The sequence below is a fragment of the Streptopelia decaocto genome (assembly GCF_964273445.1).
Source record: "Streptopelia decaocto genome assembly, chromosome: 17".
Taxonomy (NCBI): Eukaryota; Metazoa; Chordata; class Aves; order Columbiformes; family Columbidae; genus Streptopelia; species Streptopelia decaocto.
Window position 1 is genome coordinate 890,101 of NC_138672.1, and position 70,505 is coordinate 960,605.

The window sequence follows — 70,505 nt, forward strand, 5'->3', positions numbered from 1 at the left end:
GCAGGGATATAATCTGGGAAGGAGAGGAAATCTAAACGAGATATATTGTGGGAGGGAGAACACAGACAATTCGATATGATTCCCTGCAGGTCAGATCCCTCCTGTGAGCAGCCACCTGGCCTCCTCTCCCACCCAGCAAAGCCTCTGCCCTCAGGGCCGGGGGCTCCAAGGCATGAAGCAGCTCCTGTGCAGCCAGAGCTCCAGTTCCTCTGCAGAGCACAGGGGCTGAGAGCAGCTGCCCGGCACTGTTGGTGTCTGGGAGGTGGCTGCACAGCTAGGGAAGGGTGACGCTGTCTGAGTGCCTGGCTGCCTCTGCCCTGGCCTCTCTCACACCCACCCTCACCGCATTTTCCTTCTTGCTCCCCTGCTCTGGGTCACTGCTGTTGGGATCTTGTTCTTGCTGTCAGGCTCTCTGGGGATGGGAGTTTCAGCTGCAGAGTCACAGCCTGATCTTGTGGGTCCTTTCCTGCAGGTGTGTCCATGTCTGCGGTGGATCCCTCTGCTCTCAGCAGTGCCTGGTGGCTTTTCAGGGTAACATGGGAGTGTGAACAGCCCCCATCTCAGAAAGGTGCCAGCCCAGGGCAGCTGGAGCAAGACAGAGGGACAGAGCACCTGCCCTCACTCTGCACTGACCAACAGGCACCCTCTGGTCTCGCAGGACTCGCTCGGTTCTCCCTGAGTGCAGCAGAAATGCTGAGGGTTTCTGACACCCAAGAACACTCCCCAGGGTGGGAGGGGAGAAGGAGCTGTAGAAACACCAAACCTCTCAAACTCAGTTTCTCAGGCCTGGGGGTACAGATGCTGACAGTCCCTTCTGCACCAGGAGCGGTTCCAGCTGACAAAGCTGAATCCCAGGACTGGCCCCTGCCCACCCGATCACACAGGGTCAGGCTGACTCCTCAGGAGGCCCTGGGCAGAGACCCTGCTCTTCAGCACACTCATCAAGCACCGACGAGGGCTCCAGCCAGGACGTTCTCCTGGAAAAAGAAAAGTGTCTCTTTGTGGGAGGGTCTGTGGGAAATGGCTTTGGGTTCTCCCAGAGAAGTCTCATCTAAACCATCACTGTCTTTCCTCCTTGCACAGGTTCTCATGCCCACAGGCAGCAAATGTCCAACAGCAGCTCCATCACCCAGTTCCTCCTCCTGCCTTTCACAGACGCACGGGAGCTGCAGCTCTTGCACTTCTGGCTCTTCCTGGGCATCTACCTGGCTGCCCTCCTGGGCAACGGCCTCATCATCACCACCATAGCCTGGGACCAGCACCTCCACACCCCCATGTACTTCTTCCTGCTCAACCTCGCCCTCCTCGACCTGGGCTGCATCTCTACCACTGTCCCTAAATCCATGGCCAATTCATTCTGGGACACCAGGGCAATTTCCTATGCAGGATGTGCTGCACAAATCTTTTTGTTTGCCTTTTTTGTAGCAGCAGAGTATTTTCTTCTCACCATCATGTCGTACGACCGCTACGTTGCCATCTGCAAACCCCTGCACTACGGGACCCTCCTGGGCAGCAGAGCTTGTGTCCACATGGCAGCAGCTGCCTGGACCACTGGGTTTCTCAATGCTCTGCTGCACACGGCCAATACATTTTCACTGCCCCTGTGCAAGGGCAATGCCCTGGGCCAGTTCTTCTGTGAAATCCCCCAGATCCTCAAGCTCTCCTGCTCACACTCCTACCTCAGGAAAGCTTGGCTTATTGTGATAGGCCTCTTGGTAGCATTCGGGTGTTTTGTGTTCATTGTAGTGTCCTATGTGCAGATCTTGAGGGCCATGCTGAGGATCCCCTCTGAGCAGGGACGGCACAAAGCCTTTTCCACCTGCCTCCCTCACCTGGCCGTGGTCTCTCTGTTCATCACCACTGCCATGTTTGCCTACCTGAAGCCCCCCTCCACCTCTTCCTCATGGCTGGACATGATGGTCTCTGTTCTGTACTCAGTGGTTCCTCCAGCAGTGAACCCCCTCATCTACAGCATGAGGAACCAGGAGCTTCAGAATTCAGTTTGGAAACTGATAACTGCATGTTTTCAATAACAAACAGCAACAAACTCTCATACATCCCATAGCAGTTATAGTGTAGTTCACTGCAGGCTCAGCCATTCTTGCTTTGTTTTTGTTGTGGTGGTGTTTTGTGATAATGTTATTATCGCTTTCCTAATTCTCTGTCTGCCTTTTTTTTATGACCAAGTGTCTTTGTAAATGAGGGCCCATTGTCTCTGTTTATTTAAACAAAATAAAGGGCCCTACCGTGTTTTGGTTTGTTTTCTTTTTCACCTGAGGTCTTATTTTCAGGCCCTTTTGGAGCTAGAGGAACAGTTTCTGTCTGCATTGGTGGAGGGAAACAGAGTCCAGCATGGTAGCACTACCACAGAGCACCAGTGCTTGTTCTTCCAGAGCTGTTCTGGTTCCACTCCCACACTCTTCTTCTCATCCCTGGTGTTGGTGCAAGGCCTGAGTGCTCTGGCAGCTTGGTCACCGTCCTGCTGTGTGTCAGTCCTGTGGGCGCAGGCAGGGACAGGCAATGGGCAGAGCTGTGACAGAGCTGGCCCCAGAACAGCCTTTCCAGATAGAAAGGTGATCTCCTCAGGGCAGGGTGTGAAGGTTTAGCTCTTCTTACAAAGATTCTCTCAACATACCCAGAAAAGTGACCACAGATTAAACACCAGAGTACATCTGAACAGTGTGTGTGTGCAGGGCTGGCACACATCAGTGTCCTCTCACAGCCAGGCCAGAGATCTGCAGGGCCAGCAGAGCAGGGGCTGGGCTGTGCCCCTGTGCACTGGACACCCCACAGAAGCTGCCCCAGGATATTGTCATGGACTGGCCCTCACAACCACCATTTCCAGCACTGGCCTCTCTCCCCAGCTCACAGACGTTGCTCTTTCCTCCATGGAGGGACAATGAATAAGCAGGTCAGCAATCCATGTTTGCATTGTACAGATGAGATGTGAGCACGCACATGATGGATGTGAGGTGAGATGAACCCAAGTGAGTGCAAACAACATCAGCTCTTCCTGGGGGTTCCATGAAGGCCTGTGGGAAAGACAGTGTCTCAAGGTCACTTCACATTGGGAGTAACAGCCCATGGGAAACCATCCACCAGGATGTGCTTCCTTGAACTGTGATCCCCATGTCCATTCCTCATGACGTGAGACATCTCAGATGGGTGCAGAGCAGAGTGACACACCACAGCGATGAGGTGCCTCCCATCACTTTGGAGTGGCAACAGGAGGCCAAAGAGAAACTGAGACCACGACCTCTATGTGCAAATTGGAAAGTTTCTGTCTCTTAACACCCCTGGGTGAAGATGGAGTTCACGAGTCCAGTTCAGACATGGATGCTTGACGGAACGCTGGCATTTTTCGTGTGACTGCAGGAACAAACCTCAGAGGTTTAATCAAATTCATCTCAGCTGCTGGGACAGGCTCATTGCAAGTGGTTACCTGTGATTCTGAATTGTGGTCTCAATGGAACAGCAGAATCAGAGAAGTTCTGAGGTCCTTGGGAAAGGAAGATGTCAAACCCATCTTCAAGAAGGGCAGGAAAGAGAATTTGAAGAATTATGGGCTGGTCAGCCTACCTCCGTCCCTGGGAAGGAGATAGTCTGTGTCTTCCTGCACCAATCTCCAGGCACCTGAAGGACAAGGAAGGAATTGCTGAACAGAAATGAGCAGAAAATCCAATGAGTCCCAAGAAATGTTGTGAACTCATTCAAGAGCTTTAGACCCCCAGGAAAGAGCTCAGTGACAGTGCAGCCCTTCCTGTTGCATCTGTGTCCCTCACTGAGCAGCACAACCAGTGTGCAGTCACCCCATGGTCCTGCAGCCAACCTGCTCTGCAGAGCATCAGTGCCAGGCTGGGGCCCTGTGGGGAGCACAGGATGGGACCAGGAGCACCAGAGCAGATCAGAGGAGGGATGAGGGAGATCAGACAGGAGCTGACCTGGGCTGGAAATTGCCTTGGAGAGAAAAATGCTGGTGTTCAGCTGCCCCAAGATAACACCCAGAGTTAAGGGTGCAGGGACAGAAGTCCTTGCTGTCCTGGTGCTTCACCAGGTCTGGGAAGTAGCTGGAGAAGGATTGGTGTCCCCCACTTGCCATCTCTTAGTGCATCATCCCTTGTGAAGGGTGGCATGGAAAGGAAGTCTGGGACCCTGTGTCCGGACTTGCACTGAAGAAAGTGTTCACCCAGAAGCCACATCCTTTTGCTCTGGTACTTCAGTCCTGGTGCTCATCACATGTCCTTAAGACAAACTTACGCACCTGTCTTGTCAACCTTACCTCAAAAGTCACCTCTAGACAAGGCTCCTGAGTTGGGGCTGAACTGGAGAACTGGGGTCCAGCTTTGACCACAGGAAGGACAAGGCCTGTCCTGGGTCCTCTGAAGGGCTGGCAGCCTCTGTGATCTCCACCAGAAAAGGCAGCATGCAGGAAACTGTAGACCATCCCCATGCCCACTGGAGGCCCTTAGGAAGAGTTCCTCTGTCCAAATATCCAGCCCAGCTTGTTGCTTCATGAACAACCAGGAGAAACTGCCCCAGGACCCTCATTCCAGACCCCATCTCCTCCACCCCATACAGGCAGTGCTCTCCCCCTTGGCACTGAGGTGGTTCCAGGGACCCAAGAGACACCTGTAGGAGGAGATGTTGGGTGGGGATATGGTGTCCTTCAGTGCTCCTCATGGTACCTCCTGCTGGGTTTTGTGCCACTGGTCACAACCCTCTGAGCCTGGATGTTCAGCCACTCCTCAGTGGTGCTAAACAGGAAGATGCCCGTGAGCACATTGGGCCGCACAGGGAGGAGTGTGACCACCCCGACAAGGGCAGTTATTGCCCATCTTGACTCAGCACTGGTGTGGTCACATCTGGAGGCGTGTGTCCCAATGTGAGGTTCCCCATTCTGGAGGAACGGGGAGGAGATGCCATGTGGCCAGAGAAAGTCTGGGTCATGTGTGGAGTGGTAGTAGTAGTGTGTACTACTGGTGTACTACAGCCAGTGTGTAGCCTGGTGAAGGGGAGGCTGAGGAAACGTGCTGTTTTTACTGAAATTGGGTTAATTATCTTCATGCATTTTGAACGTCTCTCCTTCACAGCTAGTACAATCTTTTGTTTAGATTTCCTGTGAGAATAATGAGATAATGCTGTTTCTTCCCTGGGATAGATTTCATTTTGTCTTTCAGCAGCTTTACAGTGTTTGCCATTTGCTATGAAAGGAATGTCAGAACTCACTGATTTCTTGGCTGTTGTCAGGGAAACCAAGGACTTCTTTGGCCATCCAGACACAGATGGAAATTGGCAGGAGGGGACACAGACAGGACAGCGCCTGGATTGACGTGCAGGCTGATCAATGAAATGTTCCCTATGATTAGCGTCATGCTCAGTCTAAAGCTGGAGCCGGCTTTTAGGGCTTGTTACATCCGTTACTTTGAGTTTTCCAGCTGGTTCGGTCAGTTCCATTCAGAAGTTCCATTCTGTCAGGAGTTCGATGTCAGTTTGGCCTTTTGCCGTTCTGCCATTTTGTCGTTGGCCTTTGGGCCTTTCTGCCTGTTGCCCTTTTGCTCTCTCTCGCTGGGATGGGCTGTTCAGGACCAAGGTGCTCCCTTCTGCAGGACTGGCTGCTCCGTGTGACTGGAGTTACACGGGGGATAGCACTGAGTATATTTTCTTAATTTCATTTATCTATTTCTATTTAATTTACCTGGACTATTGTCAGTGAAACCAAGGACTTCTCTGGAGTGCAGCTGCAGGAGCAAACTGGTAAGAGGAGGCACAGACAGGACAGCACCTGGATTGACATCCAGGTCAATCAACAACTATTCTCTACCATTAGTGTCATGCTCAGTATAAAGCTGGAGATGCCTTTTCCAGCCCGTTAGTTTTGGTTTTCCGGCTACATTGGTTAGCTCTGTTCGGAAGTTCCATTCTATTGGGAGTTCAGTGTTCGTTCAGTTTTATGATGTTTTGCTGTTTTTCAGTTGGCCCTTGGGCCTCTCTGCCTTTTGCACTTGTACTTTCTCTTGCTGGGATCAGCTGTTCAGGACCAGGGTGCTCTCTTCTTTTGGGCTGCCTCTTCAGCACAACTGGAGTTCTGTGGGGGATTGCACCGAGTGTCATATATTTTACTTTATGTATATCTTAGTATATTATTAGTAGTAGTGTATTATTTCTATTGTCTTATTATATTTTTTCTAAACCCACAAGTTTCTCCCTTCCCATTCAGTTCTCTCCCTTATCCCACCTGGGGCCTGGGAGCAGGATGTGAGCATCTCCCATGGTCTTGGTTGGTGGCTGTGGTAAAACCATGACAAGAAAGGGCAGTAGTAGCTTCAGAAATCTTGAAAATCACTTTCCAAGATGGTGACAATTTTTAATTTTTTTTTTTGTTGTGGTTGTTGTTGGGAAACAGCATGAGGAAGCAAAACCATCAGAAACTGCAGCTCTGGAGGTCCAGAGTGGAGCTGAGGATAGAGAAATGTCATTCTGAGCGCAGTGCTGTGGTCATTCAGAAGGACTCTGGATCAGCCATGACTTTGTGTTTCAAGGAACAGCTGGTGAGGATGGAGAGACAGCAGCACAGGTGGGGACACACTGGGCTGAGAACAAGGTGGGGAAGCGCATGGGGTGTCTGCAGCCTGTGGAGAAACAGCCACAGGCCTGGGACAGTGCAGGATGGACCATGGTGGACATGGCCAAGGGCGCTGGCAAGGCTGAATGTCCCTGAAAGAGCCAAGGTCTTTGTCCCCTTGGCTATGGCTGATGTCCCTGCCAGTGAGGCCTAAGAGAAGACACATGGTTGTCATGGCCATGGCACCCATTGTCTCCTTGCACCCCCAGGGAGTGTCACACCATTGTCCAGCACTGGGCATCGCACTCCCCACATCCCCAGGAAGAGCCCTGAGCCACACGTGAGGGACAGGATCTCCCTTCCCAGGGGCAGGGGCTCAAGGCTTGGCCATTGTCCTTCATCAGACAAACCAAGGGCTTTCTCAGCATCAGAGCTGCTGCACTTTGCCTTTGGCTGATGCAATCACTGCCTCCAATTATCTGCTCTAACGAGTCCCTGGGGAGGCTTTGTCAGGAACAGCCCTCAGTGGGGCCCATTAATGCTTCAAGGTACTTTGGAGTTTGGTTCTGGCTTGGACTTCTTGAGCAGATTCTTCAGTCTGTCCTTGGTATCTGAGGTTCATGGGCTCAGCACCAAATACGCCATGGGGCTCATTAAAACACAGAAAGCCCTAGAGAGCGATGTTTCTTTCTGTAAATGCATTCACATCTTCAAGACTTGTAGAACTAACTGGAGAGGTTTCAATGGGACACTTGCTGATGAAGATTTCAAAGAAGATTTCATAAAGGAGGGTTTTTAATTTCAAGGGTATTTTCTGTCATTTTTCAGTGTATAGAAGAAGTGACAACAGCATTCTACAATGGACACTGATCCAGAGGGTCTCCTGAAGACATCTGGACAGGCAGGAGAACAGTCCCTTGAGGCTGGACACTGTATGGACAACCTGGCTCTTCACCCCCACCCCCAGTCTGCCGGTTCCCTCATTGGCCACCAGAGATTGCATCACTTTTCCTACATCAGACTTCTCCATGAGCTCTGCAGGAGATGCTGCAGCTCCTGTGCACCAGCTCCACCTGCTCTCCTGTGCAAACACTGCACAGTTTAATAAACAGCAAAACACTTTCCTCAGCTGTGTGTGTAAGCTGGATCTGATGAGGTCCAGTGTCCACAAGGGACACCCACACAAGAACTAGTTTAGACAGAGAGATAGGAGAGGATAGAAATACACACAATGAACGTGTTGACTGCCATATTAATTAGAGCTCTGAAGAATGGGGCAAGTTTGTAACTCCCTGAAGCTCAAAGCAGAAACCAGACAGTTGAGAGGCCACTGAATGACCAAAGAGCAAGTGGAGGAGAAACCTGAGAGCACTGGGAAGGGCCAACGTCCAGACAGTGCTGGAAAGTTGTCCTTGGACAGGGACATTTAATCAGGAGAGGTGGGAACTCCTGAATGACGAGGGAGATGAAATCATAGAGTGTTGGTAATACAAGTACAGGGGAAGACCAATATTTCTTCTCCTACCCTTAGTACATCAGTCATCAGCTGTCTCACCATAAACAGCCAGGGCCATTTTAGGGCCCCAGTGTACCTGAGGTGCTGGCCTGGGATTGGCATCTCTCACACAGGACCTGGGGAGACCAGAGCACCTTGCAGTGGAGGTGGAGCCTGGGCAGGGGTTCCCGGGGCATCTACACGGGCACCTGGTGTTTGTGTCCCTGGAGCTGAAGACATTTGTGTCCTAAATCCATGCCCAGTTCTGGAGAACTCTTTCCTTTCCAAAGAAAAGAGACTCCCCTACAAAGACTTTTAAATAAATAAATAAATAAATAAATACGTAAATGAATAAGTAAATAAGTAAGTAATAAGTAAATAAGTAAATAAATAAGTAAAACAGTATGTAAATAATTAAGTAAATAAATACATAAATACATAAAAGCATAACTACTTAAATGATTACATAAATACATACATAAACAGATAAATACATAAATACATACAAGAAAAGAAGAAAGGAAGAAAGGAAGGAAGAAAGGAAGAAAGGAATAAGGGAAGAAAGAAAGAAAGAAAGAAAGTTAGTTGACACCTTCCTTTGCTTTGGATCTTTGTCTTCAGTTCCTCTTATTTTAATATCCATTGACATCAACTGACATCTGATGGGCCTGCAGGCATGAAGCCAAGATCATGTTGTGTCTTGCACAGCGCCCCATGCCCTCTGAACCTTCCCTGCCCAGGACTCCTCACACTTTGCCCAGAGTGTCACACTGAAGTGTTGGCTGCTTCACTGGCTGAGATGTTGGTTTAGATGGTCACCTACAGCACAGGTGGATCCTGCCCCATCATCGCCTGCTCTGCTCCAGTCTGAAACAGAGCCCAACATCACAATGGGATCATGAGAGAACTGAGGTTGAAGGGACCTCAGGAGTCTGCAGTCCAACCTGTCACCAACTGGGTCACACCAAGGTGTTCAAGCCTTGATTCAATCAGAGCTTTAGCAGGACTAGAGAAGTGATCATCCCTTTGTACTGGGCACTGGTGAGGCTGCACCTTGAATCCTGGGGTCAGTTTTAGGCCCCTCATGGCAAGGAAGACATTGAGGTGCTGCAGAGAGTTCAGAGGAGGGTGACAAGGCTGGTGAAGGGTCTGGAGCACCAGTCTTATGAGGAGCGGTTGAGGGAGCTGGGGCTGTTCAGCCTTGAGAACAGGAGGCTGAGGAGAGACCTTATTCTTCTCTACAGCTGCCTGAAAGGAGGTTTTATCATGGAGGGTGTTGGTCTCTTCTCCCAAGTAGCAAGTGATAGGACAAGAGGAAATGGCCTCAAGTTGCACACGGGGAGGTTTAGGTTGGATATGAGGAAAAAAATTCTTCAGGGAAAGGGTTTTGAAGCAACAGAACAGACTGCCCAGTGAGGTTGTGGAGTTACCATCACTGAAGGTGTTTAAAAGACATACAGAAGAGGTTTTTAGGGACATGTTTTAGTGCCAGATTTAGGTTATGGTTGGACTCGACGATCTTAAGGGTCTCTTGCAACCACAATTATTCTATGATAGATCATTTTTTATATTTTCTTTCTCAGAGGACCATGCAGCCTCCCTGAGAGCCAGGACTTTTCTGAGGTGTTGGAGAGACGTCTCACGGTCACACCAGCCAGTTCCACCAGCCCCTGCCTGTCCCTTCCCAGACCAAACCTTTTCTCCATATCCCAACCTTCCAGGCAAGTTTCTGGGACACAGCAAATACTGTGCTGGTCTTCTGGACCTGTTCAGAGAGAGCAGCTTGCCAACATGTTGATGGGCTCTCTGTGCACCTCAAAGCTTTCCTAACGATTTTTCTCAAAGCTCCACTTGCACCCAAACTTTCTGGTCCTTATGCTGTACCTGAGGGGATTGAGCAGGGATGGGGGGAAGGTGTAGAAAAAAGGCTTTGTCAAACTGTCTTGGGAGGGCTTTCTGGGCATCTCACATTCAAGGATGAGGCTGCTGTAGAAATCAGTGGCACAGGTGAGGTGAGAGGTCCAGGAGGAGAAGGCCTTGTGCCTGTCTACACTGGGGTAGAGCAGTGATGCATTCATGGGATGCCCATGTGAACAGGAAGGGGACAAATGGCTCCAGGGGACAAAATGCCCTCCTGCCAGTTCTTTACCCATCACACATACACCATCCAGGCCACGAGCTGCAGCTTCTCCAGGAGATGCTGTGGGACACGGTGTCAAAGGCTTTACTGCAGTCTAAGGACACAACACCCACAGCCTGTGTGGCGGATTCACTCCCCATGACAGACTTTCCCTCATCTGCTCAGCCGGTCACCTTGTCACAGAAGGAGATCAGGCTGCTCAAGCAGGACCTGCCTTTCATCAAGCCATGCTGATTGGGCCCGATTGCTCGTCTCGTGTGTGTGACCTCACAGTCCTTTCCTAGCCATGTTCCTGCTATTGGCCAATCCATTGCAGAGGCAGAAGTGACCTCACAGTGCCCTCCACAGCCATTGGTTCCTACTGGACTATGAGTTCCTGAGACACAAGTGACCACATGACATCATACCCACCATCACCCTCCTTGTGGTCCAGTGTGTGAGCAGATCAAACTAAGCTGCTTTCATCAAATGTATCTGATAGATTCCTATCAAGGGTTTGAGTGGAGAAACGTTCCTCAGAGGAGCTGCTGTATTTACTCTGGGGCATTTTACATCTCTGCTTCTGCCTTTTTTTCTCCTTCCTCTGTCTATTCTGACGTGAAGGAGCTCTCCAAGGAAAATCTTCATGGAATCCTACAATAACACAGGTTGGAAGAGACCCCTGAACACCACCTCTGTCCCACTGACCTTTATGGCACCCCAAGGAATAGCTGATGGATTTGTGCTCCCTTGGGTTCATCTCACCACATGCACACAGTGGACATGCACATGATGTGTATATTTACTTCTCATCTGCACAATGAAAACATGGATTTTTGACCTAGTATTTCATAGAAACATAGAATGTCCTGAGTTGGAAGGGACCCACCAGGATCATGGAGTCCAACTCCTGTCCCTGCACAGGACAACCCACAGGTCACCCCGTGTGTCTGAGGACGTTGTCCAGTCTCTTCTTGAACACTGTCAGGTTGGGGCCGTGACACCTCCCTGGGGAGCCTGTTCAGTGTCCAGCACCTCTGGGTGAAGAACCTTTTCCTCATGTCCAACCTGAACCTCCCCTGGCACACCCTTCTTCCATTCCCTTGGATTCTGTCATTGGTCACCAGAGAGAATAGATCAGTACCTTCCGCTCCTTCTCCGATTGTGAGGAAGCTGTAGCCGCCATGAGGTCTCCTTTGAGTCTTTTCTTCAGCTCTGATGCTCAGAAACCCCTTGGTTTGTTTCTGAAGCAGAAAGGAGAAGCCATGAGCTCCAGGCAATGGGAAGGGGGATCCTGTCCCTCACACACGGCTCAGGGCTCTTCCTGGGACCGTGGGATGTGGGTGTGCAAGGCCCAGGGAAGGACAACACTGGGACAACAACTTCCAGCTTCCCCATGGGGCTGCAAGGAGGCACCGAGGCCCCAGTGCCATGAGGACAACATGTCTTCTCCTGGGCCTCAGTGGCAGAGACAACTGCCATGGCCAAGGGACACAGACCTGGGTTCTGTGGGTCCCTTCCAGCCTTACAGCGCCCTTTGCCATCTCCACCACAGGCTGTTCTACATGGTGCTACCCCTGCCCCTCTTTCCCTGCAGGCTGCAGACACCCATCTCGCTTCCCCACCTGCTCTCACCCCAGCATTTCTGCACCTTCACTGCTGTGTCTGCACCCTCACCGGCTGCTCTTTGGAACACAAACCATGGGCTGATCCAGCTCACTCTGGGTGAGCTCTTGCCCCAAAGCACTGCCCTTCCAGTCACATTTCTTACTACTCATATCCAGTCTCCATCATCCAAGTTGCACAATGTGAGTTATTTTTTCTCTCTCTTGTTTTTTTCTACTACTAAGGAAAACTCAGCCATCTCAAAAATTGTTCTTCAAGCAGGGAACTCAACCCATTATGCTTCTTGTGGTCTTTTACCTGACAGAGGGCAAGTAAGCTCACCATGATCTTCTAAATCCCACGACTGCTGCTGGCCTTTCAGCTTCTCTGACAGACATGATCATGTTCCTGCTGCTGTCCTGTCATGTTCTCAGGTGGGATAGACATGACAACCCATCACAGCCACGCATTTCTGACTGGATTATGAGTTTCTGAGACACAACTGACCTCATAATACCACACCCATCCACTCCCCTCCTTAGCACCCCAGACCTGACCAAGACTGAAGCATGTTCTACACAGTCCTACACCTGCCCCTCTTTCCCTGCAGGCTGTAGACACCCATCCCACTTCATTGCCTTGCCTGAAGAGAGCCCTTGTTACACTCATCTTGTCTCACTATCCTGCTCAAGGCCGGGTGAACCAGGGGAGGTTGTTCGTGGCCTCGACCCACCTTTTCATCACCCTGAAAAGAGCTGAAATCCCACTCTACAGGAGGATGTGTCCAATCCCCTTCCCAGGGACAGAGGCAGGTTGACCAACGTGCAATTCTCCCAATACCTGTTCCGGCCTTTCTTGAACATGGCTTTGATGTCTGCCTTTTCCAAAGACCCCAGAACCTCTCTGATTGCCCTGGTTCTTCTGAGGTCACAATCCAGAATAACAGGCAATGGTGAGGTAGCAGACTGGAGCACTTGCAATGATCCTAAGGCAGCCGAGATGAATCTCATTGGGCAGTGGAGTTTGTTCCCAGAGTCACACACAGAAATGTCAGTATCTGTCAGATGTCCACATCTGAGCTGGCCTCATGGACACCTTATGCACCCAGGGATGTTCAGAGACAGAGTCTGTCCCTTTTACACAGAGGCACTGGCCTCCTGTTGCCACTCCAAAAGGACAGGAGACACCTCAGCCCTGTGGTGTGTCATCCATGTCCCACGTCATGAGGAATGGACACAGGGACCTCAGTTCAAGGAAGCACAACTGCTGCATTCAGGTGATTTCCTATGGGATGTTCCTCCCAACATGAAGTGACCTCAAGGTCTGTGCCACAGGCCTTCATGGAACCCCAAGGAATAGCTGATGATATTTGTGCTCACTTGTGTTCATGTCACCTCACGTACATGATGCACATGCTCACTTCTCATCTGTTGTCCTGGTTTAGTTAAAAACAAGTTTCTCTTTTAGTGAATTTGCCTGTCAGCTAAAGCTTCATATTAGCTGCATTTTTCTGGAAAGTCAGACACAAGTTTTGGTAAACCTAGCAATGGAATGCGAGGTCACTGATAAGGACAGATGTACATCTTGCGAGAGGGGCAACGAGAGAACAGGTGACTAGAAACTGACAAACAGCGTATAGCATCCCGTTCACGTGAATACTTCATGTAAAAGTGGGAGATCATGAGGATCTCACCCCTTTTCCTTCTGGCCGACATTAGGAGAGGACCTTGCTAGTATTCCCTGAAAACTGAGGCCTAGTGACAGACTGAATCCAGCTCTGGTTGGCTGCAGAGTCCAGTCCAGGACTTTGGGTGCCGGCCCCTGATCTGCATGAGCAGTTGCTGGGACTTTCAAGATTGGTTTTATTGGACCTGGACAGGCTGGAGAGTTGGGCGGGGAATAACCTAATGAAATTTAACAAGGGAAAGTGCAGAGACCTGCATCTGGGCAGGAACAACCCCAGGTTCCACTATAGGTTGGGAAATTACATATTAGAGAGCAGTGTAGGGGAAAGGGACCTGGGGGTCCTGGTGGACAACAGGATGACCATGAGCCAGCACTGGGCCCTTGTGGCCAGGAAGGCCAATGGTACCTGGGGTGTATTAGAAGGGGGGTGGTTAGTAGATCGAGAGAGGTTCTCCTGCCCCTCTACTCCGCCCTGGTGAGACCCCATCTGGAATATTGTGTCCAGTTCTGGGCCCCTCAGTTCCAGGGAACTGCTGGAGAGGGTCCAGCGCAGGGCAACGAAGATGATTAAGGGAGTGGAGCATCTCCCTTATGAAGAAAGGCTGAGGGAGCTGGGGCTCTTTAGTTTGGAGAAGAGGAGACTGAGGGGTGACCTTATTAATGCTTATAAATATATAAAGGGTGAGTGCCATGAGGATGGAGCCAGGCTCTTCTCGGTGGCAAATAATGATAGGACAAGGGGTAATGGGATGAAGCTGGAACACAAGAGGTTCCACTTAAATTTGAGAAGAAACTTCTTCTCAGTGAGGGTGACAGAGCACTGGAACAGGCTGCCCAGGGGGGTTGTGGAGTCTCCTTCTCTGCAGACATTCAAAACCCACCTGGACATGTTCCTGTGCGACCTCACCTGGGCGTTCCTGCTCCAGCAGGGGGATTGGACTGGATGATCTTTTGAGGTCCCTTCCAATCCCAAACATACTGTGATACTGTGATACTGTGATTTTGTATTATTTTCTCTATTTTTATTGGTAGCATTAGTAAAACATCTTTAATTTTTCCAACTCTCTTCTCTCTGTCATCCTTTCTTTCCCAATCGCCTGTCCTGAGTGGGAAGGGGGGAGAAGAAGGGGCTGAAGAAGGAAGGGGGAGGAGAGGGGGCTAACACCCACATCCGCCACGGTTGCCATCCCGCAATCCAAACCTCAACACCTGTATAAAGCAAACATGGACTGCTGAACTACTCATTCAGTGTCTCTCTGTGGAGGGAAGAACAACCTCTGTGGGTGGGAGGCCAGAGCTGGAAATGGTGGTTGTGAGGGGTGTCCATGGTGATTGACCTGGGGCTCCTTCCATGGGGTGTCCAGTGCACAGGGGCACAGCCCAGCCCCTGCTCTGCTGGTCCTGCAGGTCTCTGGCAGGAGCCTGGCTGTGAGAGGACACTGCTGTGTGCCAGCCCTGCACACACACACTGTTCACCTGTACTCTGGTGTTTGATCTGTGGGTCACTTTCTTGGGCATGTTCTTGAGCTAATTTTTTTAAGAAGACTGCCCCTGCTGTCCCATAGACTGGAAAGGATTGTGTTAGTTCCAATGACCCCTGACTTGATCCCCATGCACTGCTGGTTGTTCTCCAGATTCTTGTCTCATGTCAGAGAGGCCTGGGATACATTGCTGGTGAAGACAGAGGACAAGAGGACATGGAAATTCTCACCTCTTTCTCTTATTAAAGTCATCAGTCATCACACAGTGTCTTTGTTTCTCCTTCAACTGTTCCTGAAGTAGTAGCAGCTCATTATGGGGCCCTTGAATTGCCTTCCAGGTCTAGACTGAGTTCTGATCTGGTATCAAGCCTTATAGTGCAGCAGAGATTGGAGCTGCGAGCTCTCTTCATCTGCCCTGTGTGACACATGTAAAATAAACTAACCCCATCAAAAAGTTGCTTTTGATTCTCTTCACAACCAGAAGCACCATAAGGTTCAGAATTTGAGCCAGGATTCCCAAGGAGGACTCAAATGTCCTGCTCTTCAAATTTAGGTGTTCACTAGAATCTCAGCAGACATGTCACGCTGATTCCTGGCTTCAAAGAGCTGGTCAAGTGTCTCATCTCGATTTCTGTAACGGTGGCTTTGCTGCCTGGCTGATGTGCAGACTCTGTACATGGATGCTGACACCTCTTGAACAACCTGCTTTGAAAGGACGAACAAGGTGGTGTGTTCCTTCTGCAAGGGTATTAGGACAGCAAAAAAGACCCTGGGTTGGGGCAAATGAAAAGGGATGCAAAAGATGTGGTCAGAACTGTTTATGATTACTTGTAAAAGCAGCCCTGCACCTCATGTGAATGATTCATGTGCTCGGGGAGAACCTGAGAGCTTTGTCTAAACTGAAAGCATGAAGGGGAAGGAAGGACAGCGTCATTCAGGCTCAAGGGGAGCTCAGGAGGTGTCTTGACCAACCTCCTGCTCACAGCAGGGTCAGACCAGATTACTCAGGGCTTTATCCAAACACATCTTGGTCTCTTTCTGGGACAGAGTGAGTGCGCACTCCTGGGAAACAGCTTCCAGTGCTGGACTGTCCTCATGACTGGAAAGTTTCTCCCTTTCTACAGCACCTTTCCAAGCCCAACCATCCACATTGCTTTTTACTCATCTACTTGCACACTGACACAGACCATAATATCCTACCTTGGGTACAAGAATATTGTGGGGGATGATGCTGGATTCCTTGCTGACTTCCAGGTAACAGACCACCACTGCTCTACCCACATCCACCACCCTGTCCTTTCCTCACAGAAAGCAAAGAGGATGGACAGGCACAACCTGCCCTGGGCAAACCCCGTCACCTTCTCTTCCAGACACCCAGAAATGGGGTCCCAGTGGACATGCTCTGGGGCACAGCCCTTAGTTCCCCTGCTCACCCATTGGCCATTTTGAAAAGTGCACACACTGTGTGAGAGCTGCCAGTGGTCAGGGAGTCCCCCCAGTCTCCATGAGCTTTCCAAGATGGTGGAGAGTGGCCTCACTGTGACATGGTCCTGCTGTCCCAGGTCCTGGGATGCTGCCCCTGCTGTCCCATAGACTGGAAAGGATTGTGTTAGTTCCAGTGACCCCTGACTTGATCCACATCCACTGCTGGTTGTTCTCCACCTTCCCGTCTCAAGTCACAGAGGCCTGGGACACATTGCTGGTGAAGAGGGAGGACAAGAGGACACAGGGATTCTCACCTCTTTCTCTTGTTGAATTCAACAGTAGCTACAAAGTGTCTTTGTTTGTCCTTTAACTGTTCCTGCAGTAGTAACAGCTCATTATGGGGCCTTGAATTGCCTTCCAGGTCTGGAATGAGTTTTGATCTGGGCTGTTGCTGTGCTTGGAGGCTGCTGTCCTTGCAGACCAGATGAACTCACTCCTGCCACCCTGCCTGGCAGTTCATTCCATCCGTGTCACAGCTCTGTCTGCAGCACTGACAGCTCCAGCTCCCCAGTCAGGTCCCTGGCTGAGGACATTGCCTCACATCTGGGCTGAGCCACCCCAGCTGTGGCACCAGCCCAGCTCTGACCTGCCACAAGAAACCTGATACCAAGTGTCCAAGAGCCCATGTGTGCGAAGGCTTTGAATCAGAGCACAGACATGACATGGCCAGAGATTGATGAATGTCTCTCTAGACCTAGGAGTATAAAACCAGAATAAAATGCTTGAACTCATTCAACTGAAGATATTCCTCCTCCGGCCTGGAGGAATTAGATCCTTTGCTGTAATACTCCTGGTGTCCTGTCTAATAATGGGACAAGAAAAGTTGGTTCTCATACTAATTAATTGTTTAATACAAAGAACACAATGATGTGTCTCTTCAGAGGAGAGAGAATCAACATCACTGAGTAATTGAGGTTGTTTCAAAGGATGTTCCAGTGGAACCCCAGGGACACCTGGAGGAGCCCAGAGGGGACAGAGAAAGGGACATCATGGGCTGCTCCTGTGCTGCTGAGCTGGGCTGGGCTCCTGGGACACAGGGAGCTCATGGCAGCGGCAGCGCTGCAGAGAGACAGCTCTGCCCAGGAGCAGCTCCTCTGCACACGCAGCAGGGCTGAGGGCTCTGCCTGCAGCACCGAGCGCACAGGAGCCAGGCACAGAGAGGGAAACGCAGTCTGGGCTGGGAGGATGCTGAGAGTTCACTGCAAATGAAATCCTCTCAGATATGAAGCCTGTGGCTGCAGGGCATTGCATCTTCAGATCTTGGAAGGATCTCAGAAAGCTGTAACATTGCAGAGCCTGCGAGAGATGTAAGTACAGCTCTCAGAGATTCTCTGATCAGAGGGGAGGATGTGCTGCAGAGCAGGGATTGCCTTCTGCACTGTCAGAGTGACAAGACGTGAATGCTGTGTTCTCCCCAGGGTGGCTGTGGGGTGTAAATGTCAATGTGCAGGCAGGGGTGCCCAGGGCTGTCCTGCAGAGCAGGGTCCCTGCACCCCAGGGCTGTGCCGGGCAGGGACTCTGCCGCCTGCCAGGGTCAGCGCTCAGCCTGCCCGGGAGATCCCCATGGCGCTGTGGGGAGAAGCTGTGGGGGGAAGGAGCAAGATCTGGTAGGGCAGGGTCGTGCTGTGGAGAGGGTGCTGTGTGGGTCAGCACTGGTCACAGCTCCAGATCGCTCCTGGCATTTTTCCAAGGGGATGCCCCAATGACAAGATCAATGTAAGGATTAGCAGACAGATAAGGAGCTTTCCTGAGCCTGTCTTTTCAGTTTCCTCTCCCAAGGGCTGGGGGGTGCAGGAAAGGATAAAATGAAAATGAGCTCTCATGCTTAAACAAGTCACTGAGACTCCTGAACTGCAACTGTGAGTGATCAGTACATCTGCCAGAAGGCTCATGACATCCCTTCCCCACCCCTCTGCCTGTGCGCAGCACCTGCATCACCTTGGCTGGACCCGTCAGCCTTAGTCTGACCTGTCCTGTTTTCCAGGCTGCAGACAGGAAGATGCCCCCAGGCAGTGCCCTGTGAACAGGCAGCATCTGTAGGGCCAGGGGGAGGGCACAGAGGGTGGGATGGTCTGTGAGCACTGACAGGGAAGAGACATGGACAGGGAAACACCTCCCAGGGGAGAATCTCCAGGCAGCAGGGAAATGATCAGAAATGAGAGGAAACCGAACCCGGAATGGTTATGGGAGGGAGAACAGAGAAAAGTCCCTGTGACCCCCTGCAGGTCAGATCCCTCCTGTGAGCAGCCCCTGGCCTCCTCTCCCACCCAGCAAAGCCTCTGCCCTCAGGGCCGGGGGCTCCAAGGCATGAAGCAGCTCCTGTGCAGCCAGAGCTCCAGTTCCTCTGCAGAGCACAGGGGCTGAGAGCAGCTGCCCGGCACTGTTGGTGTCTGGGAGGTGGCTGCACAGCTGGGGAAGGGTGACGCTGTCTGAGTGCCCGGCTGCCTCTGCCCTGGCCTCTCTCACACCCACCCTCACCGCATTTTCCTTCTTGCTCCCCTGCTCTGGGTCACTGCTGTTGGGATCTTGTTCTTGCTGTCAGGCTCTCTGGGGATGGGAGTTTCAGCTGCAGAGTCACAGCCTGATCTTGTGGGTCCTTTCCTGCAGGTGTGTCCATGGGCACACGTGTCCCAGCTTTGCTCTGACCTGTGGGCTGTGGGCAATGCATTCTGTGGGGCTTGGGCCTGGGGAATGAGCTGTGTGTGTCCTGGGCTAAACGTTGTGTGCTGAGAGCTTAGGAAAGGGTGAGACCTGTCATGGTCTGAGGTGGGTCCCTCTGCTCTCAGCAGTGCCTGGTGGCTTTTCTGGGTAACATGGGAGTGTGAACAGCCCCCATCTCAGAAAGGTGCCAGCCCAGGGCAGCTGGAGCAGGACAGAGGGACAGAGCAGCTGCCCTCACTCTGCACTGACCCACAGGCACCCTCTGGTCTCGCAGGACTCGCTCTGTTCTCCCTGAGTGCAGCAGAAATGCTGAGGGTTTCTGACACCCAACAACACTCCCCAGGGTGGGAGGGGAGAAGGAGCTGTAGGAACACCAAACCTCTCCAACTCAGTTTCTCAGACCTGGGGGTATAGATGCTGACAGTCCCTTCTGCACCAGGAGCAGGTCCAGCTGACAAAGCTGAACCCCAGGACTGGCCCCTGCCCACCCGATCACACAGGGTCAGGCTGACTCCTCAGGAGCCCCTGGGCAGACACTGTGCTCTTCATTGCACACTCATCAAGCACCGACGAGGGCTCCAGCCAGGACGTTCTCCTGGAAAAGAATGGGTCTCTTTTTGTGAAGGGGTGGGAGAGACTTTGGGAAATGGCTTTGGTTGTTCCCATAGAAGTCTCATCTAAACCTTTTCATCCTTGCACAGGTCCTCATGCCCATAGGCAGCCAATGTCCAACAGCAGCTCCATCATGCAGTTCCTCCTCCTGGTGTTCACAGACACACGGGAGCTGCAGCTCTTGCACTTCTGGCTCTTCCTGGGCATCTACCTGGCTGCCCTCCTGGGCAACGGCCTCATCATCACCACCATAGCCTGGGACCAGCACCTCCACACCCCCATGTACTTCTTCCTGCTCAACCTCGCCCTCCTCGACCTGGGCTCCATCTCCACCATTGTCCCCAAGTCCATGGCCAACTCTCTGTGGGACACCAAGGTCATTTCCTATGGAGGGTGTGCTACACAACTCTTTCTGTTTGTCTTTTTAGCTTCAGCAGAGTTTTACTTTCTCACCATCATGTCGTACGACCGCTATGTTGCCATCTGCAAACCCCTGCACTACGGGACCCTCCTGGGCAGCAGAGCTTGTGTCCACATGGCAGCAGCTGCCTGGGCCACTGGGTTTCTCAATGCTCTGCTGCACACGGCCAATACATTTTCACTGCCCCTGTGCAAGGGCAATGCCCTGGGCCAGTTCTTCTGTGAAATCCCCCAGATCCTCAAGCTCTCCTGCTCACACTCCTACCTCAGGGAATTTGGGCTTATTGTGGTTAGTATATTAGTAGTATTTGTGTGTTTTGTGTTCATCGTGGTGTCCTATGTGCAGATCTTGAGGGCCGTGCTGAGGATCCCTTCTGAGCAGGGACGGCACAAAGCCTTTTCCACCTGCCTCCCTCACCTGGCCGTGGTCTCTCTGTTTGTCAGCACTGCCTTGTTTGCCAGCCTGAAACCCCCGTCCATCTCCTCCCTATGGCTGGACATTGTGGTGTCAGTCCTGTACTCGGTGGTGCCTCCAGCAGTGAACCCCCTCATCTACAGCATGAGGAACAGGGAACTCAAGGAGTCTATAAGGAAAGTGATGACTGTTCGCTTTTCAAAAGCAGTAATGAAGTGACCTCCTTCTTCTGCATGTCACTTGTAATATAACGCATTACTAGTTCAACCTGAGTTTTGTACCTTTTTTATTTTTTTTCTTTGGTTTTAGGTATTCTTTGTTGTATTAATGGACTCACAAGCAAAATTATTTTTCATCTTATATCTATGTCCGTATCTACCTCTCTGGTTTGACGCATTGTCTTTTTCTAAATAAGGAGCTGTACTCTCTGTGTGTATAAATGAAATAAAGGACCCCGCACTGCCTTGTTTGCCCAGAATCCTCTCTCTGGGATCTCTGGGGCTGCAGGAGCCATGTCTGTGTGCTGAGGGGGAGTGAGCAGGAGCCACCCTGAGCTGGGTCTTCCTCCCACCCTGACCAACGTGAATCTGCGGACTCACCCCATGGCCCTGGGCACCACAGCCCACTTGCTCTGCAGAGCAGCACCACCAGGTCGGAGCTGTATGGAGCGTGGGAAGGGGGGCAGAAACAGCTGGCCAGGTCAGCATAGCTCAGCTCTCTTGGGAAAAGCTCTGTGGGGAGACGGGATGTTCCAGGAGAAGAGTGGGGCACTGTACGTGTGCAGAAAAGACATGGAAAGAGAAACACTTTGCTGCAGGTGGCAGCTTGGGGCAGGTGTCCGTGGCACTGTGGCCGCAGGACCTTCCTGAGGATCTCCTGGGCCAAATGTCTCATGCTGTCCTGGGGAGCCAGTCTGGACCTGGGTCTGCAAGATGCCTGTGCTGGAGACCCTCTCAGCATGCTGGCTGGATGAACATTCTCACTGTCCTTCATTCTCACTGGTCCCCACTGCTGTGGGACCAGTTCCAGTTCCAGTGTGGCTGCTCTGCCGGGTTCGGCTGGGGAGAGGGCAGGGGGGTGGCACAATTCAGGAGGGGGTGGGAGGGTGAACTGCCAAATGCCCCAGACAAGAAAATACCAGTGAACGGCTGAAGTGTGTGAGTGTGCAGGGCTGGCACACAGCAGTGTCCTCTCCCAGCCAGGCCTCCTGAGAGAGCCCTGAAGCACCAGCAGAGCAGGGGCTGGGCTGTGCCCATGTTCATGGGACAACCTGGGGAAACTGGCCCAGCACAGTCACCACAGACCAGCCCCTCAAAACCACCTTTTCCTGCACTGGCCCTTCACCCCAGCTGAGAGAGGTTGTTCATCCCTCAACACAAGGACACTGAATGAGTAAGTCAGAAGCCAATGTTTCCATTGTATGGATGAGATATGAGCATGCATATCATGTACATAAGATGAACCCGACTCAGTACAAACCCCATCAACTATTTCTGAATGTTTCATGAAGGCCTGAATGCAGCACTAGGATGTGCTGCCTTGAACTGAGGTACCACTCCTCATGACGTGGGACATGAGGATGGCCATGCCTAAGGATCTGGACATGCTGGATCATGGGGATGAGGACAATTGTCTGAGGCTTAACAAGCCAAGTGCTGGGTCCTACATTTGGGTCACAACAACCCCAGGCAGCGCTAGAGGCTCAGGGAGGAGTGGCTGTAAAGCTGCCTGGTGGAAAGGGATCTGTGGGTGTTGATCGATAGCTGGCTGAATATGAGCCAGAATGTTTCCAGGTGGCCAAAATGGCCACCAGCATCCTGGCTTGTATCAGGAATAGTGTGGGCAGCAGGCCTAGAGAAGTGATTGTGCCACTGTACTTGGCACTGGTGAGGCCGCACCTTGAATCCTGAGTTCAGTTTTGGGCCCCTCATCTCAGGAAGGACATTGAGGTACTAGAGAGAGTGCAGAGGAGGCGAGAAAGCTGCTGACGGGCCGGAGCACAAGTGTGATGAGGAGCGGTTGAGGGAGCTGGGGCTGTTCAGCCTGGAGAACAGGAGATTGAGGGGACACCTTCTCACTGTCCACAACTACCTGAAAGGAGGTTGCAATATCGCGAGTCTTGGATTCTTCTCCCAAGTAGCAAGTGATAGGACAAGAGGAATTGGCCGCAATTTGTACCAGGGGAGGTTTAGATTGGATATTAGGAAAAAAGTATTTCCTGGAAAGGGTTGACAGGCATTGGAACAGGCTGCCCAGGGCAGTGGGGGAGTCACCACCCCCGGAGGGGTTTAAAGGTGTTTAGACGAGGTTCTCAGGGACATGGTTTAGTGCGAGAGCTGGGCTGTGGTTGGACTCAATGATCCCAAGGCTCTCTTCCTATCAGAGTATTCTATGATTCTATGATTCTGCCTCAGATGAGAGTCCACAAAGCCAACTCAGTTATGGACCCCTGGCACAACCCTGACATTTGTGTGTGTGACTCTGGGAACAAACCCCACTGAATCTGAGATTCACCTCAGTTGCCCTGTGAGTCTGGATTGTGTTTTCAAAATGACAGTGCAATCGAGGAGGTCCTGGCATCCGTCAAACCCATCTTCAAGAAAGGCAGGAAGGACAATTGGGAGAATCACAGGCTGGTCAGCTGTCTCTGTCCCTGGGAAGGTGATGGGACAAGTCCTCCTGCAGCCATCTGCAGGCACTTGAAGGACAAGAAAGAGACTTGTGAACCAAAATGGGCAGAGGAAAGAAAGGCATGTTGTGTGTATGAAATTGTGCCAGGCCTTGGACATGGTCTCTTGTGCTGTCCTTATAGCCCGATTGATGCTGTTTGGGCTGAAGAAGTGGATGCTTGGTGGGAAGTTCACTGAAACATCAAGCCCAAATATCATTTGCGATGCAGTGTCCTCTGTGCAGTTAGTGTGTCATCCCCCAGTGACCAGCATTTGGGCCAAAACTGGTGAACGTCTTTATTCTCTCTTCTGTGCTGTGATGGAGATGATGCAAAGCTGAGTGGAACCTTGAACAACCTCACCTGGTCATCCTGCTTTGGGAAGGAGAGTGAAGCAAGAAGATGTTCAGGGCTCTCTTCAAACCTGACTGACTCTATGATTCAATGAATCTTTCCCCTGGACACGTTTTTGAATATAGTTATCTGCAGAAAATAAAAAAAATTAAAAAAAAAAAAAAAAAAAAGAAAAAAAAAAAAGAGGCAGAAGAGAAGATAGAAATGATGTCAACATAAAAACAGCAGTTACTGCAAAGAAAGTTTCTCCACTCAAACATTTAGAGGAAAATACATTTGTTTAATTCGATACAACAAGCATACTATTATCTGGTCAGGCCCTGGGCTATGGGGAGGGGGATGGATGGGTTTGGTATTATGAGGTCAGCTGAGTCTCAGACACTCATAATCCAGGAGGAATCATGTGGCTGTGAAGGGGACAGTGGGGCCAGTTCTGTCTCTGGAGGTGACAGCCCAGCAGCAGGGACATGGCTGGGAAAGAAAGTCTGCCCAAGGGCCCACAGGTCTTACCCAGGAAGAGAGACGGGTTGTCATGTCCATCCCACCTGAGAACATGACGGGACATCGGCAGGGACATGGTCGTGTCTGTCAGAGAAGCTGAAAGGCCAGCAGCACTCATGGGACTTAGAAGATCATGGCGAGGTGACCTCTCTCTGGTCAGGTAAAAGACCACAAGAAGCCTAACGGGTTGGGTTCCCTGCATGAAGGGCAGTTTATGAGATAGTCGAGCTTTTCATGATAGTGGGAAGAAGCAAGAAAGAGAAAAAAGAAGTCTACTTAGAAGGTGAGGAATGGATATGAGGAGGAAGAAATGTCACTAGAAGAACAGTGCTGTGGTACAAGAGGTGACCCAGAGGGAGCTGGATCAGCCCATGGTTTGTGTTCCAAAGAGCAGCCAGTGAGGGTGCAGACACAGCAGTGAAGGTGCAGAAATGCTGGGGAGAGAGCAGGTGGGGAAGCAAGATGGGTGTCTGCAGCCTGTGGGGAAAGAGGGGCAGGGGTAGGACCGTGTAGAACAGCCTGTGGTGGAGATGGCAAAGGGCGCTGTAAGGCTGGAAGGGACCCGCAGAACCCAGGTCTCTGTCCCCTTGGCCATGGCAGTTGTCTGTGCCACTGAGGCCAAGGAGAAGACATGTTGTAGCACTGGGGCCTCGGTGCCTCCTCGCAGCCCCATGGGGAAGCTGGAAGTTGTTGTCCCAGTGTTGTCCTTCCCTGGGCCTTGCACACCCACATCCCACGGTCCCAGGAAGAGCCCTGAGCCGTGTGTGAGGGACAGGATCCCCCTTCCCATTGCCTGGAGCTCATGGCTTCTCCTTTCTGCTCCAGAAACAAACCAAGGGCTTTCTGAGCATCAGAGCTGAAGAAAAGACTCAAAGGAGACCTCATGGTGGCTACAGCTTCCTCACAAGGGGAGAAGGAAGGGAAGGCACTGATTTGTTCTCTGTGATGACCAATGACAGTCCTCAAGGGAATGGCAGGTAGATGAGACAGGGGAGGGTCAGGTTTGACATGAGGAAAAGGTTCTTCACCCAGAGGTGCTGGACACTGAACAGGCTCCCCAGGGAGGTGTCACGGCCCCAACCTGACAGTGTTCAAGAAGAGACTGGACAACGTCCTCAGACACACGGGGTGACCTGTGGGGTGTCCTGTGCAGGGACAGCAGTTGGACTCCATGATCCTTGTGAGTCCTTCCAACTCAGGACATTCCATGATTCTATAAAACACTAGGTCACAAGTCCATGTTTTCATTGTGCAGATGAGTTGTAAACATACACGTCATGTGCATGTCCACTGTGTGCATGTGGTGAGATTAACCCAAGGGAGCATAAATGCTATCAGCTGTTCCTTGGGGTGCCATAAAGGTTAGTGGGACAGAGATGGTGTTTGGGGGTGTCTTCCATCCTGTGTCATTGTAGGATTCCATGAATCTTTGCCTTGGAGAGCTCTTTCACGTCAGAATAGACAGAGGAAGGAGAACAAAAGCAGAGGCAGAAACAGAGAGATAAAATGTCCCAGAGTAAATACAGCAGCTCCTCTGAGGAACGTTTCTCCACTCAAACCCTTGATAGGAAATCTATCAGATACATTTGATGAAAGCAGCTTAGTTTGATCTGCTCACACACTGGACCACAAGGAGGGTGACGGTGGGTACGATGTCATGTGGTCACTTGTGTCTCAGGAACTCATAGTCCAGTAGGAACCAATGGCTGTGGAGGGCACTGTGAGGTCACTTCTGCCTCTGCAGGGGATTGGCCAACAGCAGGAACATGGCTGGGAAAGGACTGTGAGGTCACACACACGAGACGAGCAATCGGGCCCAATCAGCATGGCTTGATGAAAGGCAGGTCCTACTTGAGCAGCCTGATCTCCTTCTGTGACAAGGTGACCGGCTGAGCAGATGAGGGAAAGTCTGTTGTGGGGAGTGAATCCACCACCCAGGCTGTGGGTGTTGTGTCGTTAGACTGCAGTAAAGCCTTTGACACCGTATCCCACAGCATCTCCTGGAGAAGCTGCAGCTCATGGCTTGGATGGTGTATCTGCGATGGGTAAAGAACTGGCTGGAGAGCCAGGCCCAAAGAGTTGTGGTGAACAGAGCCAAATCCAGTGGGTGGCCGGTCATGAGTGGTGTCCTCGGAGCTCAGTATTGGGACCAGTTCTCTCTCATCTCTTTATCAATGATCTGGATGAGGGGATCGGGTGCACCCTGACTATGTTTTCAGATGACACCAAATTGGTTGGGAGTGTTGTTCTGCTGGAGGGTACAAAGGCTCTACAGAGGGATCTGGAGCTGCTGCTTCATTAGGCTGAGGCCATTTGTCTGAGGTTTAACAAGGCCAAGTGTCAGGTCCTGCACTTTGGTCATAACAATCCCCTGCAACACTACAGGCTTGGGGAAGAGTGGCTGGAAAGCTGCCTGGTGGAAAAGGACCTGGGGTTGTTGATTGACAGCAGCTGAACATGAGCCAGCGTGTGCCCAGGTTGCCAAAAAGGCCAATGGCTTGAACTGCATCAAGAATAGTGTAGTGGGCAGAATCGGAGCAGCGATCATCCCCTTGTACTCAGCACTGGTGAGGCCACAACTCAAATCCTTGGTTCAGTTTTGGGCCCCTCACTATAGGAAAGATCTTGGGGTGTTGGAGTGAGTGCAGAGGAGGGGGACAAGGCTGTTGAGGGTCTGGAGCACAAGTCTGCTGAGGAGCAGTTGGGGGTTCTGAGGCTGTTCATCCTGGAGAAAAGGAGGCTGAGAGGAGACCTTTTTGCTCTCTACAACTGTCTGAAAAGATGTTGTAGCATGGAGGGTGTTGGTCTTCTCCTGAGTAGCAAGTGAGAGGATGAGAGGAAATGGACTCAGCTTGTACCAGAGAAAGTTCAGAATTGATATTAGGAAACATTTCGTCATGGAGAAGGTTGTGAAGCAGTGGAACAGGCTGCCCAGGGAAGTGGTTGAGTCACAATTCTCTGTTCCTTAGCACAGCTTCTAGGAGGATCTGTTCCATCATCTTCCCAGGCACAGGTAAGAGGCTGACAGGTCAGTAGTGTTCAGGGTCCTTCTTTCTACAGCAGAGAAACACTGCCACACATCACAGGTTAAAACGTGGAGACTGGACATGAGGAGGAAGAAATGTCACTCAAAGGGCAGTGCTGTGGTACGAGAAATCATCCAGAAGGAGCAGGAGATCAGTCCATGTACTTGTGTTTCCAGGAACAGCATGAGAGTGGAGACACATCAGTCAATGTATGGAAATACCAGGGTGAGAGCAAGGGGAGGAAGCGAGATGGGTGTCTACAGCCTGCAGGGAAACAGCAGCAGCTGAGGGTCAGTGTAGGACAACCTGTGGTGGAGATGGCAAAGGGCACTGGCAAGGCTGGATGTCACCAGGAGAACCCAAGTCTTTGTCCCCTTGGCTATGGCCATCGCCTCTGCCACCAAGGCCTGTGAGGAGACACGTTGTCCTCAGGCACTGGGGCACCTCATGGCCTCCTGCACACCCCCAGTAAGGCTGGGAACTGTCACCCCATTGTCCTTCACTCAGCACCACACAGCCCACATCCCCTGCCCCAGGAAGAGCCCTGAGCAATGTGTGAGGGACAGGATCTGCCTTCCCAGGGGCTGGGGGTCAGCCTCTCTGCTTCATCCAACTAAACCAGGGTTTTCTCAGCACCTCAGCTGCCTGCACGTTTCCCTTTGTTTATCTGCCACCATGGCCTCCAATTCTCTGCTGTAGCGAGTCCCTGGGGAGGCTTTGCTGGTACTTGCTCTCAGTGGAACTCATTAATACTTCAAGGAACTTAGTACTTTTTTCTTCTGGCTTTGACTTCTGGAAAGGTTTGTGCAATCTCCTCTCAGCACCTGAGCAATGTTCAAGGACTCAGCACCAAATGCACCATGGGGCTCATTACACTCAAGAAAGCTCTAACAAACCATGTCTCTTCTTGTAATTTCCTTCCAATCTTATATAGTTAATTAGAGAGTTTTCTTTGTGTAATTATGGAGAAAGATTTCAAAAAGCTTCTGATGAAAAAGTCTTTCTATTGTAAAGGGTGTATTTTAATCCTTTTCAGTTTGGAGAAGATGTGATTGCAGCATTGTCTGATGTTGATCCAGGGTCTCTCCTAAGGAGGTCTGGACTGGCTGGAGAAGCTGTCCCTTGAGGTCTCACACCATGTGGACAACCTTGCTCCTCACCTCCCCAACCCCATCGTTTCTCTCATTGGCCCCCTGGGCCTTGCATCCCTTTTCCTCACACCAGACTTCACTGCAGTCTGCAGCTGGATGTGCCAGCTCCTTTGCACCAGCTCCCACCTGCTCTCCTTGGAGACCCAAGTGCACACAGCAAAGAGGGACTTTGCTTTACCCTTGAACAAACAAAATAACACTGATGAGATTCATGATTAAAAGAAAACACACACCTCCACTGAATGCCAATGACAAGCTGCCACCACTGAGGTTCACCTTCTCCAAGGCAGAACCATGCAAGAAATGTTTTAGACAGAAAGGAAATTATAAAATAAACACAATAAAGGAGTTGGCTAAAGACAGAATAGACAGACTACTGAAAGACAAGGAAGCTTTTAACTCCTTGAAGCTGAAAGCAGCAACTGGATTGTTGACAAGTGTCTGAGTGATCAAAGAGTAAGAGGAAGGGAAACCCAGAGAGCAATCGCAAGTGTTGTGTGCAGATCAGCTGCTGGAAATGGGACTTCAGACACGGTCAGTTTAGTCAGGGCAGGAGGAAATACCTGGAGGATGAGGGAGATCAGATGCACAGATAACAGAGAGAGTGCTGAGAAGGCAAATCTAGTGCAGGATCAGTAGTTCTCCTCTCGCTCTTGATGCACATCCTGAAAAGTCTCATTTTGATCTTATGGGAAAACACTGGTGTTTAAAGTATTCAAAACATAAAAAGGAGAATTAAAACACCAACAGCGTTTGATGCTTACAGTTGCAATAAGGCATTTACTTCATTCTACATCGTTCTTTTGGTTTCTTTTTTCCCTCTTTTTTAAAAGTGTTCTCTAGATTTCTCTCCTACCAAAGCCTACAGCGTTAAAAAAGATAATCCTGGTGTCTTGCACAGAGTCGAAGGCACCAAACAATCCACTGCCATGGCCTGTCAGTGCCACTTTCTACTCTTGGCACAGAGTGAGTCATGCTGGAAGCTGTTGGTCACTCTTGCCTGATGGAGGGAAGAAGGAGGAAAAGGTAAATTGAACTGTTCTCTTTTTAGATGGCCATGTTAACAGTGATCTCAACAGACCTGTGTTATCTGTCTTTGTACGTGATCATAAGGAAAAAAAATATATTTATCTTTGGTAAATATATAGTAAAATATATGATTGTGTCCAGTTACTCACAAAATACATTTCCTACCAGCACTCTGAATGGAAGAATCTTTCTTCTGAGAAATTGCTGTTTCCCAGTTCTCTGTGACTAAAGACAGGAGTTTGGAGAACAACCAGCAGTGGATGGGGATCAAGTGAGGGGTCACTGGAACTATCACCATCCTTCCCAGTCTATGGGACAGCAGGGGCAGACCCAGGACCTGGGACAGCAGGACGGTGTCACAGTGAGGCCACTCTCCACCATCTGTGAAAGCTCATGGAGACTGGGGGGACTCCCTGACCACTGGCAGCTCTCACACAGTGTGTGCACTTTTCAAAATGGCCAATGGGTGAGCAGGGGAACTAAGGGTTGTGCCCCAGAGCATGTCCACTGGGACCCCATTTCTGGGTGTCTGGAAGAGAAGGTGACGGGGTTTGCCCAGGGCAGGTTGTGCCTGTCCATCCTCTGCTTTCTGTGAGGAAAGGACAGGGTTGTGGATGTGGGGAGAACATTGATGGTCTGTTACCTGGAAGTCAGCAAGGTATTTAGTGTCAACCTCCACAATATTCTTGTTGGGGTATTATGGTCTGTGTCAGTGTGTAAGCAGATGTCTATAAAGCAATCTGGATGGTTGGGCTTGGAAAGGTGCTGTAAAAAGGAGATACTTTCCAGTCATGAGGACAGTCCAGCACTGGAAGCGGTTTCCCAGGAGTGCGCAGCCACTCTGTCCCAGAAAGTGACCAAGATGTGTTTGGATAAAGCCCTGAGCTATCTGGTCTGACCCTGCTGTGAGCAGGAGGTTGGTCAAGACACTTCCTGCCATCCCATCCAGCCTGAATGATGCTGTCCTTCCTTCCCCTTCATGTTTTCCATTTAGGGACAGCTCTCAGGTTCTCCCTGACCACAAGAATAATTCACAGAGGGTGCAGGGCTGCTTTACAAGTGCCCTAAACAGTCCTGAAAACATCTTTTGCATCCCTTTTCATTTGCCCCAAACCAGGTTCTTTTTTGCTGTCCTAATACTCTTCCAGAAAGAACAGCCCATGTTGTTAACCCTTTCAGAGCATGTTGTTCAAGAGGTGTCAGCCTCCATGCACAGAGTCTGCACATCAGCCAGGCAGCAAAGCCACTGTTACAGAAATGGTGACGAGGCTCTTGACCAGCTCCTTGAACCCACGGATCAGCGTGACACGTCTGCTGAGATTCCCGGCTGCGGCGATGAGAACGATTCATACAGACTCGGACAGACGCACAGGCACCGGGTTCTTGTTTTCAGTGAGAGGAGAGGCAGGCAGAGCTGAGCTCTATTTATTAACAGTTCTCAACTTATGTGTCTACAGACCAAGAGGTTGGACAGTTTTTTTTCAATAAATGTTACTCTAAACACAACACACTCGTGCTGTGACTCTTTTCAGTCATGTTCCCATGCATATCCTGGGGGTGACGTACCAACCCACTCATTCACAATCCCAGGCCCAACATTCACACATCAGACATATGAGGGTGGTTTTTCGACCTGAGATATCATTCTCACTGGCCTGGGCTATCACTTCTTACACTCATAAAAAACATACTTGTGTATAATCTGTTCAAGATCCTTTAGCTGGAACTGCACATCCTACCGTTCCCACACCCTGGAACACCTAAACTTGATGAGCAGAGCATGTGAGTCCTCGTTGGGAATCCTGGCTCAGCTCCTGACCCATGTGCTGCTTCAGGCTGTGAAGGGAATCAAAACCAACTTTTTGACTGGGTAGTTTATTTTACATGTGTCACACAGGGCAGATGAAGGGAGCTCAGAGCTCCAATCTCTGGTGCACTATAAGGCTTGATACCCCATCCATAGGTACATATCTAAGTGGTTCAGATAAAGGGTGGTCTGGCAAAAGTCACCCTTTGTGTCCCCAGGTGCAAAACACAAATACCCTCACAGTGACCACAGGCAGAGCCTGAGAAGTATAAGAGAGAAAAGGTCTCCTTGTCCTGGGGTCAGGGCTCTGCCATCCTGACAGTAAATAGACATGAAGGGCTCACATGGCATGAGAGCCACCTTCACATCACCTTCACCACCTGTAACCAGTGTCTCAAGGCTTTTGCTTCACCAGCCTCCAGGGACAGGGACCTGCACTGGTTGTTTCCTTCACAGCTGTGTCAGTGATGGCCCTTCATGGGGTCACAAACACCCTCAGAAACTTGGGGTTTGCTTCTGCCTTTCACTTCATTAGAGGTTTGTTCATTCTTTCAGTAGCTGCAGTTCAGGATCATGGCAGCAGAGGTCTCATTAACATACAAAATGCTCTTACAAGCCAAGGCTCTGTGCATCATTTTCCTAAAGGCTTCAAGTCTGGTGTGGATGATTAGAGGGATTTCAGGAATAGCCAAACAGAGAGCATTTCCATAATAAATAGCAATTAAGCAGTATTTCTTCTATTTCCTTCCCTGCTCACCCTTCCCTCCCTTTCCAGAACAGGTGGTCTCAGCAGTTTCCTGTTCATATTGTTCTGGAGTGTCTCCTGATAAAGACTGAATGTATCGGAAAACTGAGTGCCTAAATTACCATGTGAGTGAGGAGATAGTCTGGGATGCCTCAAGAGGAATCACACTCCTCTGGACCAAGAGGTGGTTGTACCTGGGAATTTCAGGTGCCACAGCACAGCGATACTTGTGTTCAGGAGCTGGTCAAGTGACCCATCTCCTGTTCTGTAAAGGTGTCTGAGCTTGCTCAGGTCACCCCTGACTTGAGCCCCACCCACTGCTGGGTGTTCTCCAGACTCCTGCCTTCAGGAACAAAGGCCCAGGAGACCTTGCTGGTGAAGATGGAGGCAAAGAAGCCATGAAGTACCTCAGTCCTGTCTGATTCTACTCTTAGAAAGTTCAGCAGCAGGTCCACATTCACCCTGTCTATTCTTTTACTGCAAATGAAGCTGTGTCAGCTCATCTTGCTGCCCTTCCCATGCAGGTATCAAGTCCAGGGCACATTTGGTGTCATCCCCCCATCCATGGACAAAGTTTCTAAATTCCTCCTTTGCAGCTTCCCCTGCTCCCACCTCCTGTTTGCTGCCTTTGTGCCCTGCAGCTCCATCAGTTCGGAGGAGCAGCCTCACAAGATAAATGCTTCTGTTCATGGGTATTCGGAGACACCATTCCTGTGCTTGGAGCAGGCTGTCCTGTAAGACTTGTCAGATTTCCTGAGCTCCTTCACTTTTCAGACCTGCTTCCATGTCACCACTTTAACCACCATTTCCCCCAGTATGTCAAAGTCTTCTCCTCTGGAGCCCACCAGCCTGTGCTCTGCTCCTGGCCTTCCTCCCTCCCCTCTGGTGCCGGGGACCCCACTGTGTCCTGGTCATAACAGCCAAGGTGGACACTGATGTTCACATTCCTTACTTGTTTTCCAGTTCCAGATCCAGTTGAGCATCACCCTTGTTGGCCCCTCAGGAAGCTCTGTTAAGCAGTTGGCCCAAGATCCTTTGGGCTGTTGGCACCTGCAGCTTTGCCTGGCCAGTGAATGTCAAGGCAATTACAGTTCCCCATAGGAACCTGCTCATTGACTGGAGACTTCCTTGCGTTGCTGACAGAAGATCAGGAATTTGATTTATGTCAGACAGAGCAGATTTCAGCTGCTCCAAGATGGACCCACTCCTTGCCAAATCTGAGCCACTCAGTGATGTTGGCAGCACCTCTGTGATACTGTATTTGAGAAAGGGTAAAAAATGCTGCACAACAGCAGGTGGGAGAGAGGAGGGAGGAGATGTGAGAGAAAAGCTCTACAGACACCAAGGTCATATCCCATAAGACCCAAGTAGGTCCCTCAGCAGGCCAAAGCTTGCTCTCCTGAAATCCTGCTCTTTGCCTTGTTATCATCTTCCAGGAGCCTCAGCTCCACTTTCCCATCCCTGACTGTTCCATCCTGACCAACTCTTTCTGGTTTGTAAGTCTGAAGTCCCACAGGGCACCTCACCCCACTGACTCCTCAGTCACCCATGTCAGGAAGATGTTGTCAATGAGCTCCAAACCCTCCTGGATGGCTGGTACCTTGCAGATAGGGGATATCTTAGGTCTGTCACGTGGACACAGCCTGGAAACATGAGGCTTCTTTCATTTGTCTGAAGGAGGACTCATCTAATTACTCTTCATGACCAGTGAGACAGTGAATCAGTGACCAGTTCTGTATTGGGGCAGGAGAACAACCCCATGGATCAGGACAAACCAGGACCTGACACACCGAGCAGTGACCCTGAGGAGAAGGGCCTGGGCACTACAAGGTCCCCACACCAGCCCGTGGTGCACGCTCACCATGAACAAGGCAGCTGCACACGGGGCTGCGTGAGGAGGAGCGTGGGGACCCAGACACCTGCAGTTCTCATCCCAGTCGGTTCAGCACTGGTGTGACCCACACACACGGGTGTGTGCCAGTGTGCGGCTTCCCAGTTTGGAGAAGCAGGGAGGAACTGGAGAGTGCAGGGCTGTGCCAAGGCAGGTTCAGCACCTTGTGCACATGGTGTGGGGTGCTGAGGGACCTGGGCTGCTTTGGCCCAGCAGCGCTGGGGAGGCTGCAGCAGTGCAGGAGTAGCCTGAGAGTGCTTGAAGGGTGGTTTCAGAGGTGGTGGAGGTTTCTCCATAGTGGGAAAGAGCATGAGAAAGAAATAATGGCCAAAGTGCAGCTGGGGAGGTCCAGGCTGCACATGAGCGGAAAGGAATGTGAGTGGAAGGGCAGTGCTGTGGTGGAGCAGGTCATCAGAGGGAGTCTGCATCAGCCCAAGGCTTTGTGCTTCAAGGACCAGCTGGGGAGGATGGAGAGATCTCAGCAAAGGAAGGAAGATGCTCAGACAAGAGCAAGGTGGGGCAGCAAGGGGGATGTCTCCAGCCTGCAGGGACAGAGGTGCAGGGGATGCCACAGCACAGGACAGGCTGTCGTGGAGATGATCAAGAGATGTAAAGGGGCTGAAAGCCCCTTTAGACATGAGCTCCTTCTCCCCTTGGCTATGGCTGTTGTCTGCACCTCTGATGGCTGTGAGGAGACACCTTGTCCTTGCAGCACAGGGGCCTCATGGCCTCCTTGTCCCCAGCCAGGAACCTGGGAGGTGTGGGACCATAGTCCTGCCCTTGGCCTTGCACAGCCCCACATCACACTGTCCCAGGAAGGGCCCTGGGCAACGTGGGAGGGACAGGATCTGACTTCCCAGGGCTGGGGGTCAGGGCTTGGCCTTTTGGTTAAAGAAACACAACCAGATTTCCTCAGCATCAGAGCCACCTTTACTGTGCTTTTTCTGACCTCCAGTTTTCTTCTCTAACCGAACCTGGATATTGTTTCTCAGTAGGTTCCCTCAGTGGGACCCATTAACATTACAAGAAACTTTGGAGTTTGAATCTAAATTTAACTTCTTGAGAAGTTTCATCACCTTCCTCCAGGGTCTGAAATTCATGGACTCAGCACCAAACCCACGAGAGGGGTCATTAAAGCACCTTGTGCTGCTCCTGTGCTGCTGAGCTGGGCTGGGCTCCTGGGACACAGGGAGCTCATGGCAGCGGCAGCGCTGCAGAGAGACAGCTCTGCCCAGGAGCAGCTCCTCTGCACACGCAGCAGGGCTGAGGGCTCTGCCCGCAGCACCGAGGGCACAGGAGCCAGGCACAGAGAGATTAAAGGCAAAGTGGGGTGGCTGGTTGCTGAGGATTCAATGAGACAACTCTTTGCAGTGCTAACATGGTAAGTCTCTGGCTGTAGGACAATGCAGCTGCATTTCTTGTAAGGAGACCGTAAGCTGGTACATCCCACAATTTACAGGATCTGTCAGGTCTCTCTCACAGTATCTCTGTTGTAGAGGAGAAGAACACACTCCGGAGCAGGGCTTTCCTGCTGCACTGTCAGAGGGACAGGGAATGATGACAACTTCTGCTGAGGGTGACTGCAGGGGGAGCACCCAGGGTTGCCCAGGGCTGTCCTGCAGAGCAGGGTCCCTGCACCCAAGGGCTGTGCTGGGCAGGGACTCTGCCGCCTGCCAGGTTCAGCACTCAGCCTGCCCGGGAGATCCCAACAACAAGGAGGGGAGAAGCTGTGGGGAAGAAGCGACCCCCAGCAGGGAATGGTCCTTCTGCTGCTTCTGTACAGGTATTACTTTAATGATTACTCAGGTTACCTGAGTCTGTCCTTTCAGTTTCCTATTCCAAGATTGGAGTTGGGGGGGCACGGAGGGGCATGTGTGAAAGGATAAATGCAAAATGAGCTCTCATGTTTTAACAAGTCACTGAGACTCCTGAACTGCAACTCTGAGTGATCAGTACATCTGCCAGAAGGCTCATGACATCCCTTCCCCACCCCTCTGCCTGTGCACAGCACCTGCATCACCTTGGCTGGACCCGTCAGCCTTAGTCTGACCTGTCCTGTTTTCCAGCCTGCAGACAGGAAGATGCCCCCAGGCAGTGCCCTGTGAACAGGCAGGATCTGTAGGGCCAGGGGGAGGGCACAGAGGGTGGGATGGTCTGTGAGCACTGACAGGGAAGAGACATGGACAGGGAAACACCTCCCAGGGGAGAATCTCCAGGCAGCAGGGAAATGATCAGAAATGAGAGGAAACCAAACCCGGAATGGTTATGCGAGGGAGAACAGAGAAAAGTCCCTTTGACCCCCTGCAGGTCAGATCCCTCCTGTGAGCAGCCCCTGGCCTCCTCTCCCACCCAGCAAAGCCTCTGCCCTCAGGGCCGGGGGCTCCAAGGCATGAAGCAGCTCCTGTGCAGCCAGAGCTCCAGTTCCTCTGCAGAGCACAGGGGCTGAGAGCAGCTGCCCAGCAGTGTTGGTGTCTGGGAGGTGGCTGCACAGCTGGGGAAGGGTGACGCTGTCTGAGTGCCCGGCTGCCTCTGCCCTGGCCTCTCTCACACCCACCCTCACCGCATTTTCCTTCTTGCTCCCCTGCTCTGGGTCACTGCTGTTGGGATCTTGTTCTTGCTGTCAGGCTCTCTGGGGATGGCAGTTTCAGCTGCAGAGTCACAGCCTGATCTTGTGGGTCCTTTCCTGCAGGTGTGTCCATGGGAACATGTGTCCCAGCTTTGCTCTGACCTGTGGGGCTGTGGGCAATGCAGTCTGTGGGGCTGGGGAATGAGCTCTGTGTGTCTTGGGCTAAACGTGGGGTGCTGAGAGCTTAGGAAAGGGTGAGACCTGTCATGGTCTGAGGTGGGTCCCTCTGCTCTCAGCAGCGCCTGGTGGCTTTTCAGGGTAACATGGGAGTGTGATCAGCCTCCATCTCAGAAAGGTGCCAGCCCAGGGCAGCTGGAGCAAGACAGAGGGACAGAGCAGCTGCCCTCACTCTGCACTGACCCACAGGAATCCTCTGGTCTCGCAGGACTCACTCTGTTCTCGCCGAGTGCAGCAGAAATGCTGAGGGTTTCTGACACCCAACAACACTCTGCAGTGAATATGGGGGGAGATGTAAAAATACCTCGAACTCTTAAGCTACCTTCACCATCTCTGTTCCCTATCACTGGGAAAGCAAGTGCTGACAGCCCTTCTGTGTTAGCAGAACCAGGACAGTCCCCACGATTCCCGTGGCCTCACTTCTGCAGATCTGGCCTGACTTATCGACGGCCCATGGGCACAGGCCCTGCTCTTGGTTGCACATTTTCCAGCCCAAGCAGGGCTGCAGCCACACTGCTGAAAAAGGTTCTCCTAGAAAAACAAGAGAGTGTCTGCGTGTGACAGGGGAGGGTCTGTGGGAGTTGGTTTGATTTTTGTCAGAGAACTCTGCCCTGGATTCTCACTGTCTTTTTTTTTCTCATGACAGCGCCCCATGCTCAGGAAAAGCAAATGTCCAACAGCAGCTCCATCACCCAGTTCCTCCTCCTGCTGTTCACAGACACACGGGAGCTGCGGCTCTTGCACTTCTGGCTCTTCCTGGGCATCTACCTGGCTGCCCTCCTGGGCAACGGCCTCATCATCACCACCATAGCCTGGGACCAGCACCTCCACACCCCCATGTACTTCTTCCTGCTCAACCTCGCCCTCCTCGACCTGGGCTCCATCTCCACCATTGTCCCTAAGTCAACGGCCAACTCTCTGTGGGACACCAAGGTCATTTCCTATGCAGGGTGTGTTACACAACTCTTTCTGTTTGTCTTTTTAGCTTCAGCAGAGTTTTACCTTCTCACCGTCATGTCATACGACCGCTACGTTGCCATCTGCAAACCCCTGCACTACGGGACCCTCCTGGGCAGCAGAGCTTGTGTCCACATGGCAGCAGCTGCCTGGGCCACTGGGTTTCTCAATGCTCTGCTGCTCACAGCCAATACATTTTCACTGCCCCTGTGCAAGGGCAATGCCCTGGACCAGTTCTTCTGTGAAATGCCCTCGATCTTCAAGCTCTCCTGCTCATGGTCCTACCTCAGGGAAGTCAGGCTTCTCGTGGTCAGCGTCTGTTTAGGATTTGTGTGTTTTGTGTTCATTGTGGTGTCCTATGTGCAGATCTTGAGGGCCGTGCTGAGGATCCCCTCTGAGCAGGGACGGCACAAAGCCTTTTCCACCTGCCTCCCTCACCTGGCCGTGGTCTCTCTGTTCATCAGCACTGCGATGTTTGCCCACCTGAAGCCCCCGTCCATGTCCTCCCAATCCCTGGGCCTGGTGGTGTCTGTTCTGTACTCAGTGGTGCCTCCAGCAGTGAACCCCCTCATCTACAGCATGAGGAACAAGGAACTCAAGGATACCCTGTGCAATCTCATATCCCTCTGTTTTCAGAAGCAATAAACTGGCCATCTTCTTCAATATAGGAGTTTTAATGTAGCTAATTACAAGCCCAGCCTGTCAACTGGATTTTCTGGTGTTGTTGGTTGTTTTCTTATTGTGATAATGTTGTCAACCCCTTTCTAATTCACTGCTGGCCTTTCTTTTCTAACTGTTGGCTGCTTAAATGAGCAGCAGTGCTCTTCTTGTCTCTAAACAGAATAAAGGGCTCTTTAGTGACTTGTTTCTCACTATATCCTTCCTGCAAGGGCTTTTTGGAGCTGCAGGGACAGTTCCTGTGCGTGGGTGGAGGGGAAAACAGCTCTGGCATGGCAGCCCTGTCAGGGAGCAGCAGCACTTGGTCATCCAGAGCTGTTCTGGTTCCACTCCCACACTCTCCTTCTCATCCCTGGTGTTGGTGCAAGGCCTGAGTGCTCTGGCAGCTTGGTCACCATCCTGCTGTGTGTCAGTCCTGTGGGCACAGGCAGGGACAGGCAATGGGCACTGCTGTGACAGAACTGGCCTCAGTAACAGTACTTGCACAAGGAAAGTGATCTTCTATGGGCAGTGCATGATGGTTTATATCTTCTTGCAAAGTTTCTCTCAAGATTATTCCTACAGAAGTGGCCACAGATGAAACATCAGTGTGCAGATGAACAGTGTGTGTGTGCAGGGCTGGCACACAGCAGTGTCCTCTCACAGCCAGGCTCCTGCCAGAGACCTGCAGGACCAGCAGAACAGGGGCTGGGCTGTGCCCCTGTGCACTGGACACCCCGTGGAAGGAGCCTCAGGTCAATCACCATGGACTGGCCCCTCACAACCACCATTTCCAGCTCTGGCCTCTCACCCCAGCTCAGAGGTCTTTGTCCCTCCATGGAATTACACTGAATGAGTAGGTCAGAAATCCATGTTTGCGTTGTACAGATGGCATGTGAGCATGCAGAACAGGTACATGAGTTGACATGAACTTGAGTCAGCACAAACACCATCAGCTATTCCTGTAGGTTCCATTATGGCCTGTGGGACAGACAGGGTCTCAAGGTCATTTCTCATTGGGAATAACATTGCATGGAAACTGTTTGAATGCAGCACTGGGACGTGCTTTCTTTAACCAATGTCCCTGTGTCCATTCCTCGTGACGTGGGACATGTCAGATGAGTGCAGAGCAGGTGACACACCACAGGGGTGAGGTGTCTTCTGTCCTTTGGGAGTGGCAACAGGAGGCCAGAGGGACACTGTGACTCCTGCCTCTGTGTGTAAAAGGGACAGACTCTGTCTCTGAACATCCCTGGGTGCATAAGGAGCCCATGAGGCCAGCTCAGATGTGGACACCTGACAGAACCTGACATTTCTGTGTGTGACTCCAGAACAAACCCCACTGGGCCAGACAGATCAATCTCACATGCTCCTGTCTGCTATGTTGTCCTTACCCGTGAGTCTGGATTGTGGTCTCAAATGTGTCAGAGCAACCAGAGAGGTACTCAGGTCCTTGGAAAAGGCAGTTGTCAAACCTGTCTTCAAGAAGGGCAGGAATGAGAACTGGGAGAATTACGGGCTAGTGAGCGTACCTCTGTCCCTGGGAAGGAAATCAGACAGGTCTTCCTGCAGCCATGTCCCAGCACTTGGAAAACAAGGAAGGGATTAAATACACGTAGTAATAGACAGAGTTCTGGCACTGCAAGCACAGGGAAAGGCCAACGTTTCATCGCCCACAGTCCATACACTTTCTGAAAAATTCATATTTTGGCAGGATAGAAATTCCACAGGCATTTTATTGGAAATATTGAATTATTTCATTTGATGAAAAAAATGAGTGTGGGGTTTTTTGTTGTTGTTGTTGTTGTTGGTTTGGTTTTTAAGTTTTGAGGGGAATTCTCAGGTTCTCGGGCTGAGCTCCATGGTCTCACTATAAGCACCCAGTGCAAACCTCAAGAGGCCCCCGTGTACCTGAGGTGTTTGCCTGGGACGGGCAGGTATCAGACCAGATTGATAGAGCGATGGTGCTTTCATCACTTACAATTAGTATTCAACACTTGTGCATCTAATTAGCTAAGTTTCAGGACTGTAGGTGAAGAGGCAGATATGTGAAGAGCACTTAGAAGATGTGATAGAAGAATATTCCAGTGAATAATATAGAATCATAGAATTATTTCAGTTGGAAGAGACCCTCAGGACCATTGATTCCAACCACAACCTAAATCTAGAACTAAACCGTGTCCCTAAGAACCTCGTCTAAACATCTTATAAACCCCTGCAGTAATGGTGACTCCACCACTGCCCTGGGTAGCCTGGACAACCCTTTCCAGGAAGAATTTTTTCCTAATATCCAATCTGAACCTTCCCTGGCACAATTTGAGGCCATTTCCTCTCATCCTGTCACTTGCTACTTGGGAGAAGAGACCAAGACCCTCCATGTTCAACCTCCTTTCAGGCAGTTGTGAACAGCGAGAAGGTCTCCCCTCAGCCTCCTGTTCTCTAGGCTCAACAGCCCCAGCTCCCTCAACCGCTCCTCATCACACTTGTGCTCCAGCCCCTCAGCAGCTCCGTTCCCTCCTCTGCACTCTCTCTGGTGCCTCAACGTCCTTCTAATGAAGAGGGACCCAAAACTGAACACAGGATTCAAAGTGGGGCCTCACTAGTGCTGAGTACAGCGGCACAATCACTTCTCTACTCAAGCTGGCCACACCATTCCTGATACAAGCCAGGATACTGTTGGTGGCCTTTTTGCCCACCTGGGCACACGCTGGCTCATGTTCAGCCACTGTCTTTCAACATCCCCAGATTCCTTTCCACCAGGAAATTTCCAGCCACTCTTCCCTGAGCCTGTAGCACTGCCTGGGGCTGTTGTGACCCAAATGCAGGACTCGGCACTTGGCCTTGTTAAACCTCAGACAATTGGCCTCAGCCCAATGATCCAGCAGGCCAAGATCCCTCTGCATGGCCTTCCCACCCTCCAGCAGATCAACACTCCCACCCAACTTGCTGTCATCTGCAAACTTACTGAGGCTGCACTCGATCCCCTCATCCACATCACTGATAAAGAGATTAAACAAAATTGACCCCAATACTGAGCCCTGGGGACACCACTCGTGACCGGTCTCCATTCACCACAACTCTTTGGGCCTGGCCCTCCTGCCAGTTCTTTACCCATCGCAGATACACCATCCAGGCCATGAGCTGCAGCTTCTCCAGGAGATGCTGTGGGACACGGTGTCAAAGGCTTTACTGCAGTCTAAGGACACAACACCCACAGCCTGGGTGGCGCATACACTCCCCACGACAGACTTTCCCTCATCTGCTCAGCCGGTCACCTTGTCACAGAAGGAGATCAGGCTCGTCAAGCAGGACCTGCCTTTCATCCAGCCATGCTGATTGGGCCCGATTGCTCGTCTCGTGTGTGTGACCTCACAGTCCTTTCCCAGCCATGTTCCTGCTGTTGGCCAATCCCCTGCAGAGGCAGAAGTGACCTCACAGTCCCCTCCACAGCCATTGGTTCCTACTGGACTATGAGTTCCTGAGGCACAGTGACCACACGACATCGTACCCACCATCACCCTCCTTGTGGTCCAGTGTGTGAGCAGATCAAACTAAGCTGCTTTCATCAAATGTATCTGATAGATTTCCTATGAAGGCTTTGAGTGGAGAAACGTTCCTCAGAGGAGCTGCTGTATTTACTCTGGGGCATTTTACATCTCTGCTTCTGCCTCTGATTTTTTTTCTTCTTCTTGTTTATTCTGATGTGAAAGAGCTCTCCAAGGAAAAGATTAATGGAATCCTACAATAACGCAGGTTGGAAGAGACCCCTGAACACCATCTCTGTCCCAGTGACCTTTATGGCAGCCCAAGGAATAGCTGACAGCATTTGTGCTCACTTGGGTTCATTCACCACATACACACAGTGGACATGCACATGATGTGTATGTTTACAACTCATGTGCAAAATGAAAACATGGACTTTTGACCTAGTATTTCTTAGAATCATAAAATCATAGAATGTCACAAGTTGGGAGGGACCCACAAGGATCATCAAGTCCAACTCATGTCCCTGCACAGGACACCCCACAGGTCACACTGTGTGTCTGAGGACGTTGTCCAGTCTCTTCTTGAACCCTGTCAGCCTTGGGGCTGTGACACCCCCCTGGGGAGCCTGTTCAGTGTCCAGCACCTCTGGGTGAAGAACATTTTATTATTGTCCCACCGAAACCTCCCCTGGCACATCTTCTGCCATTCCCTTGGGTTCTGTCATTGATCACCAGAGGGAAGACATCAGTACCTACCCTTCCTTCTGCCCTTGTGAGGAAGCTGTAGCCACCATGAGGTCTCCTTTGAGTCTTTTCTTCAGCTCTGATGCTCAGAAACCCCTTGGTTTGTTTCTGAAGCAGAAAGGAGAAGCCATGAGCTCCAGGCAATGGGAAGGGGGATCCTGTCCCTCACACACGGCTCAGGGCTCTTCCTGGGACCGTGGGATGTGGGTGTGCAAGGCCCAGGGAAGGACAACACTGGGACAACAACTTCCAGCTTCCCCATGGGGCTGCGAGGAGGCACCGAGGCCCCAGTGCCATGAGGACAACATGTCTTCTCCTGGGCCTCAGTGGCAGAGACAACTGCCATGGCCAAGGGGACAGAGACCTGGGATCTGTGGGTCCCTTCCAGCCTTACAGCGCCCTTTGCCATCTCCACCACAGGCTGTTCTACATGGTGCTACCCCTGCCCCTCTTTCCCTGCAGGCTGCAGACACCCATCTCGCTTCCCCACCTGCTCTCACCCCAGCATTTCTGCACCTTCACTGCTGTGTCTGCACCCTCACTGGCTGCTCTTTGGAACACAAACCATGGGCTGATCCAGCTCTCTCTGGGTCAACCCTCTTGCCCCACAGCACTGCCCTTCCCGTGACATTTCTTACTCCTCATATCCACTCCTCACCTTCCAAGCTGTACTTTCTGACATTCTTTTGTCTTCTCTGCCTCTTCCCACTACCAAGGGAAGCCCAGCCACCTCAGAAACTGCTCTTCATGCAGAGAATCCCATCGTCAGGCTTCTTGTGTTTTTTTACCTGACCATAGAGAAGTCACCTCCCCATGATCTTCTAAATCCCAGGACTGCCACTGGCCTTTCAGCTTCTCTGACACAAAACCATGTCCCCACTGCTGTCCCATCATGTTCTCAGGTGGGATGGACATGACAACCCATCTCCAAGGGCTCTTCCTGGGTAGGGCCTGTGGGTACCTTGGCAGAGGTTCTTTCCCAGCCATGTCCCTGCTGCTGAGCTGTCACCTCCAGAGACAGAACTGGCCTCACTGTCCCCTTCACAGCCACAAGATTCTGACTGGATTATGAGTGTCTGAGACCCAACTGACCGCATAATACCACACCCACCCATCCCCCTCCTTAGCACCCAGGACCTCACCAGACTGAAGCATGTTCTATACATTCCTACCCCTGCCCCTCTTTCCCACAGGCTGTAGACACCCATCTCGCTTCCTCACCTTGTTCAAATTTGTCAAATATATTTTCTGCTAACACTGTGAGTGAAAAGCGCTACTCACTGGAACTCCGGTACTTCCGTTAACACCTTCCATATCTCTTCTTCTGCCTTACCATTTTTTATTTTTTTTTTCCTATTCCTCTACCTATTCTCTCTCCAGAAACCTCTCCAAGGAAAAATTCTGTCAAATCACAGAATAACTCAGGTTTGCAGAGAGCCCTTGTCTCACTCATCTTGTCTCACTCTCCTGCTCAGGGTGAACAGGTGAGGCTGCTCAAGGCCTCCACCCAGGTTTGTATATTCCTCAAGGCACTTAAAGTGCTGTCTCTTATATCTTGGAAAGGGAGAATAAAGACGTTCAACAGTGTTGTCCAAGTGCTGGTCACTGAGGGATGACACCAGTAACTGGCTGCACACAGGACTTTGTACCACTGATGATATTGGGGCTTGATGGTTCAGCCAACTTCCCACCCAGCACCCACTTTTTGAGCCCCATCAGCACCACTCTGGCCAAAAGAGACCATGGCTGAGCCTTGCAAATGCCCTGTACACAACATGCCTTTCTTTCCCCATTCCATTCAGGTTCAGCAATCCCTTCCTTGTCTTTCACATTCCTGGAAATGGCTGCAGGAGGACGTGTCTCATCCCCTTCCCAGGGAGGGAGGTAGGGTGGCCAGCCTGTAGTTATCCCAGCTCCTATCCCTGCTCTTCTTGAAGATGGGTTTGAGGTCTGCGTTTCCTTAGGACCCCAGAACCATTCTGATTTCTATGGCACTTTTGAGATCACAATCTGGAATCACAAGCAAGGGTGACAGAGCAGACTGGAACACTTGAAATGATCCTGTCCAAGGCAGCTGAGATTAATCTCACTGATCCAGTGGGGTTTGTTCCTGGAGTCACACACAGAAATATCAGGGTTCTGTCAGGCATCCATATCTGAGTTGGTCTCAGGACTCCTTGTTCACCCAGGGATGCTCAGAGTCTGTCCCTTTTACACACAGCGGCAGGAGTCACAGTGTCCCTCTGACCTCCTGTTGCCACTCCCAAAGGACAGGACACACCTCAGCCCTGCGCTGTGTCACCTGCTCTGCACTCATCTGAGATGTCCCACGTCATGAGGAATGGACACAGGGAGCTCAGTTCAAGGAAGCACAACCCAGTGCAGCATTCAGGTGATTTCCCATAGGTTGTTCCTCCCAATATGAAGAGACCTCAAGAGCTCATCTGTCTCAGAGGCCTTCATGGAATGGAAAGGAATAGTTGATGGTGTTTGTGCTCACTCAGGTTCATGTCACCTCACGTACATGATGTGCGTGCTCACATCTCATTTGTACAAGGCAAACATGGACTGCTGAACTATTCATTGAGTGTCCATCCATAGAGAGAAAACAGGGTGAGAAGCCAGTGCTGGAAATGGTGGTTGTGTGTGTCCATGGTGACTGACCTGAGGCTCCTTCTATGGGGTGTCCAGTGCACAGGGGCAGAGCCCAGCCCCTGCTCTGCTGGTCCTGCAGGTCTCTGGCAGGAGCCTGGCTGTGAGAGGACACTGCTGTGTGCCAGCCCTGCACACACACACTGTTCAGATGTACTCTGGGGTTTCATCTGCGGGTCACTTTCTTGAAAATGTTATTGAGAAAAACTTTGTAAGAAGATCTAAACCTTCCGATCCTGCCCTGAGGAGATCACCTTCCTATCTGGAAAGGCTGTTGTGAGTCCAGCTCTGTCACAGCAGTGCCCATTGCCTGTCCCTGCCTGCGCCCACAGGACTGACACACAGCAGGACGGTGACCAAGCTGCCAGAGTACTCAGGCCTTGCACCAACACAGGGATGAGAAAGAGAGTGTGGAGTGGAACCAGAACAGCTCTGGATGACCAAGTGCTGCTGCTCCCTGACAGGGCTGACAGGATGAACTCCTTTCCCTCCACACAGGAACTGTCCCTGCAGCTCCAAATAGACCTTGCAGGAAGGATACCATGAAAACGAGTCACGACAGGGCCCTTTATTTTGTTTAAATAGATGATATAATGGACAGTAGTTATACAAGAGGAGCAGGCAGTGAATGGGGGATGACAACATTATCACAATAAAACCACCATCAACAAGAAAAAATAGAGATGAAAGGCTGGTTCTGTAATTAGTTACATTAAAGCTCTTATGTCGAAAAAGATGGGCAGTGTATTGCTTCAAAGAACACTAAGTCAAGAGTTTCCACAGGGCACCTTTGAGCTCCCGGTTCCTCATGCTGTAGATGAGGGGGTTCACTGCTGAAGGCAACACTGAGTACAGAACAGACACCACCAGGTCCAGGGATGGGGAAGAGATGGACGGGGGCTTCAGGTGGGCAAACATCGCAGTGCTGATGAACAGAGAGACCACGGCCAGGTGAGGGAGGCAGGTGGAAAAGGCTTTGTGCCGTCCCTGCTCAGAGGGGATCCTCAGCACAGCCCTCAAGATCTGCACATAGGACACTACGATGAACACAAAACATACAAAGAATACAGATGCACCAAATATAACAAGCACAAGTTCCCTGAGGTAGCCGTCTGAGCAGGAGAGCTTGAGGATCTGGGGGAGTTCACAGAAGAACTGGCCCAGAGCATTGCCCTTGCACAGGGGCAGTGAAAATGTATTGGCCGTGTGCAGCAGAGCACTGAGAAACCCAGTGGCCCAGGCAGCTGCTGCCATGTGGACACAAGCTCTGCTGCCCAGGAGGGTCCCGTAGTGCAGGGGTTTGCAGATGGCAACGTAGCGGTCGTACGACATGACGGTGAGGAGAGAATACTCTGCACCAAGCAAGAAAAATACAAAGAAGACCTGGGCAGCACAACCTGAATAGGAAATGACCCTGGAATCCCACAGAGAGTTGGCCATGGATTTGGGGACAATGGTAGAGATGGAGCCCAGGTCGAGGAGGGCGAAGCTGAGCAGGAAGAAGTACATGGGGGTGTGGAGGTGCTGGTCCCAGGCTATGGTGGTGATGATGAGGCCGTTGCCCAGGAGGGCAGCCAGGTAGATGCCCAGGAAGAGCCAGAAGTGCAAGAGCTGCAGCTCCCGTGTGTCTGTGAACGGCAGGAGGAGGAACTGGGTGATGGAGCTGCTGTTGGGCATTTGCATCCTTGGACAGGAGGCACTGTCATAGGAGGAAAAACTGTTACAAGTTAGGTGAGACTTTTTCAAGTACAATGAAAACTATTTTGCAAAGATGCTCCACGTATCACAAACAGAGACTCTTCTTTTACAGGGCATATTCCTCCAGCTCCATGGCCAGAGCCTTGTTTGATGGCTCTGCCTGCGCACTCTTGGTAAATCAATCCACCTCTACAGAACTGGGCAGGGACAGGGATCAGACCTGGTGTTCAACTTTCTAAGGTGAAACCACTTGTAATGCAGAAAGGCCTGTCAGCATCTGCGCTGCCAATGCTATGGTATGGGAAGTGTCAAGGCAGTTTAAGAGTTCTATGTTTTTTACATTTGCTCCCCATTTCCCCTAGTGAGTGTTCTTGTATTTCTTTCTGCTGCACTCAGGGAGAACAGAGCGAGTCCTGCGAGACCAGAGGGTGCCTGTGGGTCAGTGCAGAGTGAGGGCAGCTGCTCTGTCCCTCTGTCTTGCTCCAGCTGCCCTGGGCTGGCACCTTTCTGAGATGGAGGCTGATCACACTCCCATGTTACCCTGAAAAGCCACCAGGCGCTGCTGAGAGCAGAGGGACCCACCTCAGACCATGACAGGTCTCACCCTTTCCTAAGCTCTCAGCACCCCACGCTTAGCCCAAGACACACAGAGCTCATTCCCCAGCCCCACAGACTGCATTGCCCACAGCCCACAGGTCAGAGCAAAGCTGGGACACGTGTGCCCATGGACACACCTGCAGGAAAGGACCCACAAGATCAGGCTGTGACTCTGCAGCTGAAACTGCCATCCCCAGAGAGCCTGACAGCAAGAACAAGATCCCAACAGCAGTGACCCAGAGCAGGGGAGCAAGAAGGACAATGCGGTGAGGGTGGGTGTGAGAGAGGCCAGGGCAGAGGCAGCCGGGCACTCAGACAGCGTCACCCTTCCCCAGCTGTGCAGCCACCTCCCAGACACCAACAGTGCCGGGCAGCTGCTCTCAGCCCCTGTGCTCTGCAGAGGAACTGGAGCTCTGGCTGCACAGGAGCTGCTTCATGCCTTGGAGCCCCCGGCCCTGAGGGCAGAGGCTTTGCTGGGTGGGAGAGGAGGCCAGGGGGCTGCTCACAGGAGGGATCTGACCTGCAGGGGGTCACAGGGACTTTTCTCTGTTCTCCCTCCCATAACCATTCTGGGTTCAGTTTCTTCTCATTTCTGATCATTTCCCTGCTGCCTGGAGATTCTCCCCTGGGCGGTGTTTCCCTGTCCATGTCTCTTCCCTGTCAGTGCTCACAGACCATCCCGCCCTCTGTGCCTTCCCCCTGGCCCTACAGATCCTGCCTGTTCACAGGGCACTGCCTGGGGGCATCTTGCTGTTTGCAGGCTGGAAAACAGATTATAGATAAAGTGTAAGGTGTCCAGCAAAGGTGATGCTGGTTCTGCATAGGCAGAGGAGAGGCAAGGCATGCCAGGATTCTCTTGAAGACCTACTGCAGTTCACGTGTCTCAAGTATTGGTTTAAAATTAAAAACTGCCTTAATCACCACCCATTCCCCAGAGTAGGAGACTGAAAGCACAGACTCAGGGAGGTTCCTTATCTTTGTAGTACTCTTTGTCTTCTTCTTCTCCTTGAAACCTCCTCTTGTCAATATTCTGGAATGAGCTGGAGCAGTGACCAGCCCTGACCCACGGAGAACCCAGCAGCAGAAGGACCCTGCCCTGCCGGGGGCCGCTCCTTCCCCCCACAGCTTCTCCCCTCAGTGTTGCTGGGATCTCCCGGGCAGGCTGAGCGCTGACCCTGGCAGGCGGCAGAGTCCCTGCCCGGCACAGCCCTGGGGTGCAGGGACCCTGCTCTGCAGGACAGCCCTGGGCACCCCTGCCTGCACATTGACATTTACACCCCACAGCCATCCTGGGGAGAACGCAGCATTCACGTCTTGTCACTGACAGTGCAGAAGGCAACCCCTGCTCTGCAGCACATCCTCCCCTCTGATCAGAGAACCTCTGAGAGCTGTACTTATATCTCTCGCAGGCTCTGAACTGTGACAGCTTTCTGAGATCCTACCATGATTTGCAGATGCAATGCCCTGCAGCCACAGACTTCATATCTGAGAGGATTTCCAGTGATCTCTGAGCATCCTCCCAGCCCAGACTGCGTTTCCCTCCCTGGCTCCTCGGTGCTGCAGGCAGAGCCCTCAGCCCTGCTGCGTGTGCAGAGGAGCTGCTCCTGGGCAGAGCTGTCTCTCTGCAGTGCTGCCGCTGCCATGAGCTCCCTGTGTCCCAGGAGCCCAGCCCAGCTCAGCAGCACAGGAGCAGCCCATGATGTCCCTTTCTCTGTCCCCTCCGGGCTCCTCCAGGTGTCCCTGGGGCTCCAGGGTCACATCCTTTGAGACAACCTGAAGTAATCAGTAAAGTTAGTTGTGTCTGCTCTGCAGAGATACTTCTTGCCAGGGGAAGAAGTATATTGTCGTTCCATCACTTTCCCAGGGATGGAGGTGAGGCTGACCGGTCTAGAGTTCTCCGGGTCCTCCTTCTTGCCCTTTTTGAAGACTGCAGTGACATTTGCTTCCCTCCAGTCGTCAGTCACCTCTCCCGTTTGCCACAACTTAGCAAAGATGATGGAGAGCGGCCCAGCAATGACCTCAGCCAGCTCCCTCAACACCCGCGGGTGCATCCCATCTGGACCCATGGATTTATGGATTTACCTTCAAGCAGCCTTGCCCACGGGATTTCCTCCAGCAATTGCCTGAACAGGCCAAAGTTTGCCCTGCTGAAATCCAGGGTTGCAATTCTGCTTGCTGTCCTGCTCCTGCCACACGAGATCCTGAACTCCACCATCTCATGGTCGCTGCAGCCAAGGCAGCCCTCAACCTTTACCGCCTCACTCAGCCCTTCCTTGTTAGTGAGGATGAGGTGCAGCAGCTCCTCTCCTGGTCGGCTCCTCCACCCTTTGCATCAGGATTTCCCATGGATGCACTTGCTGAACCTCCTGGACTGTGTCTGGCTGAGTCATCCTTCCAGAAACATCAGGGCAGTTCAAACCCCACGACAAGCAGGGCCTGTGACTGAGGCCGCTCTCAGCTGCTGGAGAGGCCTCGGCAACGTCCTCACCCTGAGCTGGTGGGTTGTGATGGACCCACAGCAGTATCACCCCAATGCTCCCAGTAACCCTCCCACTGACCCCTCCAGTGCTCCCAGTAACCCTCCAGTGCTCCCAGTAATGCTCCCGTTAACCCCTCCAGTGCCCCCAGTAACCCCCACTAACCCCTCCAGTGCTTCCAGTAACCCTCTCACTAACCGCTCCAGTGCTCACAGTAGCCCCCAACTAACCTTTCCAGTGCTCCCAGCAGCCCCCATTGTTCCCAGTAGTCTTCCAAGAACTCCCAGTTAACCCCCAGTGCTCCCACTAACTGTCCTTGTGCTCCCAGCAGGCTCCCCACAGTGCTCCCAGTAACCATGTTGTGTTCCCATTAACCCCCCACTAATCCTCCTACTGTTTCCAGTAATCCTCCCAGTAAACCTCGCAGTGCTCTCAGGAAACCTCTCAGTGCTCCCAGCAGCCCCCCAGTGCTCGCAGTGAGCCTCAGCAATCCCCTCATTGCTCCCAGTAATCACCCGCTAGCCCTCCCAGTGATCCCAGTAACCACCTAGTGCTTTCATGTGAGCCCTCAGCAACCCCCACTGTTCCCAGTAACCCCTCCCAGTGCTCCCAGTAACCCCTCCCAGTGCTCCCAGTAGCCCCCACTAACCCCTCCAGTGCTCCCAGCAACCCCAATTGTTCCCAGTAATCTTCCAAAAATTCCCAATAAACCCTCAGTGCTCCCAATAACCCTCCCAGTGCTCCCAGCAACCACCTAGTGCTCCCAGTAAACCCCCACCAACTGGAATGTTCCCAGTAACCCCAACAATGTTCCCAATAACCCCGAACTCATCCTTCTAATGTTCCCAGTTACACTCCCAATAACCCTCCCAGTAAAGCCCTAGAAACCCCCAATGTTTCCAGTATCACAGTATCACAGTATCACAGTATGTTTGGGATTGGAAGGGACCTCAAAAGATCATCTAGTCCAATCCCCCTGCTGGAGCAGGAACGCCCAGGTGAGGTCGCACAGGAACATGTCCAGGTGGGTTTTGAATGTCTCCAGAGAAGGAGACTCCACAACTTCCCTGGGCAGCCTGTTCCAGTGCTCTGTCACCCTCACTGGGAAGAAGTTTCTTCTCAAATTTAAGTGGAACCTCTTGTGTTCCAGCTTGATCCCATTACCCCTTGTCCTATCATTGTTTGCCACCGAGAAGAGCCTGGCTCCATCCCCATGGGACTCACCCTTTATATATTTATAAACATTAATAAGGTCCCCCCTTAGTCTCCTCTTCTCCAAACTAAAGAGACCTAGCTCCCTCAGCCTTTCTTCATAAGGGAGGTGCTCCACTCCCTTAATCATCTTCGTTGCCCTATGCTGGACCCTCTCCAGCAGTTCCCTGTCCTTCTTGAACTGAGGGGCCCAGAACTGGACACAATATTCCAGATGTGGTCTCACCAGGGTGGAGTAGAGGGGAAGGAGGACCTCTCTCGATCTACTAACCACCCCCCTTCTAATACACCCCAGGATGCCATTGGCCTTCCTGGCCACAAGGGCCCAGTGCTGGCTCATGGTCATCCTGTTGTCCACCAGGACCCCCAGGTCCCTTTCCCCTACACTGCTCTCTAATATGTAATCTCCCAACCTATAGTGGAACCTGGGGTTGTTCCTGCCCAGATGCAGGACTCTACACTTGCCCTTGTTCAATTTCATCAGGTTATTCCCCGCCCAACTCTCCAGCCTGTCCAGGTCCCGCTGGATGGCAGCACAGCCCTCCGGCGTGTCAGCCACTCCTCCCAGCTTAGTGTCATCAGCAAACTTGCTGATAGTACACTCAATACCCTCGTCCAAGTCGTTAATGAATATATTGAATAATATTGGCCCCAACACTGACCCCTGGGGCACTCCACTAGATACTGGCCTCCAACTAGACTCCGCACCATTGACTACCACTCTCTGGCTTCTCTCCCTAAGCCAGTTTGCAACCCACCTCACTACTCTATTGTCTAGACCACACCTCCTCAACTTAGCTGTGAGGATGCTGTGGGAGACTGTGTCAAAGGCTTTACTGAAGTCAAGGTAGACCACATCCACCGCTCTGCCATCATCCATCCACCTTGTTACATTCTCATAAAAGGCTATGAGGTTGGTCAAGCATGACCTACCCTTGGTAAAGCCATGCTGACTGCCCCTAATAACCCTCTTATCCTTGATATGCCTTGAGATGGCACCAAGGACAAGCTGTTCCATTACTTTCCCAGGGACAGAGGTGAGGCTGACCGGTCTATAATTACCCGGGTCCTCCTTCTTGCCCTTTTTGAAGACTGCAGTGACATTTGCTTTCCTCCAATCCTCGGGCACCTCTCCCATTTCCCAAGACTTGGCAAAGATGATGGAGAGCGGTCCAGCAATGACTTCAGCCAGCTCCCTCAGCACCCGCGGGTGCATCCCATCTGGACCCATGGATTTATGAATGTCCAGACTATTTAATTGCTCCCTAACCCAGTCCTCATCGACTAAAGCAAACTCCTCCATTGACCTGGCTTCATCCGGGGTCTCAGGGGTACAGGGCTCCCCAGGACAGCCCCCAGCAGAGTAGACAGAGACAAAGAAGGCATTCAGTAATTCTGCCTTCTCTGTATCTTCTGCCACCAGGGCACCCACCCCATTCATCAGTGGGCCTACATTGCCTCTGGTATTAGTTTTATCTGCTATGTATTTGAAAAAGTTCTTTTTGCTGTCCTTGACCCCTCTCGCCATCTGTCATTCTAAGGAGGCCTTGGCTATCCTAGCTGCCTTCCTACATCCTCTAACAGCAGTAATCCTGCAAGAACTCCCAGTAAACCCCCAGTGCTCCCAGTAACCCCCCCAGTGTTCCCAGAAACCCCCCACTAATAAAACTACTGTTCCCAGTAACCTTCCCAGTGCTCCCAGTAACCACCTAGTGCTCCCAGTAACTCCCCAGCAACGCCCAGTGTTCCCAGACATCTCCCCAGAGCACCCAGTGGCCCCCACTAACCCCTCCAGTGCTCACAGCAACCCCCATTGTTCACAGTAATCCTGCAAGGACTCCCAGTAAACCCCCAGTGTTCCCAGTAGCCCTCCCAGTGCTCCCAGTAACAACCTAGTACCCCCAGTAACACTCAGGCAACCCCACATGCTCCCAGTAGCCCTCCCAGTATTCCCAGTACTCCCCCACTAATCTTTCTAGTGTATGTAGTAACCCCCACTATCCTCTCCAGTGATCCCAGCAACCCCCATTGTTCCCAGTAAACCTCCAAGAAGTCCCAGTAAACCCCCAGTGCTCCCAGTAAACCTCCCAGTGCTCCCAATACTCCCCCACAAATGTCCATCCTGGGGCCCTGGGCAGCATCCTCTGGGCACTGTGGGGCAGGGGCAGGGTCGGTTGTACACAGGTGGGTCAGCTCTCCACTCGGGTGGGGAGAGCTGCTGGGTGAACCTGCCAGCCTGGCTCGCACAAGCCAGACAAGACCTTTTCTGGTTATCAGCATCGATGCATCCAGTCCTTTCTGTCACTGAATCCTAGAATCACAAAGTAGTTTGAGTTGGCAGTGACATTCACAGCCCGTCTGGTCCAACTCCCCTCGGTGATCAGGGACATCTTCAGCAGCTCAGGTTGCTCAGAGCCCCGTCCAGCCTGGACTGGGATGTCTCCGGGATGGTTCATCCACCCCCTCTCTGGGAAGCCTGTCCCAGTGTTTTGCCACCCTCAGTGTAAAAAATCTCTTCCTCATTTCATTCCTTGACTCTCCCCTCTTCTAGTTTAAACCATCACCCTTTGTCCTATCGCAACAGTCCCTGCTCAAAAGTCTGTCCCCATTGTTCTTATCGGCCCCTTTTCAGTCCAGAAAGGCTGCAATAAGGTCTCCCAGGAGCCTCTCTTCTCCAGCTGAACACCCCAACTCTTAAACAGGCAAACTCATGACATTTTAATTTTTCAATACACTAGAGTCACAAAAGCATGAGCACATCTTTTTATATAGCATTTTATATAGCATCTATAGTCCCCCGTAGAGCCCAAATGTCACCAGTGATAAAAGTGCCCACAGAGACAGTTACCAGTGGGATCCCTCAGTGACCAGCGCTTGGGCCAACACTGTTGAACGTCTCTATTCTCCCCCTGTATGATGTGACACAGTGAACCTTCAGCTCCTTAGTGGATGGTGCAAAACTGGGCAGAGGCCTCGGACAACCTCACCGGGGTCACACTGCCCTGAGCAGGACAGGGAGACAAGATGATGTTCACACCTGAGTTGCTCTGTGATTCCAGGAATCTTTCCCTTGGAAACGTTTTGGAAGAAGGAAGAGGTGGAGGAACAAGAAAATAAAAATACAGGCAGAGGAGGAGACCTAAAAGGTGTCAAATAAACAGAGCAGTTCTGTGAAGAATGTTTCTCTACTCAAACTGTTAGCAGGAAATCTATAACCAGCTCCCCAAACTCCCTGTTCTGCTCATTGGCCCCTGGGATTTCCAGCACATTTCTTTACATCAGATTCTGCACTGAAGTTTGCACTGATTTTTACAGCTTCTTCGCAGGATTGCTTAATGTTTCCTTAGAGAACTGGATGTAAACAGGCACCCGGGAATTTTTAATTAGAGGAAACAGAAAAAGAGAAAAAAAAAGGAAACACAATAGAACTTAATGATGTTTCTCAGTTCTGTGGTTAAATTAAGTAGTTTCCAGAGAGGTCCATTGCCATAACTCAAGAGTTGTCTATAGCGAGTACGAGAGCAACTGCTGAAAGACTTTACCTGCCTGAAGCTCAAAGCAGAGTGAGAGCTGAGAGGCTCTGAATGAGCCAAGAGTGAGAGGTGAAGAACCTCTGGGGAGCGATGGAAAGTGCAAATGTCCAGACAGGCTTCTGAAGAGATGAGTTCAGATACGGTGAGCTGGGCAAGGACAGGTGGAAACTCCTGGATGTCCAGGGGATTAAATACACATAGTGATAGACAGAGTTCTGGCACTGCAAGCACAGGGAAAGGCCAACGTTTCATCTCCCACAGTCCATACACATTCTGAAAATTCATATTTTGGCAGGATAGAAATTCCACAGGCATTTTATTGGAAATATTGAATTATTTCATTTGATGAAAAAAATGAGTGTGGTTTTTTTTTTTCTTTTTGTTGTTGTTTTTGTTGGTTTGGTTTTCAGTTTTGAGGGGAGTTCTCAGGTTTTCGGGCTGAGCTCCATGGTCTCACTATAAGCACCCAGTGCAAACCTCAAGAGGCCCCATGTACCTGAGGTGTTTGCCTGGGACGGGAAGGTATCAGACCAGACTGATAGAGCGATGGTGCTTTCATCATTTACAATTAGTATTCAACACTTGTGCATCTAATTAGCTAAGTTTCAGGACTGTAGGTGAAGAGGCAGATATGTGAAGAGCACTTAGAAGATGTGATAGAAGAATATTCCAGTTGATAATAGAGAATCATAGAATCATTTCAGTTGGAAGAGACCCTCAGGACCATTGAATCCAACCACAACCTAAATCTAGAACTAAACCGTGTCCCTAAGAACCTCGTCTAAACATCTTATAAACCCCTGCAGGAATGGTGATGCCACCACTGCCCTGAGCTGCCTGTTCCAATGCCTGACAACCCTTTCCAGGAAGATTTTTTTCCCAATATCCAATCTGAACCTTCCCTGGCATAATTTGGGGCCATTTCCTCTTGTCCTATCACTTGCTACTTAGGAGAAGAGAGACCAACCCCCTCCATGTTCAACCTCCTTTCATGCAGTTGTGGACAGCAAGAAGGTCTCCCCTCAGCCTCCTGTTCTCCAGGCTGAACCCACCTGGTCCCTCAGCCGCTCCTCATCACACTTCTGCTCCAGACACTGAGCAGCTTCGTCGCCTCCTCTGCACTCTCTCTAGTACCTCAATGTCCTTCTAATGAAGAGGGACACAAAACTGATTCAAAGTGGGGCCTCACTAGTGCTGAGTACAATCACTTCTCTAGTCCTGCTGGCCACACTATTCCTGATACAAGCCAGGATGCTGGTGGCCTTTTTGGCCACCTGGGCACACACAGGCTCATGTTCAGCCGATTGTCAATCAACACCCCCTGATTCCTTTTCACCAGGCAATTTTCCATCCCCTCTTCCCTGAGCCTGTAACGCTGCCTGGGGTTTTTGTGACCCAGCTGCAGCACCTGGGATTTGGGCTTGTTAAACCTCATACAAATGGCCTCAGCCCAATGATCCAGATGGTTCTGGTCCCTCTGTATGGCCTTTCCACCCTCCAACAGATCAACACTTCCACACAATTTGGTGTCATCTACAAACTTACTAAGGGTGCACTCGATCCCCTCATCCAGATCACAGATTAAATAGAACTGGCCCCAATACTGAGCCCTGGGGACACCACTCCTGACTGGCCGCCAACTGGAATTGTCTCTGTTCACCACAACTCTTAGGGCTCGGCCCTCCAGATAGATCTTTACCCATCACAGATACACCATCCAGGCCATGAGCTGCAGCTTCTCCAGGAGATGCTGTGGGATAGGGTGTCAAAGGCTTTACTGCAGTCTAAGTACACAACACCCACAGCTTTTCCCTCATCTACTAGGTGGGTCACCTTCTCATAGAAGGAGATCAGGTTGGTCAAATAGGACCTGCCTTTCATAAACCCATGTTGACTGGACCTGATCACATGGTTCTCTTGTAAGTGCTGTGTGATGTTACTCAAGATCATTTGCTCCATGACCTTGCCCATCACCTAGGTTGGACTGACAGGTCCATAGTTCCCCAGATTGTCTTTCTGGCCCTTCCTCTAGATGGGTGTCATGTTAGTCAACTTCCAGTGAACTGGTACCTCCCCAGTTAGCCAGAATTGCTGGTGGGTTATGGAAAATGGCTCAGTGATCACCTCCGCCAGCTTCTTTAGCACCCTTGCGTGTATCCCATCTGGCCCCATAGCCTTGTGGGTGTCCAAGTGGTGTAGCAGGTCACCAACCATTTCCCCTTGGATTATTAGGGATTCATTCTGCTCCCTGTCCCTGTCTTCTGGCTCAGGTGGCTGGGTACCTGGAGAGCAACTGTTCTGACTATTGAAGACTGAGGCAAAGAAGGCATTTAGTACCTCAGCCTTTCCCTCATCCTCTGTCACTGTTTTTCCCTCTGCATCCATCAGGGGATGGAGATTCTCCTTAGCCCTCCGTTTGTTAATGACATATTTATAGAAACTTTTCTTGTTACCTTTTACAGCAGTACCCAGGTGTAGCTCTAGTTGGGCTTTGGCCCTTCTAGTTTTCTCCCTCCATAACCTCACAGAATTCTTCCATTCCTCCTGAGTAACCTGCCCCTCCTTCCAAAGTTTCCTCCCATGCTGTCCCTGGAGATCCCCTGAGCTCTGCTGGGTGCACACAGCTCCTCTTCACGAGACCATCTGCCGTCATTCCTATTGCAGGTGGGACAGCAACAGACAGATAAGTCCGAGACCTGCTACAGCCTTCTTGGACACATGCAAACAAGAAGGAAGCTCTTAGTCCAGTCCTTGGTCCCTAGCACACCCCCCTGGGACTCTGAGCCTGTCCCCCTGAATCCATCAAGAACCCCAAAAGAGCAGGAGTCCTCCTGAGGGAGCAGCACCTGGGCTGTATTCCTGACACCAGCTTTGGAAGAGGCGTCCAGTCTTCTGCCCTGCCCTGAGGAGGCCCTGGGTTTATGGTGCTGTTTGCACAGACACAGCTCTGATCAAGTGGTTCCCATGGCTTGCTCCTGTCTGCAGCCTCAGGGATGCCACTGTAGGGACAACAGGACTGTCTCAAGTTACATGAGACCTTAGGAGCCCCACAAATCCAAGGGCACAGCCATTTGTTTTAAAATTGCCTTTCCCATCCTGCCCCATCCCCAGTTCAAAATTCAAAGAGTATATAAACTGGATGTGTCAGTGTGTTCTTGGTCATGTTTGCACACAAAGGTTAGAAGGACAAGAGTGATATCCATAGATAACCAGTAGGCAGTGTGTGATGGGACTGCAGACCAGTATCTGCTCTCCACGAGACCTTCCTTGAGCTCAAAATCAGTCCTGTGCTCCAGTTCCACTGCAGGTTCAACAAAATCGATGTCTTTCTGAGGAGATACCAGCACTGAAAAGGCAGCATCCTGCTCTTGCCCTTGGTCACGGCTCCAGGGAAGCAGCAGCCTCGAGTCACAGGCAGCAGAGAGGGAGCGACAACTGAGGTGCCCATGAGCAGCCCCAAGGCCACCGGGCTGCTCCTCCATGGGGCAGCATTTGCCTCCTGGACCCTCCTGCATCCTGGGACTGATCCCTCAGCTCCAGAGGAGAGTGAAGAGATGTGACCTGAGACAAATTGTTTTCTACTGCTTTATTTATTGACTTTATCAAAACCAATGGGTGCATATACATATGTACATGAGGCCTTTGGTTCAATAAAAGACTCACAGGAGGCCAAGAAATATATTCTTATAGACATGAACCAAAAAACAAAGCCCAGGAAAAGCACTATTGAAAAATATAGAAACATAAGATGAAAAGCTAGTTCTGGGTATTTCTATTGCAGCCCTAGTGAGATAACGCAAACCTTATAAACCTGAAGTAGTGAGTATTGAAGTAGTTTCCTCAAGGCATCCTTGAGCTCCTGGTTCCTCATGCTGTAGATGAGGGGGTTCACTGCTGGAGGCACCACTGAGTACAGAACAGACACCACCAGGTCCAGGGATGGGAAAGAGATGGAGGGGGGCTTCAGGTGGGCAAACATGATAGTGCTGAGGAACAGGGAGACCACGGCCAGGTGAGGGAGGCAGGTGGACAAGGCTTTGTGCCGTCCCTGCTCAGAGGGGATCCTCAGCACGGCCCCCAAGATCTGCACATAAGACACCACAATGAACACAAAACAGCCAACAGTTAAACAGGCACTGACTACAAGAAGCCAGACTTCCCTCAGATAGGAGTGTGAGCAGGAGAGCTTGAGGATCTGGGGGATTTCACAGAAGAACTGGCCCAGGGCATTTCCCTTGCACAAGGGCAGTGAAAATGTGTTGGTCGTGTGCAGCAGAGCATGGAGAAACCCAGTGGCCCAGGCAGCTGCTGCCATGTGGACACAAGCTCTGCTGCCCAGGAGGGTCCCGTAGTGCAGGGGTTTGCAGATGGCAACGTAGCGGTCGTACGACATGACAGTGAGGAGATAATACTCTGCTGCTGTCAAGAAGGCAAAGGAAAAGAGCTGTGCAGCACATCCTGAGTATGAGATGGTCCTGGTGTCCCAGAGGGAGTTGGCCATGTATTTGGGGACAGTGGTGGAGATGAGGCCCAGGTCGAGGAGGGCGAGGTTGAGCAGGAAGAAGTACATGGGGGTGTGGAGGTGCTGGTCCCAGGCTATGGTGGTGATGATGAGGCCGTTGCCCAGGAGGGCAGCCAGGTAGATGCCCAGGAAGAGCCAGAAGTGCAAGAGCTGCAGCTCCCGTGTGTCTGTGAACAGCAGGAGGAGGAACTGGGTGATGGAGCTGCTGTTGGACATTGGCTGCCTGTGGGCATGAGGACCTGTGCAAGGAGGAAAGACAGTTACATGTTATGGGTGACTTCTCTGAGGAAAATAAACAGGCTGTTTCTCATGGAAAACCCCCTCCCTGATGGAGGGATGTTTCCGCTCATTCTTTCTACTAAGTTTGAATAACAGTTCATCACAACTTAAAATGCAGCTTGGGCATCTGGATACCATGAACACACCTCTGGGTCAAGACCCCCTGTGCTGGTGTCAGAACAAAAACTGACCCACACTCCCACCCCAACCCCAGAGAGCAAGAGCACCAGGGACAGGTGGAGAAACAGGGAAGGACACTGCAGTGCTACCAGAAAATACAGCAAGGACAGAAAGGCAAACGGGCATGCTGTGGAACCTTCTTCTTACCCGGCTGTGCTGCTGCCACTTGCATAATGACACTGGAGAGCAAGTACTTTTAGCACCTTTTTTGTGTACCCCGTTCCAGGAACCCTTCACCTGGAGGTCCAGCTGCTGAGGTGGAGACTCATGACCTGGACCCCATGGCTTTGGGACAGAGGGTCTGCTGGGGAGGAGAGGAGACCAGGGGTTGCACTGGGAAATGTGTCTGCACTGCAGGGAATTGCAGGGGGGTTCCTAAACCCCGTCCCTGGCATATCTAGTAGGAGCTCCTTCTCCCTGCCCATGTCTGTGCTGCCTGCAGCTGTGTGTCTGTCCCTGGGTCTGCTCCCTGTCAGTGTCACAGACCCCGTCCCACCCGCTGTGTGCTCAGCTCTGTCCTGCTCACACCTCCTGGCACTGCCCAGGGGCAGCTCTGTGTGTGCAGGGGGTCAGGAGCAGCTCAGACACGTCCTAACGAGAACTGGGGTCTCAGTGTCTTCTCCAATGAGAGAAATAAATCCCCATCTCCCACTGCACACCCAGACGAGCAAGAGTGGAAAACTGAAAGCACAGACTCCTTCCCTGCGGCTGTTCCTGTATTAATGTCGTTGTTCTGAAGGACCCTCTGCCATGTCTGTGGGGGGATCTGGAGCTCTGAGCAGCCCTGACCCACACAGCCCCCTTCAACCCCACAAGCTCCCTGCCTGCCCTGCTGGGGGTCGCTCCTTCCCCCCACTGCTGCTGCCATGGGATCTCCCGGGCAGGCTGAGCGCTGACCCTGGCAGGCGGCAGAGTCCCTGCCCGGCACAGCCCTGGGGTGCAGGGACCCTGCTCTGCAGGACAGCCCTGGGCACCCCTGGGTGCTCACCCGGCTTCACAGCTGTTCAACATGGCCTGACAAGAGCCCCGTCCTTACAGATCCCACAAGCTGTGCCTGAGCCAGTTTTAGGAGATGCCTCCAGGAGCTACAGATGCACTGCCCTGCACCCAGAGACTTACCATGGCAAGGGCTGCAAAGGTTTCTCCTCCAGTGAGCTCTCAGTCATCCTCCCAGTCCTGACCACCTTTAATCTCTCTCTGCCTTGCTCGTCTCCTGAGATCCCCAGGCAGAGCCCTCAGCCCTGCTGCGTGTGCAGAGGAGCTGCTCCTGGGCAGAGCTGTCTCTCTGCAGCGCTGCCGCTGCCATGAGCTCCCTGTGTCCCAGGAGCCCAGCCCAGCTCAGCAGCACAGGAGCAGCCCAAGGCGCTTTAATGACCCCTCTGGTTGGTTTGGTGCTGGGTCCATGAACCTCAGACCCTAAGGGGAACCTGAAGAAACTTCTCAAGAAGTCAAAGTCAGATGCACCTCCAAAGTTTCTTGTAATGTTAATGGGTCCCACTGAAGGACACAACTGACCCCAGGGTCTGTTTAGAGCAGAAAACTGGAGGCAATGATGACAGGTCAGGAAAAGCAAGTAAGGTCTCTCTGATGCTCAGTAAACCTGGATGTGTTTCATTAGAAAAGGACCAAACCTTGACTGCCCTTTGGAAATCAGATCCTGTCCCTCCCACGTTGCCCAGGGCCCTTCCTGGGACAGTGTGATGTGGGGCTGTGCAAGGCCAAGGGCAGGACTATGGTCCCACACCTCCCAGGTTCCTGGCTGGGGACAAGGAGGCCATGAGGCCCCTGTGCTGCAAGGACAAGGTGTCTCCTCACAGCCATCAGAGGTTCAGACAACAGCCATAGCCAAGGGGAGAAGGAGCTCATGTCTGGTGGGGCTTTCAGCCTCTTTCCATCCCGTGATCATCTCCACGACAGCCTGTCCTGTGCTGTGGCATCCCCTGCACCTCTGTCCCTGCAGGCTGGAGACATCTGCCCTGCTGCCCCACCTTGCTCTTGTCTGAGCATCTTCCTTCCTTTGCTGAGCTCTCTCCATCCTCCCCAGCTGTTCCTTGAAGCACAAAGCCTTGGGCTGATGCAGACTCCCTCTGCTGACCTGCTCCACCACAGCACTGCCCTTCCATCACATTCCTTTCTGCTCATGTCAAGCCTGGACCTCCCCAGCTGCACTTTGGCCATTATTTCTTTCTCATGCTCTTTCCCACTATGCAGAAAACCTCCACCCCTCAGAAACCACCCTTCAAGCACTCTCAGGCTACTCCTGCACTGCTGCAGCCTCCCCAGCGCTGCTGGGCCAAAGCAGCCCAGGTCCCTCAGTACCCCACACCATGTGCACAAGGTGCTGAACCTGCCTTGGCAGAGCCCTGCACTCTCCAGTTCCTCCCTGCTGCTCCAAACTGGGAAGCCGCACACTGGAACACACCCGTGTGTGTGTGGGTCACACCAGTGCTGAACCGACTGGGATGAGAACTGCAGGTGTCTGGGTCCCCACGCTCCTCCTCATGCAGCCCCGTGTGCAGCTGCCTTGTTCATGGTGAGCGTGCACCACGGGCTGGTGTGGGGACCTTGTAGTGCCCAGGCCCTTCTCCTCAGGGTCACTGCTCGGTGTGTCAGGTCCTGATGGTTGGGGTTGTTCTCCTACCCCGGTACAGAACTGGCCACTTCTCCTTGTAAAACTTAAGATATTCCTGATGGTGGAACCCAAAGTTTCTCAAGGCCTGTACTCTCCCTGCATGGCTGCAGCCACAGTCCCTCCACTGCTGGCCAGGGCAGGGACCATTCGCCCAGGGAGCCCCCGGTGCCCCCTACAGAAAAGGGGCCCCGACCTCCAGGACTCTCCTGAGCCCAGGAAGAGGCCACTACAATGGCAGCAGTAGCAGGTTCCATCAAGAGTCTATTCGAGAAAAGGAAATAATTTCCAGTTTCCCTAGCACAGTCTTTCAGTGCTGCTTTCTCCTCCTCATCCTGGTGCCTCTCCCTGACTGCTCTGCCCCACTTTCGGTGGCCCCAGCTTGCTGGGGGGCATGGCCATGTGCCCCCACAGCCCCAGGGCCTTGTCATTGGTACTCTCAGTCACAATGAAAACCCATGTTGCCACAGAAAGGAGCTCCATAGATCCAAGCAACTCCTTCACTTTGAGGGAATCCCACCCCTGATCCCTCCAGCCTGTCTCATGAAAAGCCTGTACCCCCCCATGGCAGCACGCCAAGCTGTGTGACTTGTCCCACATGCCTTGGCCGTTACTGCATGGATGTCAAACAGCACAGGCTGCAGCTTGTCCTGGCTGTGCCTGCCAAGTGCATGTAGGGGTGTGAGAGAGCTTTGACACCTCACGTAACAGTGCAGGCCTGGAACTGGCATTAAAGGGAAAAACTGCCCTGAATTTGATCAGTCAGTAGAAACATAGAATCATTTCGGCTGGAAGAGACCCTCAGGATCATCAAGTCCAACCATAACCCAACTCTAGCACTAAACCGTCTCCTTAAGAACCTCATCTAAATGGCTTTTCAGCCCCTCCAGAGATGGTGACTCCACCACTTCCCCAGGCAGCCTGTTTCACTGCTTCACAACCTTTTCCATGAAGAAGTGCCTCCTCATATCCAATCTGAACCTTCCCTGGCACAACCTGAGACCATTTCTTCTTGTCCTATTACATGCTACTTGGGAGAAGAGACCAACACCCTCCATGCTACAACCTCCTTTCAGGCAGTCGTAGAGAGTGAGAAGGTCTCCCGTTAGTCCCTTTTTTTCAGGCTAAACACCTTCAGGTCCCTCAGCCGCTCCCATCACACTTGTGCTTCAGCCCCTTCACCAGCTCCGTTCCCTTCTCTGAACTTGTTCCAGCACCTCAAGGTCTCTCTTCTCATGAGGCACCAGGACTGGCCCCTGGACTCAAGATGCAGCCTCACCAGTGCCCAGTACAGGGGACGGTCACTGCCCTGGGCCTGCTGGCCACACCATTTCTAATACAAGCCAGGATGCTGTTGGCCTTTTTGGCTACCTGGGCACATGCTGGCTCATATTCACCTGCTGTTTACCAACACCCCCAGGTCCTCTTCCGCCAGGCACCTTTCCAGCCACTCTTCCCCCAGCCTGTAGCGCTGCCTGGAGTTGCTGTGACCTAAGTGGAGGACCCAGCACTTGGCCTTGTTGAACCTCATACAGCTGGCCTCAGCCCAATGGTCCAGCTGATCCAGAACCCTCTGTATGGTCTTCCCACCCTCCAGCAGATCAGCACTCCTACTCAACTCGATGTCATCTGCAAACTTACTGCACTCAATCCCCTCATCCAGATAATGAGATTGAACAGAACAGGCCCCAGTACTGAAGTTCCCCAGATCCTCCTTCTGGCCTTTCTTGGAGATGGGTGTCACATTAGCCAACCTCCAGTCAACTGGGACCTCCCCACTTAGCCAGCTGTATGGATTGTTGGTAGATAATGGAAAGTATCTCAGTGATCACCTCTGGCAGCTCCCTCAGCACCCTTGGGTGGATCCCATCTGGCCCCATAGTCTTGTGGGTGTCCGAGTGGTGTAGCAGGTCACCAACCATACCCCCTTGGATTATTGTGGCTTCACTCTGCTCCCCATCCCTGTCTTCTGGCTCAGGGGACTCGGTGCCTGGAGCACAACTGTTCTGACTATTAAAGGCTGAGGCAAGAAGGTATTTAATATCTCAGCCTTTACCTCATCTTCTGTCCCTACGATTCCTTCTGTATCCACCAGGGGATGGAGATTCTCCTGAACCCTCCTCTTGTTGCTGATATATTCATAGAAATATTTCTTTTTGCCTTTTACAACAGTAGTTAGGTCCAGCTCTAATTGGGCTTTGGCCCATCTAATTTTCCCCCTGCATAGCCTCTCAGAATTCTTGTATTCCTCTTGAGTCTCCTTATTCCAAAGGTTATAAATTCTATTTTTAAACCTAAGTTCCAGCCCCAGCTCTCTGTTCAGCCCGGCTGGCCCTCTTCCCCACCTGCTCGCCTTCTGTCACACGGGGACAGCTGCTCCTGCGCCTCTGAGATCACCTTCTTGAAGACAGACCAGCCTTCCTGGACTGCTTTGTCCTTTAGGTTTCCCTCCTAGACTGTTTCCTGCCTGCTGGGTTGGACATCCAGCAGACATCTGGTAGGCTGAAGTCCCTCATAAGAATCAAGGCTGGTGATCGGGAGGCTTTACCCAGCTGCCCGAAATATATTTCTTCTGCCTCTTCATCCTGGTTGGGTGGTCTGTAACAGACCATCCCCTAGGATGTCTGCCTTGTTGCCCTTCCCCTTGATTCTTACCCATAGACACTCAACCCTATCATCACCTTCATAAAGTTCCAGACAATCAAAACCCTCCCTAACATACATGGCTACCCCACCTCCTCTCCTTCCTCGTCTGTCCCTTGTGAACAGTTTATAGCCACCCATTGCAGCGCTCCCGTTCTGAGAGTCATCCCACCATGTTTCTGCGATGACAATTAAATCGCAGTTTTTCTGCCTCACAAGGGCTTCCAGCTCCTCCTGTTTGTTGCCCGAGCTGCGTGCATTTGTACAGATGCACTTCAGCTGGGCCACTGATTGCACTGGGCCAGCAGACTGAAGGGCATCATTAGCACTGCCCTCAGATGCCAGCACGTCACCCTTGGCTGTGCCTCTGCCACATCTGCTTTCATCCCAATTCCCCATCAAATCTAGTTTAAAGCCCTCTCAATAAGTCCTGCTAACTTAATGTGGTCCATAAAATAAGACTAAGAATCTCACTTTTTTGTGGTTGTTTTCTAACACCATCTGATTTTTGGTCAGCAAGAGGAGAAGTGGTTGACAGAGTCTGTTTTCTGAGAGTAACATGTTTCTGTACCTTTCTCATCTTTCTATGGTGAAGGATTTCTTCCCTTGCAGACAGGACTGCGAGACCCACTCCTGTCAGGTTGGACTTTGCCTCCAAACGAGGTGCAGCCTCTTCCATTGTGACATCACCCACTGCCGTTGATGTCACAAAGCAGCATCAGCGCTGAGGTCGGCACAGCAGGGTATAAGACCAGGGGTCTCCCTGCGCCTCGGTCACTCTCGATCTTGAGGGAACTGAGATCACAGAGTTTCTGGCTCATTCCTGAGTGAGCAAGATGCTTGTTACTTGCACCTCAGCAGGTACCGAGGGACACCAAGAGAAGGTTGAACGAACGGGTATGTTTGAAAACTCCTCCTCCCCTTTCCCCAGGTGTGTTTTCCACCTCGTCAGCTGGGGTGGGTGGAGGGTGGGCAGGAGAGGAACACGAGGGCAGCCTGAGAGCTCGGTCTGGAGCTGTTGGAAGGCAGCAGCCGCCTTTCAGTCTCTTCATGAATGCAAAGGCTGGGCCCAGAAGCCTTTGATCTCTGCAGAATGAGGGACAGGTCCATTTTGGATGGGGCAGAGAGAGTCCCAAGGGGTGGCCCAGACACAGCCTGCCGCAGTAATTGTGAGACCTCAGCTCCGTCCTGCATTGTGCTCTGCAGGGTGGGTTCTGTCCCTGAGCCTGCTTGGTTTTCCTCTCCACGGGGACCAGAAGGAGACCAGCGTGTCCTCTGTTGGCCGTGGGTCTGACTTGTGTTCCTGACAGAGGAGGTTTCCTTGGGAAACCTGGTCAGCTCCTCACCAGGGCTCTGCCTCAGGAAAGGGGCTCGAGATCCTCTGAGGGGTGCAAGGAGTTCTCTAGGAGAACAAAAGGGGTTGTTTATTCCTGATGAGTGTACGCTGGGAGCCTGTTGAGAGCCCCCTGGAACAGGCAGGAGGAATTTCCCCCTTGCAGAGCGGTGTGTGCTGTGTCTTGGGAGATCAGGCTCGGGGCAGCAGGGTCCAGACACCAGAGTGTTTCTTTGGCGCTTCCTTGGTTGCCTGTTGCTTGCCAGCACACACTGACATTCAGCCACCCTCCCTCTTTCCAGTCTGCATTTGTCTGCAGTTCTGCCAAGAGAAGGGCCAGAGATAACCCGGCTGCTGAAGAAACGCTGCGAGAGGGGAGACACACACCCCCCGCCTGACAGCTGTTGAACTGTAGGGGCACAGGCTGAACCTTCTCTTGAGAGGGTGGAGAACAGGAGCAGCACAAGTGTCCATCGGATGCTGGGCAGGAGAAACAGGCGTTCGTTATGTCCTTCCATTTCCAGAGAATCCCTCTCCAGCCCCACAGATGTGAAGTGTGGACACAAGTCCTGTTGCACTTCCTGCTTTTAGTCCAGAGTCCATCTTGAGCCCTTTGTCCCTACGGAAACAATCGTTGCCGTGACAAATCCCCCACTGGTGCAGCTGGTGACACCTCCAGCAGTGACTGGAGCTGGGGCAGGACCAAGCCAATGCACACAGCAGGAACACCAGGCTCAAGGGCTGCAGTCCCTGCTGCTGCTCTCCAGTCTGCTGCTGATCTGCACGTGTACCACCAGCTTCACCAGCCTTTTCCTTTACCTACTCTGCAGGAAGATGAAGATGCTGAAGGCATCGACCCTTGTGCTGCTGCTTGGTCTCTTCTCTTTTGGTGAGTCTCTGCAGATCCCCGACCTGAAGACAGTGCTTTAGGAGGTACTTGGGGCTCCATCCTGCCCTGTTCCGCTGTGAGCAGAGGAGCTCAGCCAAAAGCAGAAAGTCCCCACAGAGCTGTGCCGGTCCCTGCTCCAGCGGGACGGGTGTGGGTGAGGAAGGGCTGAGTTGCCTTCCCCAGGAGGGCTGAGCCAGTTCTCTTCAGCCCAGGGAGAGGCCGTGGCTGAGCTCTCCTGCCCCAGGGGCTGAGAATCTTCTGCAGGACAAGAAGCACAGTCCAGGGCAGGGAACGTCCATCTATTGCAGAGCCCATACGCCATGACGGCCACTGTCAAAGGCAACAAGAGACAACCAAGGCACTTGGGAGAGACACAGAAAGGGGAGAAGGTAGCCCGAGGCATAACCCAGCCTTAGACCCAGTTCTAAGCTCTGGTGTGTGTCTGACAGGAGTTTACCATGTGGGACGACTTGGCGCCTTAACCTGGAACACTGCAAAAGAGTTAGGAGACCTGAGCGAAACCCCGTCCCTGCCCATCCAGCTCCGTAAGCTTCAGGAACAGCTTTATCATCTGCGCTGGAGCACAAAGGATGTCACCGAGCGGGCTCTACAAGAAGGCATGAAGAAGGCAAAACTCCCAGGCGTTACCGGACGGGTAAGGGCACAAGGCAGAAGGATCTGCTCAGGGGTTTTATCCTCCGTCCACACGTATCCTACTCCATTCCTGTCACAGCCAACAAGCTGGTGCTGCTGGAACAAGTGGTGCCATGGCCACGCTTCCTTTTCCTGTTGCTCCACACTTCCTTATGGGGAAGAGAGAGCGTGACGGGAATGACAGCTGTCTGAGTCGGACCTTCCTCTGCATCCAGATCTCGGGTCCTCCTCAAGGGAGTTCTGGAAAGAAAGAATGGTCTGAGAGGTCCAGAGTTAAGCCCGGCGTATCTCATGCCCAGAAGGCTTGTCTGTCCGTGCTGCCTGGCCTGGGGCCTCTCCACAGGAACAGCCCCTTTCCGCAGTTCCAGCATTCAGAGCACTGCAGTGAGCAGCCCCCGCTTTCTGGTCCCGTCAATCACAGCAGAGCAAACTTGGGAGGCTTCCAGGCAATTTGGTTGTTTCTTCCATCTGAGATGGGCCTTGTCGCCATTCACCTTGGCTGGCCTTGCAGGGGAGCTGCTTGCCCCATTCCTTTTCCTTCTAACAGGCGTTCTCCTTTGTGTTCCCTCCCAGGCTGTTCACAAGATCATCAATCAAGCTTTGGAGAAGCTGGAGGAAATCCACGTCCTGATGCTGGATTATGCCCTCAAATCAGCAGGTGCCGTGACATTTTACATACAAACCAGTTCCAACGCGCTTCCTGTCCAGATGGACAAGATGGGCATTGGAACGTGCCCAGGGGCAGGAGAGAAGGGGCGAGAAGTCAAGGGTCACCTCGTGCCCTAAAAGTGCCCCCAGTGACAGAGGCTGTAACAGGCCAGACCCCATGGGAAGCACAGAAAGGCTGGTTCACAGTCTTGCCTATTTCCATGGCCAAATACGACAGTTTGGTGACTCCTTGCTATGTGTTCCAGAGGGGTCGTGCCATCAAGACAAAGGGGAACCCACTGTAGGACATGGATTACAACTGAGAAGCCTTTTTCAAGTCAACAGTGTAATATACCTCCTGACACTGCCTGGTGATCATGCTTATGTTTTAATTTCCAGGGGCTGCTGTCATTCTTTCCAGGACTTCTCCATCCCTCCGGACTGCCAAAGCAAAGGTGTTCCTGTATACCCTGCCGATAATGGATTACATGAGGTCTCCTGAGCTGATTCTGGAGGTAGGAACACCAAGAAGCAGTAAAACAAAGGTCAGGAGAATGAACCACACCTGCTGCTCAGAGTTGCCTTCCCCTGTCTTTGCTCCTCAAAGCTTCTTCTCCTGCCTCCTTCTCACATGGACCTGCTCTCTGCCTGTGTCTCCTTGCTGAGTATTTCTTGTCCTTTCAGCCAGAAAATCATCCTGGCAACTGCTGGCCCTTCCCAGGAAGTCAAGGACATGTGTTCATCAAGCTGTCCATGCCGGTCATTCCCAGAGCAGTCACTATGGCCCATGTCTCAGGGACAGCGTTCCATGGAGAAAGTATCTCTGGAGCTCCAAAGGACTTTGCCGTCTACGTAAGTGACTTCTCTAGTGTGGGGGGCAGGGGTTGCACAGCATTTCTAAGCAGGGGATGAAGATGGGTCAAAGATTTTGGTGGCCTGAAGCTTCCTTCTGTCTCTCAGAAGAAACAGGCTCCTTGGTGTTGCTTCCTTCCCATTGTATTCCTCTTTTATTCAATGTACCACTCAAAAAAGCTTCTGGGGCAAGATGCTACTCCAGGAGCCACAGGGAAAAGGAGCTGGCACAGTGCATGGTCTTAAATCTTTTTGGCTTCTAACCCCAGTGGCATTTGTGATCCTCAGGTCACCTCCCTCTCACTGGGAGCGTCTGCTCTTTTTCTGACTGCCAGCTTGGACTCGTTGAGTAGGCAAGTGTGACGTGCTGCCCACCTGCAGCTTCAGGTCTTTTCCTTGTGCTCATGGTCCTTGGACTACGTAGCTGAAATAACCCCGTACTTCACCGGCTGAAGTTCAGTCTTCCATGGTGCATCAGACGCTCTTGTTTTCTCCACCCCTGTCTCTCTGTAGGGCTTCAAGGAAGAACACGAGGAGCAGGGAACGTTCCTGGGACAGTTCACTTTCCTGGCGGCGCTGAATCCCAGTCAGACCTTCCAGCTGAAGGTATGGGGACACAGAGGGAGGAGAACTGCAGGAGAGGAGGAGAAATGCGGCTGGATGGGGAGAGGCTTCCCTGCCAAAGGGTACAGGCAGCCCTGTCCTTGAGCGAGTGCCACACTGGCCTTTCTTCTGCTTTAACTTCCTGGTAGCGGATGGCTGCACTGCCGCTCTTCTTGTCTTTCATTCTGGGTTTAAACTTCAGTGCTTAGAAGCGCCACAGTTGAAGCTGGAATCAGCTTAACTGTCTGGACCCCAAGTGCACACAAGCGGACGCATCCCGTAGGATGCAGGACTGCTGGTCTGCCAGTTAAAGACCAGGAATACTGGGCTTCCTGAGGGTTCTGTTGGTGCTGGCAGTGAGCAGTGACAGGGAGGCCATTCTGTTTCTGTGGCTTTCTAGAGAAGGCAATGAGACATTATACTGAGCCCAGCACTGGGTCTTCTGACTGTGGAAGCCTGTGCCCCAAAGCAGGCGAGAGCTTTCCAGTGTATTTGCTGAGACATGTGGTCGCTGCTTCTTCCTTTGCTGCTCTCATGGCCCAATGGGGTAGAGCAGGATAAGAACATCCGGACCACGACAGGTCAAAGCCCCCGCGGGGCAGCAGGAAGGAAGCTGCTGATCGAGGCTGTTGCTGCGGCACTTCTGTCAGTGCTCACGGGCCAGAGAGGAAAAGGCGACTCGTTTCTTCTTGTCCTTGCAGAACGAGCTCCCTGCGGTCATGAATTACATCAGGCTGCAAGTGCT

The 70,505-nt window shown here is 51.9% G+C and overlaps 3 protein-coding genes and 1 pseudogene across 4 annotated transcripts; 2 read left to right on the forward strand and 2 right to left on the reverse strand.

Annotated features, from left to right (window-relative positions):
• The first annotated feature begins 1,106 nt into the window (after positions 1 to 1,106).
• LOC309447263 (olfactory receptor 14J1-like) lies at positions 1,107 to 20,783 on the forward strand (annotated as a pseudogene). Its single transcript has 2 exons — positions 1,107 to 1,421; positions 20,135 to 20,783. The product of its transcript is annotated as an olfactory receptor 14J1-like (transcript).
• Positions 20,784 to 27,471: 6,688 nt separating this feature from the next.
• LOC309447217 (olfactory receptor 14A16-like) lies at positions 27,472 to 38,155 on the forward strand (the record flags this gene model as incomplete). Its single annotated transcript, XM_082067620.1, has 5 exons — positions 27,472 to 27,499; positions 37,163 to 37,299; positions 37,420 to 37,572; positions 37,738 to 38,009; positions 38,110 to 38,155. The coding sequence occupies 5 exons, from the start codon at positions 27,472 to 27,474 to the stop codon at positions 38,153 to 38,155; spliced, it is 636 nt and encodes a 211-aa protein (XP_081923746.1).
• A 7,618-nt stretch (positions 38,156 to 45,773) lies between these two features.
• Positions 45,774 to 46,696, reverse strand: LOC309447218 (olfactory receptor 14J1-like; the record flags this gene model as incomplete). Its single annotated transcript, XM_082067621.1, has 1 exon — positions 45,774 to 46,696. The coding sequence occupies exon 1, from the start codon at positions 46,692 to 46,694 to the stop codon at positions 45,774 to 45,776; it is 921 nt and encodes a 306-aa protein (XP_081923747.1). The 5' UTR covers positions 46,695 to 46,696.
• Positions 46,697 to 58,300: 11,604 nt separating this feature from the next.
• LOC309447219 (olfactory receptor 14J1-like) lies at positions 58,301 to 59,266 on the reverse strand (the record flags this gene model as incomplete). Its single annotated transcript, XM_082067622.1, has 1 exon — positions 58,301 to 59,266. The coding sequence occupies one exon, from the start codon at positions 59,264 to 59,266 to the stop codon at positions 58,301 to 58,303; it is 966 nt and encodes a 321-aa protein (XP_081923748.1).
• Positions 59,267 to 70,505: the final 11,239 nt, after the last annotated feature.